Source organism: Malania oleifera, chromosome 9, assembly GCF_029873635.1.
Source record: "Malania oleifera isolate guangnan ecotype guangnan chromosome 9, ASM2987363v1, whole genome shotgun sequence".
Classification (NCBI taxonomy): domain Eukaryota; kingdom Viridiplantae; phylum Streptophyta; class Magnoliopsida; order Santalales; family Ximeniaceae; genus Malania; species Malania oleifera.
The window spans coordinates 92,715,433-92,787,032 of NC_080425.1; the positions used below are offsets into that span (position 1 = coordinate 92,715,433).

The window sequence follows — 71,600 nt, forward strand, 5'->3', positions numbered from 1 at the left end:
ACATTCGAAATGAGTAGTGAAGCCTATCATGGCAAGTCTATATGAACATCTCTTGTAAATAATTAAGACAAATACTTTATAGAGAGGTATAAAGAACAATTTTTGATTTTTTTGTTTTTGAGATTATAGTATTTACTAATGCAAACTAGTTAGATTCGTGGGTAATAGTAGAAATCAAAGCAATTTAAAGGGTCCAAAATGAATTAGGCATAAGATTTATGGCGATAATTAAAATTATTTTAAGGCAATGCTAGAGGACATATTTTTATTTGCAATTAAGATATGGTGATAGGTATGGAGTATTTTATTATTATTATAATTATTGGGTGCCCCATTTAAGGGCCTTTCCCCTTTTAAAAATATTTTTTACAAGGGACCATTTATTTTTAAAATATTTTGTTGTAGGGTCTAATTGTAATCTAGAAGATAATTTATACATTTTGAAGGGTATTAAGACTAAGTTTAATGTTTTTTTAGTGCAGTATAAAGTTTTCGGTCGTGAAAGCAAACTCTCGATTGAAATGATTTTGTGGCAATGCCACTTAATGCAAGTTATTAATTTAGCCTATTATCAATGGAAAAATTTAAGATTATGTTTAGTTTACAGGATTTGCATTGCTAAGAATAAAATAAAATAAATTCAGAATGAAATAGAAATTATATGCAATAATTTATGTGCAAAATTTGGTATTATTTTATTCAATATGAAATAAAACAAAATTAAATATTTTCATATTTAAATTAAAAAATAGTATTATTCGTTGTTTATCGACTCTATTCTATTCAGTAGATTAACTAAAAAATGATGAAAAAACTTTTTTTGATTGCTCTTATAAAAGAGCATGAGACACAAACGTTCGTTAAAAATAATTTTTTAATAATCCCACTAACACTACAATAATTTATTTTATATTATATAATTATATTTATAATTTAGTATATGACTTCCCAATAATATAAAGGGATAGGAATGGAGCATTAAACTATTATTAAGAATTATTGGGGTGCCCCAATCAAGGGTCCCTTTCTTTTTAATAATTTTACAAAGGACCCCTTTCCTTTTAAAAGAATTTCTTCTATGCCCTTGCATTTTTACTTTTTTAATTAATGGCATCATACGGTTTCATTAGGAGGAGGAGCGTGCGAGGAGCCACTTTGGAATTTGCTCTATGAAAATCCGGTTCGGAGTGGGTCCCATAGCGGGCCCTTTTGGACCGACCAGTGGCTGGCTTTGTGCGAAGTTCGACCGACCACTTCCCTTGGTCGGTTCCCGGTCAACACAAACACCCCAATACACAAAGTACATATACCTACATACCATCATGGTTTGGTGAAATTACCCTGGTGCCCTTTAAAAAGTCTTGTGTTCCCATTATTACGAATCAACAAATTTATTGTATTTCAACTTTTAACCTTGCAAGTGAGCTCAAATTTAGTGTTTAGACTGTTTAATGATGTCATATTTCATAGGAAGGGATTAGACAGTCGAATTAGTTAAAAATCAAATGAAAACACGTAACTTGATAAATTCGGTATCATTCCATTTTTACCTATAAAATATATAAAAATTCTTGATACATTTCAAGAATGATTAAACTTGTATACATCAATTTAATCTAATTTACTAAAGTATATAACAAGCTTGGACTCACCAATAAGCTAATTTGACAAATAATTTTACGTCCACAAGTAAAATCTGGCTCTTTATATTATTTTGCAACAAATTTACAAAGAATACAAAATTATAGCATTTAAATATTAAATGGTCAAACACACTTAAAGACAAATGTTATACAAGGTAGTATATATGTAAAATGTAAATTTCTAGATAAATCAAGGAGGATATTTTGGTCATTATACCAAAAGGGCATGGGCAAGGATATCCAATCACAATTGCTTAACAAATAAGCAATAAAAAAAAATGGCATGCCTAGAGTTCCCATGTAAGAGATAACAACAATACAATCGTTTTCAGAATTCAGCCAAAAACAAAGGGCCCCAAACCCCCCCATATATGAGTGCTGGTCAGCATCAGCCTGCTTCCTTCTCAGCCTTATTTCAAATTTGTTTGAAGCGGAGGCCACCCACTGAACCCAAAATAATGCCAAGCAAAGAAGAATCAATGGTTGTTGGGGAATGAAGAATTCCTTTTCTCTGTAGTTGGGATTGTTTTTCCATCCCCCCAAACAAACCTCAAGGGAAGCTGGTAAATTACTTTCCTTCCCAGAGTTAGAAATTGAGTTCCCTGTCTTGAAAGGAAGAGAACCCACTTCAATCCTCATCTCCTACTGTTCCTGCCTCTGGTTTTCCTTTGAAGATGGTTCAGAGAACGGTATCCAGCAAGCATGGAATCCAAGCAGATGGTGTTAAACCCGAGAAGCGGTCAGCGAGCCTGAAACCATCTTTGCAGAACCAGGATGGCAAGAACAAAGGAAGCAATGAGTTGAAGAAGAAAATGAAGAAATCAAGATCAATGAAGCTTTCAGATTTTGAGAGCTTAAAAGCATCACCTTTGAGAAGGGAAGTGCCACAGCTTGGAGAGCCGCCGCCGCCGCCACCGCCGCCGCCACGGGGTGTTCCAACCGCTGCAGCAATCCAACAGAAACAACATGGGAACACCAGTGCAGCTGCAACCCCACAGAAGCAATCTCTGATCAGAAATTCAGATGGGTCACCCAATTATATGAAGTCCACAAGCAGTTCTGATGCAAGGAAGGAGCGCTCACCGGTGAGTAACCGAAATACACCAACTAGCTCAGATAAGAAGTATTGGAGTCGAAGGTATTCAAATTGTTCAACACCTGGCTCTGGGTTGGGTGACAAACCAGTAAGAACATTAACAAAGACATCTAGCTTGGAACGGGTCAGGACCTTAACAAAAACTCCCAGCTTTAAGCCGGCGAGAACCTTTGCAAAGAAATGCTCCAAAGTAGCTCTTCGTGCAGATATAAAACATGCACAGAAGGCAACTTGCTCTTCAACCCAGAAGGATTTAAAGTTTCCGGCTTATCTCATGCTTAATCCTGGGGGAACAGAGTCCGTAGGAACTTCAGCTATGAAGGTTTGCCCTTATACCTACTGTTCTCTTAACGGTCACCATCATACTCCTTTGCCTCCATTAAAGTGCTTCATGTCGGCAAGGAGACGGCAGTTGAAAACCCAGAAGGGTATGAAACTGGGAGCTCTATCCCCACGTAGAGGAAAGCCAATGAGTGACACAACAGAAGAAGACACCATTGAGCAGATGATCTTTGATGATAAACCGGCTGTTGGAGAAGGGGATTTGGGTAACTCTGCAGTCCCTCCTATAATACAAGAAGTAGGCATGGATTTCTTTATTGAAATTTATGCCAAGAAGACAGAAGACAATGCTGGAAATATTGGAGAAGGCACACAGGAAGGAGATGAGGAAATCATTGATTTTTCTGGAGAGCTTGAAGATCTCAATGACACGATGTCTTCAGATGAGTCATCACATTATGAAATTGATTGTGATGACACTCTAGACCAAAGCAGAGGTATCTCCTTCATAGACATGGGCAATGCAGTCTTTGCTAAAGAAGATTGTAAGTTCGAGGCGGCAGTTGAAGACTTTCCATCTTTCCTGCCTCAAGATGAAAGAGCTCCAGAATGCATTGTTGATGGATGTGAATCTGTGTCTGAAACTGCAGATATGGATTGGGAGAGCAGACAACTTTCCGTGTGTCTCAATAATAAAGATGATGATTCAATGCAGTGTGATGATGAAACAGATTTGAAAAGTGGGTATCTTTTAGAAACTGAGAATTCTAATTTGAATGATAAGCCCGTCTTCAAACCAGATGATGCTGCCAGGAAGTTTTTTGAGGACATTCCAACTGAAATACAGGAAGAGCTTGTGGAGGAAGAAAGTGCAAGCTTTGATGAGGTTGATGACTATGATTCTGTATCCAGTAGCATCCACCAGAATTTGGGGATTAAGGTGTCCAGCCAAGTCTCCAGCAGTGGAGAACAAGACCGGCATTTCTCAGATGAAAATGCATTTGAAGAATTAAATAATGAGATCCCCCAAACAGAGTCTCCATTCAATTATGATGCAATTATTTGCACCGACTTACCAGAGGAAGCTTTGATGGATCCACAGGAGAAGCAATTACTTCAAGATGATGATGGAACTGCATTGCTTTGGAATCAACTCTCTTGCAGTCAGGATGAAACAAATGAGGGTAAGAATGAAAGCAATGTCATTGTTGGAGCTTTTGAGTCTGATGCCATTACTGAGGGAACTAGGATAAATGAAGAGGTTCTGGATGGAAGCCTACTTCCTGTGACTGAGGATACAGAAACTGATAAGTCAATGGCTGTAAGCAGTCTTGGCTGGGAGCAGGAACACCCCAATGCTGAACAGGTGAAGGAAAATAAAGAGCAAGATGACGACACCAAATCACAAGATGGAAGACAAATCCACCAACAAATCGAAGTTAACCAGCATGATGCGATCATCAAAGAAAGTCTGTCAAGTGAAAATTCTGCTCACAACAGGCTTCCTGCTGAAACCCAAGATGACTTTTCTGAGGAGCAATTAAAAGGCAGTACATTTGTTGAAGACTTAAATGCTTCAGACAAAGATCGAAATGAAGTGGAGAAGTTCAAAATCTCAAGTACCATGGAATCTGACGAGCACAGTATTTCAGGGATGAACCAATCCAGTTCCACTGGATGCACCACTGGAGATTTTGACAGCATGGAAGAGCAAGATACCCAGTTGGATGCTACAAATGCATTCCTCGAAGCAGGCATGAAAAGATCATTCTTCCACACAGGAAGCAATTCCAACCAAGAACTGCCCAGCACTCGCAAGAATTTAAATATAAGAAAAAAATGCAAGAGATCGATCAAGGAAGAGGAGGAATTAAGAAAATTCAATCCAAGAGAACCAAATTATCTGCCTTTGGAGCCTGGCCCAGAAGCAGAGAAGGTTGATCTCAAGCATCAAGAGATGGATGATAGGAAAAATGCAGAGGAATGGATGCTTGATTATGCACTCCAGAAAACTGTCACCAAACTCGCTCCAGCTCGGAAGAGGAGAGTGGCATTGCTTGTTGAAGCTTATGAGATGGTCATGCCAACATCCAAAATTGAAACTCGTCTGAGGCAATCATCAGAAGCTTTTGCTCATGGACGACCCATTCAAGCTTGTAGCTAATGCTGGTTACCAACGTAAATTCAATAACTCTATTTTGCAAAGTTCCTGTTCCCTTTATTTCTTCTTCATTTCCCTTTTCCTTGTAACTGCTTGATCTCTATCAGAAGCTTAAACATTAAAAACTGAAACTAATTGATATCTTACAAATCAGATCATTCTTTTTCATATTGTTGTGCAGATCATGATCAGTAGTGTGCAGCTTAGGCATGATATAACCCTATATGCTGTTGAACTAGAAGCAATTCATATAGTTAAGGTGAGGCTAATTTCATGAAGTAAACTACAGGTTCAGCAGAACAACTGACCTGTTTTCCACCTCTCATTCAGGACTAGAGGAGACAACGCATCTGGGTGATGGTTTCATGGAGATTGAACTGTAAATACAGCGTTTCAGATTGTCCTAAGCTATGTGGGTCAAGAGCAGCATAAGAGGTGTTCACATCTTTATGTTCTATCAATAAAATTGTGTTGTAAAAGTTCGTTTTCTTCAATGTGTGTCTATGTAGTACATTCATTAAGGATATTTCTGCCAGAGTACTTATATTTTGTTGCAGTTAATGTTTAATTGATATTGTTTTCAACTTTTTTCTAGTAAGGATTAATTCCAGTTCCATTCGCATTGTTGGAATCCCTAGATTCATTTCTATAATCACATGTCCAATCATCAATGAAGTTACACGTTTTGTAATGCAAAACAAAATGCAAGAGAAAAAAATAGATGTGCTCCCTGCAACAGAATGAAAATTCTTTTACGATGTTATGATAGGAAATGCTATTCCAAATTATCAGGAAGCCTAACATATAGAAACATTAATTATGTCTCTTGCAGATCCAATAATGAGAAAGGGTATACCATGGGAGATAAAAATCCATACATGAATATGAAAAGGAACAAATAACCTGATGTAGGACGACAACAGAAACTTAGAAATAGAGAGAGATGGAGAGAAATATGGGAGAGTATAAAGATGAAGAGGAAGAGAATAAGTGAGAGAGAGAGAGAGAGAGGAAACTGTCTGCAATCTGATTTCAAATGATAACTGTCCCATACGTTACAGAGTACTCATATTTACAATTATAAGAAATATCGGCAAAGAACCCCAACTACAACAAGAAATTATACAATAACCCTAAAGTACTTCAAATACACAAAACATACTAATACAATAAAAATATCGGAAGTTCCTCATTGGTGATTCTCCATCATAACCATGGTTAGATCATGTTTTACCAAAAAAATTAAGCTGTTACACTCTGCCACATGCAGCTCCGCGCAGGCAGGCAATAAATCACACCAATTACAGGGAATAAGATATATATATATATATATATATATATATAGAGAGAGAGAGAGAGAGAGAGAGAGAGAGAGAGAGAGAGAGAGAGAGAGGGAGAGAGAAGAAGAAGAAGAAGATATTTCATTAAAAAGAAAAAATGTACAAAAAAGAATAAGAAATCCTTCTGACAAGAAAAGAGCACAAAATTTATTTATTTATTTATTGATTTAGATTTAAAAAAAAAAACACTATATGCAAAATAACACAGCTTGCTAATCTTGTTGTATGTCCAAGAAGCACACCTCTTTAAAACAGAACCCAGTACCCCTGGTGACCATAGCTTGTTAGATCACCACTGTTTTCAGGTAGTAGGCCAGCAATGCACATCAACCCTTGACCATTGTACCTCATGCTAACTAAATGACTCAGACTTTAAACCCAAGGAATGCAGGAGCAATCCAGCCTTATCGCAGTCCATATCCTTCATATCATAACACGGTTCCTTACCCCCCAGGGTACAAAACAATAAACATTCATTAAGCCTCCCTGTTCAATGACCAATTCTCAAATTTTTTTTTTTATACTCTCTTTCCTGTTAATTTGATTTTCTCAAAATCTAATCCACAAATTTGCAAGTCATTTTCTGGTTTCTGCATCTACTTTCAAAATTGTAAAAGTGTCTCATAAACAGATAATAGCATCTCAAAACATTTTTAGCAAATGAAGGTTGTCTCATCAGTCATCAGTTTCATCCTAAAAATTCTCGTTTATTTATTTCAAAAGAGAGAGAGAGTACAGAAAGATTGTCTATTAAGATACATAGAGTATACTATAAAATCAATTACAATGAGAATTTCAAGCCTGCTTTTTCCCAAAATGATATTTAAAAAAGACACCAACATTTATCATGAATAATAAATTATATTTCTCTTCAATAGAATTGAATCCTATAAAAGTTAGCATCACATTTAGAATAGGTCTTCTTTTTGTAAATTATAAACAGAAGCTATGACACCATCTATTGGTCTCTCAATAAATGCACTCCCACTGCAGGAGACTCACGAAGAAGTGTTTGAAGCTCTCCAAAGTAATTTCCCAGAAGCCCACTGTCTGAACTTTGATCTTTCAAACCTACCATATGGGAGTCACCTTCAGAACTCTCTCTCTTTTCCACCAATTTCTTTAAAACAATATCATCATGAAACAACTTTAAAGCATCAGTTGTTGAAAGAGCATGCACAGACTCATACAAGCGATTAAACTTTTCACGCTTTCCATGTGTTTCCACCAACTTGTCTTTCAATTCATCCGGAAGGCAAGCCAGTGCACTTAGGGAGAGGTTGCAGACACATGAAATAAAAGAGCCATTAGAATCAAAAGAACAAACTAAGCTGTAGCAATGTCAAAGAAGGAGAAGAAGAATAAAATATTTTTGGGCAGCTGAATGGAACTAAAGTTTAATTTTACCTACTAACACCTCTAACAAGACCCCAGTCATACCCAACAAGCATTGATTGCTTAAAGCCAACATTAAACCCTTCTTGCGCAGAAGCTTCTTTCCCTGCTATAACACCATCTCGATATCCAATCTGAAATTCATAGAAGATACATTAATGTACAAGAACATGTAATATGACAACTGGAATAAATTATGAAAATGAATAGACATTAGATTACCGTGTGGAATTGGTTGCGCCGCCTTTGCCACTCCCTGTCCAAATCAGATGCTCTATTCATCTCTTCATCAGAATCATCCCAGAAAGAGCCATCCTCATGCAGTAAGTCATGCTCATTACAATCTGAAAGTAAACATAGAAATATAATGTCTGGGATTAAACTTTAAAGTATCAAAAGATCAGGTGCTAAGAAGTAACTACAGCGCCACTACAGTACACCATTCAACTCAAATGCCTTGGATTTAATTTGTGAAGTACAAAAAATGGTACTATGAATGAACTACAATGCTATTACACTTGGAACTATGATTTGTTACAAGGAACAATTTCAGAATGCAACCTTGAATAGGATCTTAAGAATTCCCATTTGGAGTTGCTAACTACCACCGAAAACGTCCATTGTTAGGAATCAGGTTTGTGTACAAGTACAACAGAAACCAACTGAAAATGAATGTAAGGTAATACCCACGGATTTTCTGAAATCAGAAGAACAAGTCTGTTTGCATCAGCAGAAATATTCGTGACAGGCGCACAATGAGGAGAGCTTCCTTGAAAAAGTAGTAGTTGCTCAATTACAAATTAAAAATCTCAGAAAGTTACCATGAAAAAAGACATCTGATAATTATTATTATTATTTTTTTGACAAAATAAGAAAATATGCCAGAGAGAAGACAAAGAAAACAAAAAAGAACGACAAAGTATAACCAAAAAAAGGTAAAAAATAAAAGAAAATAAAAAAGAAAGACTAAGAAGACCATTCAAAATAACAGCACCTTGTAATGACACTGGAATGTCAGATTGTGACAAGAATGCTTCCAGCCACTCACTAGACACATGATACTGACAAGCTTAATAGTCGATAACAAGAAAAGCCCCACAACTTTAAAAACAAAACAAGCATCAAAACTGATACAATCAAAAGGGTGCGTACGCGTGCACTAATTAAATAATGTGCTAGAGTCATGAACTACAGAAGTTATATGCCTATTAAGATGACTAATCGAAAAGTTTATGGAAAAGAAGAGGGACTTGCTAATAGTTCTTATTGACCCAGAGAAGCCCATTATAGGGTATCTAAAGAATTTCTATGTAGGTTCTAAAAGAAATCGTCTTTATAGTATCTAAATAGATGTCATTATAGAGTAATGACTAGTGTTATTGACTATTGATGGAGAATCTAAAGAATTTTCAATCACAATAGGTGAATATTGAGGGGCTGTTGACTCTGCTTTAAGTTCCATGGAGTATATTGTTTTGTAGAATCCAGAAATTTTATGATAAAGGAGAAATAAGGCAGAATATGTGAGGTAATTTCAGTCATTTTAGAAAATGTTTGAGAAAATATTAAACTTGATGGTTCAAGAAATTATTAGCACTAGTAGATTTCAATACCTTGGATCTATTATGCAGGGTGAAGCAGAAATTGAAGAAGATGCAAGTTTGGTTAAATGGAGCAGTGCTTCAAGATTGTAGAATACCCCTAAAAATTTAGAAAGAAATGAGAGCTACAAGATCAACTATGCTAAATGGATCAGAATGTTAGGTAATTAAGAAATAACAAATCCAAAATTTAGTAGTTGCTGAAATGAGAAGCTAAGGTGAATGAGCTTTATAACTCTAAAAGGAAAATTATGAAATGAAAACATTCACGATAAGTTATGCATAGCACTTGTTGAAGATTAGAAAAGGGAAAGCACTTAAGATGGCTCGGTCACTTGTTACATAGGCAAAATAACACCCACCAATGAGGAGGAGTGGGCTAGTTAGCAACAATGGGGAGGGGAGGGTAGACCTAGATAACTCAGAATCTTTGACTGAGATAGTGCATAAGGATTTGATGCTATATACCTCCATTGAAGTCTCCCTCAGAACATGAAAATCATTATCATCACCTAACAGCATTACTAATTCTTCTCCTATAAAAACCACCTGGATGCCTACCTATGTTCATTTTTTATTACTTATCTTTAACTTTAGCTTGTAACCAGGAAAGGAGTGGGGCGCTACAGGGGAAAAAAAGGCTTAATTGTAACTCTTAAAATTCAACCATATAAACATCTGCACAGAGGTTTCTAAACAAACTAGTAACTTGTTGCAGATAGAGCAAGCTTATAGTCTGAATTTATACCACTCATATCGCCTTGCTTAGCAATGACAGTTGATGTGGGATCCAATTCTACATTTGATAGTCGCAAAGTATCTGAGTATAGCTCGTCAGCAATTCTGCCCTCCATCAATGTGACCTACAAGTAGGTTAAAAATATGATGATAACTTCAAAGTGAAACAATGGATAACAGAAATTTGGACAACAAACAATATATGCACATATTGGAAAGCAATGTAAAGCATAGACATTTCTGTGAGTGTGAATAGATTATGCTCATGTGCCATCACTCCTTGGACACACCTTGAACATTTTCCTAACACTGTAAATGGGTCTGTATTTAAATTATATTTTTAATTACACACACTTCTTGGACACTCCATTAACATTCTGATGCCTCTTTGATAGTCTTTAAACACAACAATGGCATGCCATAATAAGACTTTGCTTTATGCTATTCATAAAAGGAGCCATAATCAGGGTTACTTGAAAAGATGAATGGATATGTTCTATAAATCTCAAACCTAACATACACACACAAAAACAAACATACAGGTGTATGCATTTAAAATGCCTGCGTTATGTTGCACTTGTATTTTTATGTCCATAACATGTCCATAATTAAATGATAGGGTGTATATACAACATTTTCAATATGAGAAAATAATACGGGTGGACCCAAGTTTAGGGAAGTGGGCTAAGTGCCCGTTATGAGATTTTGAAAGAATAGATCCAAAAGAGTTGCCCTTAAAAGAGCCCTTGCTGAGGTCATCGCAGGATGAAATATCTAGGAGGCAAAAATCCAGGGCCCTTTGGTTAAAGGCTGGGGACAGGAACACTGGGTTTTTCCACTGAGTTGCAAATGTGCATCAGTGATAAAACTTCATGACAAAAATTGAAGCAGAGGGTGAACTCCTGGTGGAGGAGGGGCCCATTAAAAGGGTTGCTTGCAATTTTTATAGAGATTTGTGCAGTGAACAAGAACATTGGAGGCTAACCGTAAATGGTATTTTTTTCAAAAATATGAGCTTCTCCACAGCTTAGTGGCTCGAGAAACCCTTTTGAGGAAGAGGAAATCATTTCAGCTCTCAAGAGCTGCAATGGGGACAAAGCCCGAGGCCCTGATGGTTTCAACATGGCTTTGTTTCAAAGGAATTGGGACAAGTTCAAGCAGGATATCATTGGATTCTTCAATGATTTCCACAGCTCAGGCAGATTTGTGGCTAGCATCAACTCAACCTTTGTATCTTTGATCCCAAAAAGAATGGGGGCCTTAAACATGAAAGATTTTCGTCCCACTAGCCTTGTTGGTAGCTTGCATAAACTCCTTTCTAAAGTTCTTGCAGTTGGGCCCAAATCAATAATTTCATAAGTTGTTGGAAAACACCAGCATGCCTTTGTTGCAAGCAGACAAATCACAGATGCAGCCCTTTTACAAATGAGGTTGTTGACACCTATTTGAAGAGAGGAAATAGCAGCACACTCTGCAAACTGGATATGGAAAAGGCTTTTGATCATGTGAAGGAATTGTCTAATTAATTCTCTCAGAAGGATGGGTTTTGGGGAAATTTGGTGCAGTAGGATAAATCAGTGCATCTTCACACCCTCTTTTCAGTGCTCATTAATGGCAGCCCCAGGGAGTCGTACGAATATTTGCACAGTTCGCATCAAGGGGACCCCCTCTCTCCCCTCTTGTTTGTCTTGGCTATGGAAGTTTTGAGCCATATATTAGTCAAAGCCAATGAGGATGGCCTTCTTAAAGGGCTTAGCATTGAAAGGAACAATGAGATCTTAATGATCTCCCAACTTCTTTTTGCAGATGATATCATTACTTTTTGTGATGATGATCCTGCTCAAAGCCTTAACCTCAGATGCTTCTCCTTGGTTTTGAGGCAGTAAAAGTGAATATGGGTAAGAGTGAAATCATCCTATGAGGCCTATCCATAATGTACCATTTCTTGCAGGCATCTTAGGTTGTAACTTGTAAGACCTTTCCCATTTCCTACTTGAGCCTCCCCATGGGTGCCAAGTTCAAAGACAAAGTGTTTGGATCCCATTATTGGCAGATTTGAAAGGAAATTGGCTGGATAGAAAAGGATTTACCTCTCGAAAGGTGGCAGGCTCACACTCAGTCACTCATCAAAAGCACCTTAGCCAATCTCCTAGTCTACTGTATGTCTTTGTTCCCATCCCTAGTGTTGTTTCCAAAAGACTAGAGGGAGGGCTTGACCTTAGATCTCCCCTCCCCTTCAACAAGGCTCTATTAAGAAAATGGCTGTGGAGAATCAAGTCTGAGTAATTATTTCTGGAGGGATGTTATTGCAATTAAATATGGCCTTCATCATGACAGCTGAATTTCCAAAGAGGTTACTAAAGGCTATTGCACAGGTGTTTGGAAATTCATCCGAAGAATGGGAGAATTTCTTCTCTCACATCCACTTCAGTGTGGAAAATGGGAGGAATGGAGGATATATTTTTTTTGGCATGACATTTGGTGTGGCGGTTCTCAGCTCAGCTCGTTTCCCTTCATTTACAGCTTTGCCTGCAATAAAAATGCCCTCATTTGTCAACATCGGGGATGCTAATAATGGGACCTTCAGGAACATACCCCTGATCAAGAATGTTTATGACTTGGAGATCAACACTCTTATTAATTTCTACAGCAGTGAAGTTGGCTGACTGGGCAGACCAAAGTGATAGATTAAATAACTCACCATCCTCTTTCCCTTGGAAAAAGTTGAGGAGTCTCAAGATTCATGAAAGACAAAAAATAATGCTTAGGAGAGTGGTGACAAATGCTATCCCAAAAAGAAGAATGCTTGGCAGTAGAAAAGAACTGCAGGATTTAACTTGTCCCTTGTGTGGCTCAATAACTGAAAACTCTATACACCTCTTCTTCAAGCGTCTTCTATTTCTGGGGTCTAAGAATGGATGAAATGGAAATCACATCCCCAAGCAATTGACTATAATAGATAATCACTCAAGATCCTGGCACCAGCCTTAACCATCCAGAGGACCCCCACCTTCCTCTGTTTACAGCCATCCTATTTGAAAAAAGTTGGTACATACCAGGAACCAGGTTGTTTTTCAAGGGGAAGCTTGACCATCTCAAACTAAAGGATGACATATCCTTCTCTGTTTCTGAGTTTAACAGCTATCTACCTCAGCACCACCACTTTGACAGCATTGCTCAAAAAAGCAAGCTGTTAATTGGACTCCACCTCTGAGTTTTCACACCAAGATAAACTGTGATAAGGAAACAATCCTCCATGGCCTTCCTGGCATGTGTGGCTAGGAATGACATAGGCCGGATTCTTAAGGCATGGACATCCTCATGCTCTGCAACTGATACTCTGATAGGAGGGCCCAAAGCATGTCTCCTTGCTGTGAATTGTGCCATTGCAGAGAACTTCTCAAACCTGATTGTTGATGAGGATGCAAAGGTAGTGATTGATGAAATTCACAGGAAGGAAGGCCAGATATACTGGAGAATCCATTGCTTCGTTGATGACATTAAAGATTTTATTGATCTCAGTTCTGTGGATTGCCACTTCGCCCCAAGGGAAGCTAAACAAACTGCCGACAAGTTAGCAGCGTGGGCGACAAGAGGAGGGTTAAGGAAGACAAAGTCTTTGACTCACACAATCTCCCTCTCCCTCATGCGGTGATCCCCACACACTCAGTTTCATCTGGTGGTTAGGCTGCTTTTTCTTTTGATTTTTTTGTTGCCAATTTCTTTATTTTTCTGTTCTTTTCCGCTGTTTTGGTTTTCCCTAGTTCTTGGCTCAGGAAAAAAAAAAATTTTAAATCTACAGCATCATTTATCATGTTCAGAGCCCTGCCTCTTCCAATGAGCCTGTTTGGACCCTGAGCAAAGAGGGTATTTTCATGGTCAAGTCATACTACAAACAACTTTGCAGGCAGATGCAGTGTGTAACCAGTTTTCCTTGAAGCTTGTTTGGAAACAGCGGCCCTTTTGAAAGTTCCTTTTTTTACATGGCGGGCAGCTTTGTTGAAGATCATCACCTTAAACAATCCCCAAAAGACAGGTTTGACTACTGTGAATAGGAGTTATCTGTGCCTTGAAGAAGTGGAATTGGTGAACCACATCCTTCTCCATTGCTCTTTGACTAGGGATCTTTAGAACCTAACCATTTCCAAGTCAAGCAGAAATGGGTCACGGCAGCTTCAGTTGAAGATGAGATTTTTGGGCTTGGAAAGGGATCCACTCCAAAAAGTCCAAAAGGAAGGCCTTTTCCCTTATCCCCCTTGCTATTTTTGGGCTGTTTGAAAAGAAAGGAATAGAAGGGCTTTCGAGGGGAAGATTTCATCTATGCAGACCGTCTTGGATGGTTAGATGTTTATGAGCTATAGTTGGCATGGTGCATTGCCTAGGAGAGACTCATCTGTAATTCTAAATTTCCTTGATGTACTCCCTTGATTGGGGTCTTTTCTTCTGTTCTTTTGCTGTTCTCTCTGAACTGTTTGGCATTCCCTTGATACCTTATTTTCTCTAATGAATTTCCTATTCTTTGCTGATAATAATAATAATAAAGTAAAAGGGCAGCCCGATGCACAAAGCTCCTGCACATGCAGGGTCCAGGAAAGGGGCGGACCACAATGGATCTATAGTACGCAGCCTTACCTTGCACTTTTGCAAGAGGCTGTTTCCACGACTTGAACCCGTGACCGGAGGTTACATTGCGACAACCTTACCATTGTGCCTAAGCTCCCCTTCAATAATAATAATAAAATATATACTAAAATATAAAAATGCCCAAGTTAACAATAAGAATATACATTTATACCCCCAATGAAATCATAGAATAAAAATGATATAGCAATATTGATCCAAAGTAAAGATTATTTGTTAAGTTTACCCCAACAGTTTGACATATATATCACTTTTTGGGGTCTTAAGTTCAAATTTTGGGAAAATTAAACTTGAAAAATTATGTTTTCATATTTTTATAAATTTTCCTTCCTGTTTGCACAAGTACATACATGTTCCCCCCCCCCCCCCCCCCCCCCCAACTGAAGAAATTTTCTAGGTTTGCCACTGCTTTGAACATGGAGTGCAAGATAATGTATAGAATAAAAATGATAATAGCAGTACTGATCCAAAGTAAAGATTATTTGTTATATCGACACCATCAGTTTGATACATATGGCACTTTTTGGGGCCTCAAGTTCAAACTGTAGGAAAATTAATCTTGCAAAATTATGTTTTTTTTTTTCATAATTTTTATCTATATATTTTCCTTCCCATTTGCACAAGTATATATATGCTGCCCCCACAGAATAAATTTTTTAAGTCCCATTGCTTCAGTGACATGGTGACAGTGCACAAGATCATGTGAAATGGTGTGGTAAGTTATAAGTTAATCCTAGTGAAGGAGTTTAGAAAGAGCAAATTAGTGAAGTTATAAAATTGCAGTTCTTACAAACATATTTAGAAAAACTGCAGAACTACATATCATTTAAACTGATTCAATAACAGCAAAAACAATAAGAATGTAGTAGTTGAAATGCAACAAATTCATATTCATAAATTTAACAATATAAAATTATTCAAAAAAACAAATATCTATGAGCACTCAAATATATAGCATATAAAAACTTAATCTTAAAAACATATTTTTTCTTCCCTTTGCTGAATGCAAACAAACATGCAAAATTAACTAGTTCTCTCTTTTTTTTTTCCTCTCCTTCACTCCTTCAATCCTTCCAAATGAAATTCAAGTAAACAATAGTCTTCATGGTTGTCTGCAATATTGTCTAAATCATTTATGAGATAACAAGTGAATAGATACTGCCTGAATCAAAAATTCACAGAAAAATAAAATTATTCAGAAATATAAACAGAAAATAAAGAGGAATCCTGGGAAGAGAGAGCAGAATGCATTACCTGCACCCACGGATTTTCACCACACAATCGCAAGGGTCAGGAGTTTAAGAAAAGACAGACTCAGCTTCACAGCAATTTTTTATTTATTTTTTATCAATTCCGGGTTCACAGAAAAATAGGAGCAAATAAACCTAAGGCAAAACATTCCCATTGAGAGAGAGAGAGAGAACTTAGCAGAGCTGATACCAGTAGTCACTCTTTTTAGTTGCAGGAAAGAAGGTAGAAGCTTGACATATATGTTGTTTTTTGTCCCACATTAGTAGAATAGTTCCACAATAGTATAAAAGGTTGTTTTGAATTTTTTATATTATTTGTCCCACATTGGAGAGAAGTGTTTTTTAGACTTGAGGTTGAAGCTATATAAAGAGCTCAACTCTTCATTTGTAAAACACACCTCAAAAGTTGTACTTTGTCAAGAGGTAGTAGATTGATCATCGGCGCCCGAGGACGTAGGTAATTCTATACCGAACCTCGTAAATTTCTTGTCTGGTTCTTTTTACTGTTTTATTATTAGTTTCTGCACTACTTTAATTTCTTATATATTCAATAGCAAAAATTGTAGTATTAATGTTTGGCACAAGTGGGGTGCCCGACACAACAATTGGTATCAGAGCTAGGTTGAATAGTGTTGATACAGAGGTGTTCCTCTATTAGGATCCATGATTCCACGTTTGATACCTAAGAAAGACATTGTCTAAGCAAGTGCTCAGAGACCATTGCGGCTCAGTCACTCCCTAAAGGTCGGTCTGATCAAAGTGGAATTTCATAAAATAAAACAGAGTAGACACAGTTGGTACGTACTATTCATCCTAGGCCTTTTACTTTGTCGGTTGCTATTGAATATATAGAAGATGGCAGAAACTAGTGCAGCAGTAGAAGAAACTTTGTCCACACGAACTCCAACCCCTTCGACTTCAACATCATCATCGAAGACGATAGCTAATGCTTGATTTGAGGTAGAGAAATTTGATGGTACCAATAATTTTGGTATGTGGCAATGTGAGGTGATGGACATCTTGTATCGACAAGAATTAGATATTGCTTTAGATGATAAACCAGTAGATATGGATGACAGAGATTGGGAAAAGATCAATCGTCGGGCATGTGATACGATTCGTCCGTGTTTCGCCAAAAATCAGAAATATTGTGTTATGAGGGAGACATCTGCAAAGATATTGTGGAAAACATTGGAAGATACATTTATTACCAAGAGTCTGGAAAATCGGCTCTATTTGAAAAGGAAATTGTTTTGCTTCCAGTATCAACCGGGTATTTCGATTAATGACCACACAAATGCTTTCAATAAAATTTTGGCCAATTTGTTAAATTTGGATGAAAAGGTGAAAGATGAGGATAAAGCCATATTGTTACTGAATTCTCTCCCTAATAAGTATGAACATTTGACCACCACTTTATTGTATAGGAAAGATAAAGTTACTTATGATGTTGTTTGTACTGCATTGATTAATACTGAATGCAGAAAGAAGGATCAGAGGGTCCATAAGGAAACAACAGAAGCACTAACAATAAGGGGCCGTTCTTAGAATCGTATGCCTGGAAGGAAGAGTAAATCTCATGGGAGGAGTAAATCTCGTGGGAGACCTGCTAAGGATGAATGCGCCTTTTGTCGTGAGAGAGGGCATTGGAAGAAAGATTGTCCTAAATTACAACAGAATAAGGGCAAAACACATTCTAATGCCAATATAGCCAATGATGATGAAAGTGAGTCAGATTTTTCTCTTGTTGGAACATCTTCATCACATTATTTTGGTGAGTGGATTTTGGATTTTGGTTGTTTCTATCACATGTGTCCCAATGGGGAATGGTTTTCTAATTTTGAAGAATTAGATGGTGGGGTTGTTCTTATAGGAAATGATAATACTTGTAAAACAACTGGAATAGGATCAATAGAGTTGAAATGTCAAGATGGAACTATTAAGACCTTGGCTGATGTTAGGTATGTTCCAAGTCTAAAGAAGAATCTGATTTCATTCGGTGCCTTAGAATCTAAAGGGTTCACTATCACTTTGAAAGATGGAACCTTACAGATTAAATCAGGTGCGCTGATAGTGATGAAAGGAATAAATAAAAATAACTTATATTATTTACAAGGTAGTACAGTTATTGACTCAGCAGCTATTGTTTCTGAGAAAGATGCAGGTTTAGATACAACCAGGTTATGGCATATGCAATTAGCACATGCAGGAGAAAAATCATTGCAACAATTAGCTAAGCGAGGTTTGTTAAAGGGTGCAAAGGTATGCAAACTTGAATTTTGTGAGCATTCCATTCTGGGAAAACAAATTAAAGTGAAATTTGGCACAACAATCAATCAGACTGAAGGTATTTTAGACTACATTCATACAGATGTATGGGGGCCCACAAAAACGGCTTCGTTGGGTGGTATGCATTATTTTGTCACTTTTGTTGATGATTTTTCCAGAAGAGTTTGGGTGTATTCTATGAAGCATAAAAATGAAGTGTGTAATATTTTCCTTAAGTGGAAAAAATTAGTTAAACTCAAACTGACAAAAAGATTAAACGGCTCAGATCAGATAATGGTGGTGAATACACGAGTGACCTGTTTATGAAGGTATGTCAGGATGAAGGTATTGTTTGACACTTCACAGTTCGAAATACACCACAGCAGAATGAGGTGGCAGAGCGCATGAATCGGACTTTACTGGAGAATGTTCGATGTATGTTATCTAATGTTGGGTTAGACAAAAGGTTTTGGGCTGAAGCTGTTAGATATGCATGTCATCTCATCAATCGTCTACCATCATCTGCAATAGGGGGAAAAAGACCCTATGAGGTATGGTTTGGAAAGCCTGCTAGTGATTATGATTCTTTGCATGTATTTGGTACTATGGCTTATTATCATGTTAAAGAATTTAAGTTGGATCCAAGAGCCAAGAAAGCAATATTCTTGGGAATAAGGGAAGGAGTCAAAGGATATCGTCTTTGGTATCTAGAGACGAAAAAAATGATTTTAAGCAGGGATGTGACTTTTGATGAACTTGCGATGATGAAGAAAATAATACGCAAGAAGTCATAAGTTGAAGAGAAGACCAGTGGTACTCAACAACAGGTGGAGGTTGAGACAATTTTGGGAAACCTGGTGAGAAATGAGACACAACAAGGTAACTCTCCAGTTACAGTGGGGAATAGTGTACAAAAAGCGGAGATTTCAATTCGAGAATCTTCACAGCAACAAGGATCAATTGTTTCTCAAAGGCCAAGACAAGAAATTCAAAAACCTGCTCGGTATACTGATATGGTGGTCTATGCACTTCCAGTTGTGGATGATAATGTTCCTTTTACTTTCAAAGAAGCAATGAGGAACTCTGAATCAGACAAGTGGAAAAGAGCAATGGATGAAGAAATGCAGTCTCTTCATCAGAATCAAACTTGAGAGCTAGCCCAGCTACCCAATGGTAAGAAAGCAATTGGTTGCAAATGAGTTTATGTAAAGAAAGAAGGATTTCTAGATGCAAATAATGTTCGCTTCAAAGCTAGATTGGTAGCTAAGAGTTACGCACAGAAGGAAGACATTGATTATAATGAGGTATTTTCTCCGGTTATTAAACATTCTTCCATTTGAATTTTGTTGGCTTTGGTAGCACAATTTGATCTTGAATTAGTTCAGCTCGATGTAAAAACTGCATTTTTACATGGTGATTTTGAAGAGAAAATCTATATGACTCAGTCAGATGAATTTTAGGTTGCTGGAAAAGAAAATTGGGTATGTAAACTGGGTAAATCATTGTATGGTTTAGAATAGTCTCCAAAACAGTGGTACAAACGATTTCATCAGTTTATGATGGGTCAAAAGTACATCAGAAATAAACATGATCATTATGTTTATTTTCGGATATTACAAAATGGATGTTTTATATATTTACTCTTGTATGTTGATGATATGCTAATAGCTTCAAAGAATAGGGAAGAAATCAACAAGTTAAAAAGTTAGTTAAATCAAGAGTTTGAGATGAAAGATCTTGGTGAAGTAAAGAAGATACTTGGCATGAAAATTCGCAGAGACAGAATAAGAGGAAAAGTTAGTTTGTCTGAGTAACAGTATTTGAAGAAGGTAGTACAGAGTTTTGGCATGTCTGAGTAGTCAAAACCAATAAGCACTACTCTTGCTCCTCATTTCAAACTTAGTGCGGCTTTATCTCCTAAATCAGATGAGGAACGTAAGTATATGTCATAGGTTCCTTATGCAAGTGTTTTTGGTAGTCTGATGTATGCAATGGTTTGTACTAGACTTGATATTTCACAAGCTGTTAGTATGGTGAGCAGGTATATGCATGATCCGGGTAAAGGACACTGGTAAGCTGTGAAATGGATTTTGAGATATATTATGAATATGATTGATATTGGTATAGTATTTGAGAAAAATAATACTATTGATCAACGTGTTGTTGGATATGTGGATTTGGATTTTGCAGGTGATTTGGATAAACGTCGATCAACTACTGGATATACTTTTACATTTGCTAATGGTCCAGTAAGTTGGAGGTCTACCTTACAGTCTACCATTGCCTTGTCTACAACAGAAGCAGAGTACATGGCAGCTTTAGAAGCTGTTAAGGAAGCTATTTGGTTGCAGGGTTTACTTGAAAACTTGGGAGTTGTTCAGAAGCACATTGTTGTATTTTGTGATAGCCAGAGTGTTATTCATTTGGCAAAGAACCAAGTCTACCGTGCACGAACGAAACACATCGACGTTCGGTTTCATTTTATGTGGGATATTATTGATGAAGGCAAGATACTTCTTCAAAAGATTGCTACAACTGAAAATCTTACAGAAATGTTGACCAAGATTGTGACAACAATCAAGTTCAAACATTGTTTGGACTTGATCAATATCCTGCAAGTCTGAATATTTTTGGAAGGCGCCGATGATGTGGAACTCCAGAAAATGTTGGTGACTGAAAAATTTGTTAAATTTATCGTCAGTGGAGATTTGTTGTTTTTTGTCCCACATTGGTAGAATAGTTCCACAATAGTATAAAAGGTTGTTTTAAATTTTTTATATTATTTGTCCCACATTGGAGAGAAGTGTTTTTTAGACTTGAGATTGAAACTATATAAAGAGCTCAACTCTTCATTTATAAAACACACCTTAAAAATTGTGCTTTGTCAAGAAGTAGTGGATTGATCATCGGCGCCCAAGGACGTAGGTAATTCTATATCGAACCTCGTAAATTTCTTGTCTTGTTCTTTTTACTATTTTATTATTAGTTTCTGCATTACTTTAATTTCTTATATATTCACTAGCAATAATTGTAGTATTGGTGTTTGACACAAGTGGGGTGCCCGGCACAACAATATAAATATCAATTTGGGGATTTGCCCCAAAGCTCTCACTTTTCAATATTTTGTTATTCTTCTTTTTTTTTTTTTTTTTTTATTTGTTGTTTTTTAAAGTAGAATTACATCCATATTTTAATACAAACTCCTTGTTTGCTATCCAGAATGGAATGGAATCAATTTTTATGATTTTACATATTCTTCGTACAATTTTCATTCCATTTTACTCCCATTCTATCTTTATTTCAATGTACCAACCATTGGGCATAGTACTATATGTCTTTCTTTTAAATATTTTTCTCATTTAAAAAATTATTATTCAAAAATAAAAATGACATATCTATAAACGATAGTAGTAGATAAAAATGGAAAATTTGAGAGCTTCCTCCTATTGTCCTTGTGGCAAAGTTAAATCATGAAAATTCTGGGTGTTCACAAGGTGGGTTTTTTTTTTTTCCTTATAATCATTGAGTGGTGTGGTTGTTCATTTTTATTGCCTCCTTTTTATATTCATGGTGCTTTCTCTTTCCATGCTTTCCAGTTTCCATCTGCATTATCCTTAATTTGTCTGGCATATCACCAGTAGAAACAAGATTAGGGAAGGGAAGCTGAAATGGTTTGGGCACCTGCAATGTAGGCCAAATAGTGCAATAATGAAGAGTGAGCTAGCTACTATTAGAGGCAATAGAAGGGTAGGAGTATACTTGAAATAAATAAGAATGAGGTAGTAAGGATATAATAACCCTCAATTGTCAGAGGAAATTGCCTAAGATAGTGTAAATTAGAGGAAAACGATTTTCATGCAACCAGCCCCATCCAGTGAGACTTAAGGCTTGGCGATGTAGGCCAAGAAGTAAGACCTTGGGAAGATCCTTGTTGGAAAATAACTAAAAAGAGTTGGGTTAAGGAATTGTGGGATTAAGTTAGTAATTTATTATGTGTGGTTAGTAGTTTATTATTGGTGTTCAGTATTAATTAGTATAGGATTATGTGTATTAGGGGGTCGTTTGTAATATTTGTGTAAAGTATTTGTAAAATGTTGTTTTAAGGCCATTAGGGGTTTTAGCGTAATTTCATGTAAAGAGGCTTTCTTATAAATTAAGTTAGTAGTTTATTATGTGCGGTTAGTAGTTTATTATTTGTGTTCGGTATTAATTAGTAAAGGATTATGTGTATTTGGGGGTCATTTGTAATATTTGTGTAAAGTATTTGTAATGTAATGTTGTTTTAGGGCCATTAGGGGTTTAAGTGTTATTTCATGTAAAGCGGGTTTCTTATAAATAGTGTACGAAAGCCATGTTTAGGCAGTTATTGATGAATGTGAATTGCAGTGAACGCGAATTCCCCCCTGGTATCTCCTCTCCTCCCTTTCCTTTCCTCCTTCTCTTCTAATTTCTCCATGGCTGCAGAACCTTGATGCAGCCCCTGCATCACTTGGTTTGTTGTTGTTGTTTTTATTGTTGTTGATCTTTATAGTTTCCCAAGTCTCAACTAATCTCAAAATTCAGTTTTTGAAAACATTTCATGAAAATCATCATATTCCCCCCCCCCCCCTCCCCAACATTTCCAGGTTCTCTTAAAAAATATTTCTCCTTGCACCATTAACTGTCCATGTTTTTTCAAAAAATAAATCTGAACATTTTTCCAAATTACAACTCTCCCTTTTAGAAGCATTTTTTTAAGAATCATCTCTCCATTGTCCCATTAGTTAAATGCTCATGCATTTATTCCATAATTTTGTACACTCTTCATTACCAAGCCCATTGAGCTTTTTTCTATTTAAATTTTTTTTAAAAAAGTACAAATTTTTAAGCAATTTGAAGATGGGTTTGATGTGCAAATCTTCTAATCCTCTTTGATCAGTTGTGAAAGTTGACGTCCTCTTCATTCTTGAAAGGTTCATTATTTAAGTGACATTCCATGATCATTTATCTCTTCATCTTTCTACATGTAAAGTATACCTATCATACTCCACATACAATTCATTAATCAAAGATAAAATCCCAAAACTACCTCTTCTCTGTCTCTCTATTCCTCACTTTTTTCTTAATTACTAGATATTTGTTCTTTGTTTTTTGATGATTGGGAATCTGAAGTGGCTAGGGGCCTTTTGTTTGTTCATTTATAAGATGTTTGTATGAATGTGCACTGCATATGACAAAGCAAATATATACTCCATTTTTAATCTCTTACATCTTATTTTGATTTTTTATAATCATGGAGACTCTACTCTACACATTGGATTCTTAAAATTTCAATCCAATTAAATTACATGAAAATTTTTCATATGTGAGCTTATCTTATTCATTTGTTCTTTACTTTTTGATAATTGGGAATCTAGGGTGGCTGGAGCCTTTTGTTTTATTCATTTATAAGACATCTGTATGAACACACACTGCATGGATCCAAAAAAACATATGCTCCATTTTTAGTCTCTATCTTACACTGATTTTGATTTTTTATAGTTGAGTCTCTACTTAAATGTAGTAATATACATTAGATTTATGAATATTTGAATGTAAACATCTTGTATAACTTTGTTTGCATGAATTTCAACAAGGCAAAATTTAACAAAAGAGCTCATTAGATTTAGATAAATATTACTAAATTTTTTATAGAGATCCAATAAATAAATACATATCCATGTTTTATGTCTAAAAAAATAGAGACTAACCCAGGCAATGCGTGGCCTTGTATGTTATTTTCAGCACAAAAATCTAACAACGGTATAACTCATAATGAATACATAGTAAATGCAATAAAAAAAAAATGAATACATATTTTTTGCCACACGATGTGCAGCACTGTATATTAGTTACCATTACACAAATATATGTAGTAATGTTAACTAAGTAATCACAAAAGCACTTAGGGCTCTTACGGCTCTTTTGGTTCGGTGGATTAGTTATTCATTGGAATAAGATGAAATATAGTTTAAAACTTAGGAATGAAGTGAATAGTTATTCCTTATATATTCCTATTTCCTAATTATTTCACTCAACATGTAATGAGAAAGAAATAAATATACCCATGATGAAATTTGGGAATAGTTATTCCTTATCTATTCCTTACTATAGACTCATAAAATGTTTCACATTGTTATTTTACTTTATAGTAACAACATAATTTCTTATATAACTAATTGTAACTAACCTACTAAAACTAATTATTCTTAGGAATAGGCATTCCACAAACCAAACATAACCTTAATCAATGCACTTCCCTGATTAGGGTAAACATGGATAAACTTAATAACTTTTTCCAACCTATTTCAAGCTAATGCGATGGGCACCCATTTAGGCATTTTGACAAATATATTTTGGACAGACAAAACAAGCACAACCTCAACAACATCACAACCCTATAATTACTATCACAATATCATGAGCCCCAATAAGCAATCGATCTCCAACAAAGCATTCTACCTAATGCAATAGGTGCCCACTTAGGTATTTTCACAAACACATCACATGCACACACAACCCATCCACATTCCACAAACACATCATACACGTTTGCAAATTGAAATTATAGGATGTCTTGGTTTAGGGGTTTCTTAAAACACAATTTAATTCTTAACATGTTGAAGGGCAACAACAATGGCCAAGGTGTCATTGACCGAATATTTCACACCTTTGTGAGTGGATCATGCGGCTCAAGCTAAAGCCCTCTTGTTTAACTAGTCAGTCTAGTGTTTACCACAATTCACCAATAGAACGCTTTCATTGTCATTCAAACAAATAAAAGCGGAAGCAAAAAGCAACTTATGAAAGCAATGACACTTAAGCAGTAAACATTGAAGCAACGCAATTCATTATTAACACCTCCATTAACAATGTGTGTCTAGCGGGGGAGGCAAGTAGGTTAAACATGATAACAATAATTAGTGAGTTTTACAAGTTGATTAATACTCACCCTCCCCTAAAGAGCTTTTATGTTATTCTCACTCTACACTAGGAAACATAGTATGACCGAGGAGTCATACTCCCCTTTTTAACTTAGGTAAAAACTATCTCTTAAAAATAACCCTACACTAGTATTTATATGATGGAAACTCATTCCAAACGCACGAGACAAAAGGTCACACGCAAGTATAATGCCCTGAACAAACTCAGCTCATGATGGGAACATGAATAACAGCCTAGCAATTTCTAGAGACATCAATTTAAACTGCAGAATTAATGAAAAGGTCTTTCAAATAAGCTCTCGGTTGCTATTGCTCAAATCAAATAGTACCGAGCAACCTAGCAAAAAATAAAATTAAAAAAACAAAAAAAACAAAATAGTGCTTGAACAACTCAGCACCCTCATCTTTATGGATTTTCCTCCAACAAATATACACTTTGACAATTCTAAAACTTGTTAAGTGAATAAGGAAGAAGCATAATGGGAGGAAGATACTGACTCTGTGAAGCTACTAAATGTCTTCTGTAGTCTGTACTTAATAATAATATCTGTAAATTTATTTACACCCAAAGAAAACAAACGACATATGCTTCACGCAATTAATAATAACAATAATAATAATAATAATAATAATTTTGTTTAGTGATAGCTAAAGAATTCCATCAAGCAGCTGGCAGACAATATTTTTTAAAATCAGTTGAAACGTTGGGAAGTATAAAATTGCAAAAACAAACATTCTATGAACGAAGAATTAAAAGCATACTCAAAATTCAGAAAATTACAGGATTGTGAAGGAGATCCGGTGCTTGTGGCGGCAGATGGTGGTATTTCTGGTGGAGCTCGGCTTCTGCGCAGTCGAGGCGCGCTCCTCTTGGGCAGACTCGCGGTGAATCTTCGGAGAGAGAGAGAGAGAAGAAAACTGGGAAGAGGCCAGACCACACAAAAAGTGATTTTTGTATTTTGTCATATTATATTATGTCTGGTTCAAAAAATGAAATACAGCAAAAACTAAATTTTCATATTAAAATGTTATTCTATTTCTATCTAATATAAAACTAGATATTTAATAATAAGATTTAAAAATAATTATTTTTGTAAAATTTTAAGCAATCATCTGTCTTAAAATAATATAATTTTTTATTTTATTTTATTTTTATTTTTTTGAATAATATAGGAACTCCAACTATCAACAAACCACAAAAGTTATTATATTTATCCGTAACTTTATTTTGTTTCTGCCATATTTTATTTCTAACCCTAAAAATGCTAAGGTGTGAATGAGAAAAATTTAAAAAATCAAAAAGTTGAAGTAAATTGTAAAGTCGAGAATAATCGATTAATTTTTTTTTAATTTACTTTTAATTTAAATTTTTAATTTTTTTAATTACCGATTCTATTTTAGCTTGGCTGATTTTATAACCACAATTAATCGAATCTAATTAACATATTATAATTACATATATAACTGCATATTATATATAATATTATATAATATTTTAATAATTTAAATTTAAACAGTTGATTGCACTAAAATGGAAGCTTAAATATTAATGATGAATATTTTTAATTTATAATGAAAGAAAAAAAAACACTATTTATAGTGACTTAAAATTTAGGAATCTTAATTAATGGTATGAGGTGACATTTGTCCGTAACCATGTTATATCTCAGGCCTTGCTGAAAAAGTAATTCGTCGGGTCATATCTTGTGTAATTTTATGCTTTAGTCAAAAATTATTTTATTAAAGTTGTCAGTTTTTTATTTTGTATTGAAAGGTGAGTCAACAAATTATGTGTTGTCCCTTCCTTTATTTAAAGTAACTTTTACTTTATGTCAACATTACCTTGGCGTCTATTTTTGAGGAAGCAGGTTATGTTTATCCATTAGTAGTTGATGGCCTCTGTTAATTATTAGATATTAGCCAAAAAAAATAATTAATCTAGTTTCAATTAACTTTTTAAATAGTTTGGTAACCTAACTGTACTCATCATCATAAAGTTAGGAGTTGCTAGTATTATAAATGACTTTTTTACACCCTGAAAAAATAACAAGCAAAAATCAAAACTAATGGTCCCAACTAGGGGTGAGCAAACGGTCGGTTTGGTTAAATTCGGGTAATTAACCGAATTAACCGAAAAATTCGGTTAATATAAACCATTAACCGAACCGACCGAATTGACGAAATACACCGAACCGACCCGACCGAATTGCCCATTCGGGTAATTCGGTTAACCGATTTTAACCGAAATTATTTAAAATTAATTGTTAGAAATATAATACAATTATAAATTTTTTTTAAAACCAAATCCAACTTAATTAAATACCTTATTTATTAATTTTATTAATGAAAATAATATTTTACCATAGAACAAAGAATCCAAATAGGTTAATTAAACTCCTTAATGAACTTACATAAGCAAAATTTATATTCATAAATTATATTTAAAATCTAATTAATTAGTAATTCGGTTAATTCGGTTAACCGAAATTTTTTTTACCCTTAATCGAACCGAAACCGATTAACCGAAATTTTGTAGAATTATAACCGAACCGACCGAACCGGGCTTTTTACCCGAACCGAACCGACCAATTTCGGCCGGTTAATTCGGTTTTCACCGAATTTTGCTCACCCATAGTCCCAACTGGTTGGGCCAAGGCATGAGATGAGCCTGTGGACTCTCACGGCCCATGGGCCCAAAGAATGTCATTGGGCTAATAACAACATCTTGAGTAATATTCGACAGTACAATGGGATGGTATTGGCAACATTGCTTGCGCACGCTTGCGCACATGGCATCATGTGTGATAAAATCAGTAGTAGAATAAGGCCCATTGGGCCCTGGGCAGATTGGTCACATGAGGCCCACTCCAACTGCAAAACTCTTCTCTAGAAAAAAAACAAATTTTTCCTCTAAAAACAAATTTTTTCTTATTTAATATTACTAAAAACATTAATGGTATGTTGAATTAAAATTCTAATCAATAAATTTTATATTTTATTTTTTCTCATTTTTTTCCTCTAATTATCATACGTGAAAAAGTGTTTTCTAATTTTTTTTTTTTTTCAAATAGGATGTAATGGACAATATTATATAGAAAATTATTAGTTGTTTCATTACTTTTTCTTTTTTGGTATAAGGGAAATGAAAGAACAAGGCAATCTAATTAATAAAAATAACTCCAATATGATTTGTCAAGAGCAAAGAGTAGAAGAAAATCAGATTTGTTAACATGTACAATATGCATAAAGATGAGTCATCAGTCCGATTCGGATAAAGATGAGTCATCAGTCCAATTCGGATAAAGATGACTCATCAATCTGATTCTAATATAAGTTGAGTATCTTTAATAAGATCCCAAATTAAATAAAATTGGGATGAATAGTTATCGATAAGATGTAGAGCTCGTAGAAAATTAGATACATACCCATATCTTATGTCATTGATTTTATCATCTCATAAGTGGCACATCTATCATGTGTGCACAATAATTAGTACACAAAAATGGATTGAATGATTAAATTAATATAATATAAAACATATTTTAGTACTCCAAAAACCTTTAAGTTGTTCAAGAATAACTTATATCTTCGTGTAACTATAAATTTCAATAAAAAAATGTATTACTATTTTATCACAATATACTTCACAAATTACAGCCGTTCATAGTAGATAGAGACTAATATTAGAGTCATATAGTAAAACTAATTAAATTATTACGAAAAATGAAGAAAACAAAAAAGAAAAGACTTTTGTTTTATTCATATTGCCAAGTGACGCAAATTCGTACACTGAGACACATGAAAGTAAGTGCCTGAGTGAGTTAAGTCTACTTTGTGAGCTGTCCAGACTCTACTCATCTCAATTTTATTTGAGTTCGAGCCGAGCTTTAGTTACTCAACTAACTTAATGACAAGTTGAGTTGGAGTGTTATAATTCTACTTGCAAACCCAATTGGGCTTTGCAATTTTATTATTTTTATATTAAATAAGTCATATAATAAAACTACACATATATTTAATTAGTATTATATATACACTATATTGTTATGATACATTTTATTATTTTATGTATACACTATAATTATAGTTATATTGTTTCTAGATTATTTAATTACTAAACTAATCTCAAATGAACCAAATTTGATTTTAAGAATTTTCAGCCAAATCAAATTCTAATTTAATAATTCTATACTCGATTGACTTAGAGCTAATTTCGAGTTCAAAATTTTCAGTTGAGTTGATTTCAATTATCCCATTGTGCGTACTCGACTAACTCGAACACAATCATAAATAGAAAAACTATTAGAGAATAAAATGTATTTTGAGTCCTCAATTTTGGACTAACACATAATTAGTCTAATTAAGATTTTAACCACTTCCTCCATTATATTATCAACTACATCATAATAATTCTGACTAAAGAAATTTGAGGTAATTTTTATTTTCAATTCTCATTTTTTTTTCCCTATAAATGCTCTATTTTTACAAGTTTTAAGATTAAAGTAAAACTATAAATTAATAATTAAATTAGTAAATTGATATTCTTAAACAACAATAATTTAATAACTATTATTATCATTATTATTATTATTATTTCATACAATTAATGCATTATCGTAATTAATTTTCAAAGTGCATGTGGACTCATGTGAAAATTTATGATGAGATGCACATGATATGTATGCAAAGTCACGAGCATTCAATTTTTTCAAGGAATTTTTAAATCCTTTCGGTGAAAACTGTAATGTGTAAATTAAAGTCTGTGATAGATATTTATTTATATACATGTACAATAATATAATAATTTATTAATTTAATTAGTGATTTAGTTCAAATATATATTTTTATAAATATTTTGAGAAAATTTGAGTTAGATTTTTTTTTATTTTGGTTTATTTAATAATTTTATTTGATCGATGATATACATCAAAAGCATATCATCTCTTAAGTCAAGAGGAGACTAAGACTCGACATTGATGAGGGTAGTTACTACCCAAATCAATCGCCTCGCTGGAGCAATTGACCCACCTTATAATGACTAGAGTCATCCACGCCAATAAGATAATAACCGGAGCGATTCACGCCAGCACCATAATTCGCCAATAAATGACATAATATTATCAGGTCAAACTCTTTCACTATAAATAGGGATCAGAAAAGAGGTTCAGGTATCTCATTCAAAGCCATACTTTATTGTTGCTTCATACCTCTCAAAGTCAATCCCTAACTTAGGCATCAGAAAGATCCCCCGAAGTACACCCCAGGTCCTTCAAGTCAATCTTCTCTTCATCATTTTCACGTGATCAAGATCGGAAAGTTCGTCGAAAGTCATCGACATTTTTTTTTAGCAACAATCGATATTAAGAATTCTTAAAATATGAACAATTTATTTTGATATACATTTTTTATAATTTGGATTTTTATAAAAATAATATTTTTTTCTCAAATGTCAAAATTTAAAACACGCAATTAGTTGAAAAGCCTTTTATTTAATTTTCTCACATAACAATTGTAAGAACCCGACCCGAGATATGTAGATTGAATAAATAACAAAATGGTAAAAGGTAAATTTTGTTGGCTTCGTCGACGAAGCCATTATTCTCGTCGACGAAGGCCCTTATACTCTTCGTCTCCGAAATTTAGAGTTTTGTCGACGAAAAGATACCGAACGTATTGTAAAATATCGGAATAGGGTTCGTCGCCGAAGGAGCCGATTCGTCGACGAAACGTGTGGATGATTCGTTGACGAAGGTGTCGTTTCATCGATGAGGTTGGTTGGGTCGAAGGGGCTATAAATATCCTCCTTCATTGCTTAGTTGCTAAGAAAGTTAGAACTCTCCATCTCTTTCTCTAGAACCAGTAGAATCTCTCATTCTCTCTTCGATTCTTTGCTGTTCACTGCTTGATTCAACGATCCGACGTTACTGCGTGAATCAGGGGAGAAATCTCTACATTTTTAGCGGATCGAAAAATCGTTTTGACGATTTTCGGGTTTTGACCCAAAACTAAGATAAGGGTCCGATTTCAATTTCATTTTGGAATATATGTAGTGGTAAGAATTGTAGTGAATTATAGTTTTTGGATGTTTAGGTTTTGGGAGCTCGATTCGTAGTTTTGGAGTCGTAGAGTTCATATTTTGGTATTCAGAAAAAGGTAAGAGAATTATGTTTATATCAGTTATTTTTTAAATTGGGATCGGTAAGCCTATAGTTTACGATCGTATGTATGTTTTGATTACTTATTTGGGAAAATTTATCAGGTGAAAATGCAAGATTTTCAGATTACAATTTTTAGAAAAATTGGGGGTTTCGGGTATCTTTATTTCTGTTGGAAAATCGTATGTTATATAAAACTGTAATATTGAGATGATCGTACCTGTATTTGTATTAAACTGTATTTCTCGAATTGAAAACGATATGATTGTTGTATACTCAAATAAGTGTGGAATGAAATGTTATATGTAAAATGTTCCGGGGTTTTGTAAAACAATTAGGGGTGGTTAATTACCGCACGCTGATGAGTATAGGAACATGAGTTCCAAAATTGTTTTAGGTTTTGTAAATCAGTCAGGGGCGGCTCATTACCGTACGCTGACACCATGTCTCGGCTAATTACCGTGGGCGAGAGTGTCCGTCTCTTTATCTGAGGGTGTGAAATATCACTTGTTTGTTCCGGTTGGTCACCGATGGGTGTGAGTGGACATCGTATTAGCATGATATCGTTATGAGACTTCGGTTATTGTAGGGTATTGATTGCTTGAGTGTGACGACACTAACCATATGTCTGGTATCGTATGTATTGGAACTAAATTGTGAAAATATTATAATTGTATTGTGTTATGTTTTATGTCGAAATAACATTTGCATGTCACATACTGATATAACATATTTTTTTCCTTATTGAGAGGTGTCTCACCCCGAATATACAAATATTTTTCAGGTATTTGGGATAGCCGAAACTAGCACCCTAACGTTCGGGAGCGTGGGTGTCAGTTAGCTACTTAGAGTACTTATGTAAGTATAAATTTTGCAACCGAATTGTCATTTTTGGGTTTTATAGACACCCAGGGTATGTATGATATTTTGGAATATAGATTCTAGTTATGTATAGACTCTGGTATGCTATGTTGGATGGTGCGTTGTATGTATTAGAAAGAACATGTTCACTGCATATTTGATGTGTATGTGATTGTGTATAGGGTTTACGTGTACCCCACGGGATCGTACTCTCATTCAGTGTAGTATCATGTATGTTTTAAATAATACAGAGACATGTTAGGTTACTAAATTCATACCTGAGACCCATTTTGTAGGTTCGGGGTGTGACAACAATAACCCCATAATTCACTGAACACTGATATCCGATTTTGGAACTGGGGAAATATTAGAGAAAGGAAAGGAAATTTTGAAAGAATCTAGTTTTTATGTTTGGTTATTAAGAAGAGTAAAAGAGAAAAATAAAAAATAAACTAAATCAATGAACAAAATTTTGATTTCACATATTATTAGCATTTGATTTTTTTTTAGTTTTTAATAATAGTGGAATAAATTTTTACGTTTAATAGTATTTGATATAGAGAGAGAAAAAACCGTTAAATAAAATTATGTATAAATAATTTTTAACAAAGGGAAAGTCGACCTTACTGTACAAATCAAATGAGATTTTAATGGTAGCTTATTAGTCAATTGTAATAGTAATTGTTATTATTATGATTTAATTTTTTAAAATTATGATTTTAAGAAATGTTAACAATTTGACACTTTCATATTAGAGGTCTTGAGTTCAAACATTAGAAGGAATAAGAAAGAATATAAAATAGCAGGTGTGTTTTTAAAAAAAATTATAAATAAAATGATTAGCATTTTGAAACACCCATATAAATTTGTATTTACTTTTTTTGTATTTGTTAGTAATAATAAAATTATATTTTTTGTGGCCAGCAATAATAATTAAATTGATAATTTTTGTAAGTACTAGTAACTATTAAAATTAATAATTTCTATAGCCTCTAATAATATGATGATTCATATTTTGAAATGTTCTCATCAAGTTATAATTTAGTTTTTTGTAACTAATATTAATAATTTTATTATAACTTTTGATAATATATGAATAATCATTTTTTTTTGTAACTGATAAAAATAATTAAATTAATTTATGAAATAATAAGCACATTGTTAACATTTTGAAAATGCCCCATAATTAAAATGATTGAAAGATTTCAAAATTCTGTATATTTTGGACAAAAGACACTTGCATTGATATTTGAAAAAAAAAAATGTGAACTTTGTTTTAGGTTTAAAAAATCTCCCAACTTCCCTTGAAGTAAAAATAAATAAATAAATAAATAAAAATATGGGTCTCTCCTAATATTACAAAATTTCATAGACTTCTCTTAACATTCGATTTATGAGACAGTTAAATCTTCTTCTTGAACTTATATTTTGTCAATATCAAAATATTATATATTCTTAAACATCATGAGAGATTAATTATGAGTTTTTGAAATTTCAAAGAGCATCCATATTAAATTGTCAAACAAAGGAGGAAGTTTATGCGATTGTTGAAATTTCATAAGAGTTTTTGTGTCTTATTATCAAATCTCAAAGAAGATCGGTATTTTTTATTTTTATTTTTTTAGTGAAACCCTAATTTTATTAATAGTCATCACTTGTGGCATAGGAATTCCGTGGTTACAAGTAGGATACATGAGATTTACAAATAAACTAAAAAAATCATCTCATGCATCAAAACTAATAATAAAAAAAACTAGTACCATAATCCAACTAAACCAAACAAAACATGCCAATAAGGAATCAAAACAAAACAAATATAAACAAAATACCTATAAAATGATGTCAATTATCTACAAACATAAACTAGAGGAAAACTAAAGGAGAACCATATGATGTCAATTACAGATGAAAGTTTAGAATACGCAACTTATTGATACGAATGAGAACTCTTATTTTACTCAATATCACATCACCTGCAAAATATCTCTTCACGTTGTATCCTCGCCTTGACGAGTTAAGAAAACCGCCATCTGATTATCTTCTATAAATTGATGCTTTAATTTTTAAAAATTTGTGCATAACATAATTTTTTGAATCTCCACTATAATGTGTATATATAAGAAAGTAGATTTTTGCACAAAATATGATATAAATTTACTCTAATTAAATTTGAAAAAATTTTGAAGTTAAATCTCAAATTCTATGCTTTCAAATATAAAGTAACAATATTCATTAAGGTTAATATGTGATAATTTTCATTTAAAATATTGTTAAGTTAGCATGTGATAATTTTCATTGCAAAAAATAATTGATTTTTCCATTATAAAAAATAAGTTTCCTCTAGCCTAGGTTTAATAGGGCCAAGTGGAATGTTGAGAAGCATTCTAATATTTAATGCATGGATTTGCACATGAATGTTATATGTATTATTTTTAATATTATAAATAAATAAATAATTAAAGATATTATGTGTCTATATATTTTTTTAATATTATAAATAAATAAATAATTAAAGATATCATGTGTCGAATGAATATATATGTATATATATATATATATATATATATATATATATATATATATATTTGATGCATTGAGAATTGTCACATTCATGTGCAAATTCATGCATTAAATATTAGAATGCTTAAAAATAATATATATATATATATATATATATATATTTTTTTTTTGATATCATAAGAGCTCCTACCACCAATGAGCTCTTTGGACCCTCTGGTGCGGCATCAAATCCGCAAAAGAGCGTCCTCCTCCCTCAGGTCTCGCTTGTTTAGGTAAATGCCGGATGTGGTCACAGTATTTATTTCAATCGGTTGGACTTTCAACCAACTCACTTCTCAGGACATATCACGAACACGTACCCTAAGATGCAATCGTATAAGTTACGTGCATCAACTAAGAATTGAACCCCCAATGCTCTTACTTGATTATCAACATCTTTTCCACCGTGACATGTCCTTGGGATTAAAAATGATAATATGTCAACAAGACAAGTGTTAAAGAATTTTAATAAAAATATTAAATATATGAATTGAGAAATTAATGTCTTAAAACAAAACCTTTTTCATCCCTAAAATTCATACAAGAAATCTATAAAATAATAAAAAATTATTTGAAAACTTTTCCTTTGTAAATATAAAAAAATTAGAAAAAATTACAAAAAAATATTTTTGTAAAGTTTAAAATTTTAAAACATAAAATAAAACAATTTTCAACTTTACAGCCATGAACGATAAATTCCCCAATCGCCCAACAAGCGTATCGAAGATTGGCAGTGACAGTGCTTCTCCACAATCCTCTGCTTCCTAATTTCCATATCAGCCCCTCCGTCGTCTCTGCCTCCTCTGCTTATTTAAAGTTCAAATCTCATCGCATCGCCGCCTCTGCCTCTCCCTGCCGGAGCAAGAAATCGATTATGATGGGAGGACTTTCGGGAGCAATAATTCAAAATAGCAGGTTTATTGTCTGTTTCATTTCATTGATCGTTTGGGGTCTGTGCACGACGGCGAGCTCTGCAAAATTTTCAAACGGCAATAATGGGAGATGGAGAACAGAGAAAGGAGGAAATGGGTGCAATGTGTACGAAGGGACCTGGGTGCCGGACGCGTCCTACCCTCTCTACAACTCGTCGGCGTGTCCATACATTCGAATGGAGTTCAATTGCCAGAAGTACGGCCGCCCCGACCACGACTACCTCCATTACCGGTGGCAGCCCCTCCGCTGTGACTTGCCCAGGTACTCTCTTCTCCTCTCTCTGTTCTTCCTCTCTGTTTCTCTCCGGAAAACTCTCTGTTTCTCTCCGGAAAATAATTTTGTTTGTTTAGGTTTGAATTATTAACTATTTTGAAATAATATTTGTAATTTTAGTCTTGCAGAACGTGGGTAGTTTTCTTTTGGGGGGGGGGGGGGGGGGGGGCGCGGTGTTGGGGGAATGTAAGAGAAATGCTTTGTAATTTTGTTTTATTTTATTTTTAATTCGGTATCTTGGGAAAATACATAGCAGGTGGTGTTCGGATTAAATTTAGGAACGAGTCTAACATGTTCATGCACTTAAGAGTATCTCCTGAAATCTTAACAATATTCCATATTTAATATCTCAAAACTTTATGCAGCATAATTTTTTTGATCGAAATGTAGGAACCATTGGTAATAATATTGTCAAATTCATGCTTGATTGGATCCTCTAAAAATGTTAGTATTGTGCTTTTGCTTACTTCTAAAAAACAAGAGCATTTTATTTATTTATTTTAGAATTTTCCCACTTAGGAATCTTCCTTTTCTTTATTTTATTGTTGAGTTCGTGTTTTATATTAATTTAGAAAAAAAAAATGAAACATAAAGTAGCAATTTTCTAATTATTTAAAAAAATAAAAATAAAAAATTAAATTAAATTTTACACAATTTTCAATTCTAATATCCTTTAAGCTCGTGATCCGAACATGTTTGGAATATGAAACATAGGCATTATATTTACTTTTGCTTTCAAAAAATAATTGTTTGGGGCAACGTACTTTAATTTTACCTTTTAAAAGTTGAACACAATAAACCCACATATAATTAATTATTTTAAAAAATAAAAAACACTTATGCTAAAAACATGGGATTTTATTGAAAAAGAAAGAAGAAAGAAAAGCTCACATGCACATATGACATATTCTCAAATGTAACATTATTAGGGTTTTGTTTTCTTTGCACTTGATGATTGGTGCATAAATGCAGATTTGATGGGATAGAATTCTTGGAGAGGAACAGGGGGAAGCAGTTAATGTTTGTGGGTGACTCAGTGAGTATGAACCAGTGGCAATCACTGTTGTGCATGCTTCATGCGGCCGTCCCCCCCAACTCCAATGTCACCCTCCACACCAATGGCTCTATTTCCACTGCCACCTTCCAGGTACACTCCACCATCTCCCCCATACTATACCATACTATATACTATATATATTTGTATGTATGTATAATTCGAATATGTTAAAAGGATGCGGCATGTGACATTCCAAATCCATGTGTAAGGAGTTTGTACCATTTAACTTTATTTATATACATATGATCTTTGTAATGCGAGAAAACTAACATGCCTAACAACAATAGAGGAGCCATCTACGATTTATATTACACTATTTAGGGCTTCGATTTTTTTAGTGATTTAGTCAAATATCTTAAGGGTCTTGAATACTATTAGTTTGAAAAGAAAAAAAAAAAAAGAAAAAAAAGACACCTCTTTGCTTATCACATCACAAAATTTTAATTTACAAAATATTGATACTATGCACTAATGTACAACAGAAGAGTTAAAGCCGTCACACATGAAGCTTGACCACTTGTAAGATATTAACATATTAGATTTATTAAGATATTTTTATTATGTGATAAATATTTAGCAATATGGATAAGGAAGAAATTGAAGCTGTCATTGAGACCCATTTATTAAAAAAATATATATATGAAATGCAAATACAATTAAGTCTTACTTAGTAGACTAACTTATAGGGGGTCGATTTTTGACAATGAATGAAAGCTTGTTGTGTGGTAGCACGATGCATGTCAAGTCATATAATTATGAAAATTAAGTTAAAGCACATGTGGATGGACATATGTTGTTCGGAATTAATTAATTAATTAATCCCAAGTTGAGCCCCCAATATTTATGCCTAATATTTGGTAATAAAAACTTAGAAGGTTTGGGGCCATATATGACAATTAAGCATATAAGCATTTTCATTGCTTGTAATTTCAACGATTACAAATATTTATTTATTGTTACACATGTGGGCATACACATGGTCACCTAAATTTGTACTTGATTTTATTGAAGTAGACTCTTATTTATAAATTTTAAATTTGTGCAATGATGTTCTCTATGATTTCTATTAATTTTTTGTATGTAATTGAATTAAGGACGAAGATTGTTAATTCTTATTTATTTGTTAATAAAGAGATTTACTCATGCCATCACCCAAAAGAAAAAAAAAAGCATTATATCAAATTGTTTAACAATATAAAATATCATATGGCAGGTCGACTTCTCGAAAACCATCTGTAATTTCAAGAATTTGAATTAATTTAGAAAAATTAAATGTGATTAGATAGTTTAATTATGTCAGCCGTCAATTTATTTGTATTAAAATTTTATTGAGGGTAAGTTTGGTCAACTTTTTAAATGATTTTTTAAAACAAAATAAAATTTACGTTCAATACCTTCGTAAATTGACATTAAATTTTTTTAATAGTTTTAATCACATATTTTTAAAAAAATTATTTTTTAAGATGTAGCATTTGAGATTGGAAAAAATATCTAATAAAAAATAAATTTTAATCTTCTTTTACTTTTTCCTTTATTTAAAAAACCCAATCTCTTTCCACAAGATAAATATTATGTAAAAATAATTTGGAGAGATGAATGACCAAATTGTCCTGCGTTTAACTAGAAGAATGATAGGTGAGATAGGGTATAATTGTCTTTGAATTATTATTATTATTTTATAAAAAGAGAGACGTGGACTGCATCTACATGTGTTTCTTTAGGAAAGTTTTAGTATAGAAAAAGGTAGAATATTCACGGGAGGAAGACAAAGATCACAATTGAATTGATGTGTGTAGAAAATACGAGTCATTGATTATGAATTAACATCCGTGATGGAACAGTACCTCTTTCCCAAACAGGGCCTAACGCCCTAAGCCATTTGTGTAGGTCATAGACTCACAGGTCACAAGCATTTTTACTTTTTCTCTTTTTCTACTCTTAGTGAGTCCTTTTCAAAAATTGACTACTACATAATGAGTCTTTTTAAATAAAGGATTTATAAAAGCTAGAGATTTTTCTTTTGAAAATATAAAAGCAAGTACATTACAGAGAATGAAGTATATATTATGTACAGATGCACAGGATGAGTGTAATAAGAGCAATGGTAAATAATACGGTCGTGACTATCACATACTCACGTGTCGGGAGATCATTGATTAAAGCAAGTGGAGTCCATGCTGTTACTACTGTTCATCTCTTGGCTTGTCTTTCAATACATATATATATATATATATATATATATAAAATTAAATATGTATATATTGAAACGATGGTGCTTGAAAATCTTTACACACTCAATTAGATGACCCTCGAAACTTAAATCCTGATATTTAATTAGAAAAATCATGAGTTTACTACCGGAGTCTCTCTTAATTGGTTGTCTTATTTTATAATATTTAAAAAGGAAAGAAGGAATAAGAGAATTAATTTGAAGAGATGGGGGGATGGGTGCAGGAGTATGGAGTGAAGGTGATGGTGTTTCACTCATTGTACCTGGTTGACATTGACGTTGAACAAATTGGAAGGGTTCTAAAGCTTGAGTCCCTCAGCAATGGCAAGATTTGGGAAGACGTAGACGTTTTGATCTTCAATACTTGGCTCTGGTGGTATCGCCGGGGCCCCAAGCAACCGTAAGCTTTTAAAGTTTTTATTTAGTTTTTACCTTTTAATTATTTAAGAGGACCATTATATAAATACTTTTCCAAAAAAAAAAATATATATATATATATATATATTTCCATGATTTTCATGTTCAAAAATTAAGATATATATAGCTTTGGTTGCAGGTGGGATTATGTGGAGAGCAATGGGAAGAGAGTGAAGGACATGGATCGCATGGAAGCATTTAGGGAAGGCTTGACAACTTGGGCCAAGTGGGTTGACTCAGATGTCAATCCCCAGAAGTCTAAGGTCTTCTTCCAAGGTGTCTCCCCTTTCCATTACAAGTAAGCCCCTCCCTCCCTATCTATAATTTTAGCTTCTTGCTTTAATTTTCTATCAAATTCGTTTGGATTAAAAATTTTGTTTTTCAAAAACTCGGTCATCCCACATTCGGGTCAAGTTCTAAATCCCCCCTAAAGAAATGGCATCCCACACATGGGTCGAGCCAAGGGCATCCAATGTTCGGGTCAAGCGAAAGCTTCCCATCTTTGAAATACTTCAAAGCGGGCAAGGGTTTGGTTCATTTCTATGTAGGATCTGTAAACAAAATGTCTATTGTTGACTTAGGATATACATCTCCAGTATCTAATGTTAATTAGAACTGAACTCTTGTTGCATCAAATAATGACTTTTGGGATTTTTATGCATGTTGTTCATCAGTGGGACGCAGTGGGGGGAGCCAGGAGTGACCAACTGCTCAGCAGAGACAGAACCCCTCAGTGGATCAATCTACCCAGCAGGCTTACCAAGCGCACAAAATGTGATCAAAGATGTTCTGAGCACTATCAAGAAACCAGTCTCTCTGTTGGACATCACAACCCTTTCCCAGCTAAGAAAAGATGGACACCCTAGCAAGTACAATGGCTTCCATGGCATGGACTGCACCCATTGGTGTCTTGCCGGTGTCACTGACACTTGGAACCTGCTACTCTACACTGCCCTAATTTTTTGACCATTGCTTGCTCCATACAGGAATTGATATGCAAATATTCAGCAAAATGGGAATAAATATGCCATTTAATTTGAAACCCAAAAGGGGAGTTTATTTGATTTGAAAGGCATAATAAAATGTCTATAGCATTCATACCTATTCATTTCATTTTTCATTTGTGAAATGTGATGATTTAGGGTCAACTCAACCAAAGGGCAAGTGCCCATTTCAATTCAAGGACATTACTTCATTACATGTTTGATTTGGTTGTACCTATGTCAATCTCTGATTCCTCATTCTAGTTGACTGTTCGTAAAGGGTTTTCTGAATTCGGAACATCAGATATCCACTTAGGAAAGCCGCCTATTTTTTCATAGAAGTGACATTTTCAATGATAAAATTTCTCAACCCATGATCTCCTAAAAAAAAAAAAAAAACGGAACTAATTTCAAGATTTCTCAATTCTTATTGCAGGGGAGTAGCACCTCAGCAGTGGGGGGGGGCAATCATATCTTCCTGCCTTCAAGGGAATGGAACCTCCCCACATGATCACGCAATGCACAGGAAAACTTTAGCCCAAAGCAATGGTTTCTTCACAACTAAAGCATCAGCCACAAAATCCCAATCCCTCACAAACAGAAACAGCAACAGAACCTAAAACTTCCTCTTCCTCTGATCTTTCTGTGTTTATATAATAACCACACACACTAGCTAACCAACTGCTAGTAAGGCTCAAACAATGCCTCGTTATACTAGTACTCTCTTCACCATCTCCTTCCTTCTACTCCTCTCTTCCTCCTTCATCTCAACCAAAGGGTCTTTCGAAGAAGAAGTCCCCGAAACCATACACACGTCTTCAAAGTGCTTGGAGCAGTCCACCCGCCTTCACTTCTACTTACATGACATCATAAGTGGTAAAAACCCAACGGCCGTAAGAATTGCCGGACCCCCAAACAGTACCTTCATCAACTTTGGGAACACCATGATGATTGATGATCCATTAACAGAAGGCCCCGAGACCACGTCAAAGCTGGTAGGAAAGGCTCAGGGACTCTATGCACTGGCTGCACGGGATGACTTTTCGCTGCTAGTGGTCATGAACTTTGCTTTCTTGGAAGGGAAGTACAATGGGAGCACCATCAGCATTCTGGGGAGGAATCCCATTGCTCATACTGTGAGGGAAATGCCGATCGTCGGCGGCAGTGGGGTTTTCCGGCTTGCCAGGGGCTCTGCTTTGGCTCACCCAGTCTGGGTTAGTGGTGGAGATGCCACTGTTGAGTACAATGTTTCTGTGCTGCACCCTGCAGAAACTTGTGACTTGAACCAAATATGACATCTTTCTTTTGCAGGACGACTGGAGTAAGCAGATTGGATGGATTGGTGTTAGGGTGATCTTAACATTATCATAGTTTGATATATGTATTTGTTTTTTCTGCTTGATTGCTGTATTTGAGACCTTCATATGAAGGAGGAAGAGTCTAGGATGAAGTGCAATAAAAGAAATGATTTATAAGTCATAACCTGCAGGATCTTTCTTTTTCGAAAGCCTTCTGTGACAAAGAATAGGAGTCTGACCAGTGAATGAATTGAAGTGCAAGAACAACGACAACCCAGATCTCCAAATCAAGATGAATCTGTATGGTTATAATGCCTAGTTTAAAACTGCAGAGAAACGTAAGCTGCAAACCGAGCAAGCGTGCCCTGAGAGACTTCAGCAGTTCAGCTATACCATAATAGCTTCATTTTTAATCATTCCATTCTCTGCCAAAAGATAAAGAAAATACAACAACAAAACCCTCCTTTTTATGGGCCACAGAACTACACGACCAACACAACTTTATAGTCTCTTTATTAGATCTTGTTCAAGTGTATACTAATGTAAATTTATAGACTCCAAATTCATGTTCCCATCCATAAATAAGCATGCTACAATCTTGAATTAATGAGACAAACATGAGTGTAAAACAGGTTTTAGTGACTAACCAAGGTACCCTTAGGAAATATTACTGCATTAGTCCATATAGTTACTCCAAATAAAAAATCTCTGTGCTTGGAAACTTGAAATTCAAGTCTTAAATTTAAATTTATGAGAAGACAGATAAAAATCTAATACAAAATTGTATGAACTTTGCCTAAACCTACAGAAATTCAAATCCCATGTCTGAAATTTATAATCCTAAACTAGCGTGTGTATTTTTCTTGGGTCAAATCAAACTGACAAGATCTTAGGCATCTTCATGTCTATTCTGGTCATGAGGATAATTAGCAACAGGGTTATCAGAGTCCTATTACAGCAATAAGGGTATGTGAAAGCCCCATCGAATCCATGCTGTCACCGAGCTCTTATCTTGGTTGTTCCTGCTCCCTAGCTAGCCCCTTTCTTCCTCATATCCCCCCTATTCACCTTTCCATTAGAAATTCAAGTGCATACTGAGTATATGTACACCAAACACGTCACTATCATTCATTTGGGAATTCATGTCACTATCATTCTTTTGAGAATTCATGTAGCCGATCAAATGCTTGAGATTGAAAAACCAAATGGATACCCAATATATGTACAAAGAATTTCTTTCTTCCCAGCTCCCAAGTGAACGAGACTCATTCCAATCTGTTGGGGAACAACAAAGTACAGGCAGTGATTACATCCTCCCGCCTTACCAACTCCCTAGTAATCAATGAGACTCGTTCCAATCTGTCCCTGCACAAGTACAAGCAATTATTTTCTTCAAAACAAGCATGGGGGGCGTGGGAGCTCTCGTTTCCCACAGCATCAGAGTGTTCCTCCTTTCACCATCCTATAAATAATCCTCACTTTCATCAATTACACCAGCACAAGCTGATCAAAACCATTCCCAAAATGGCCATTTACCTCACCTTCTCCCTCTTCTCCTTCTACCTCCTCTCGAACTTCCTCACCATAGCCACCAACTGGATTTTCTCAGAGCAAATCGCCAACGCAAAGGTCACAAATCGCATGGAAAAAATGACTCACCTCCATTTTTACTTCCATGACAGTATCAATGGGGAAAATGCAACCTCCGCAATAATTGCTGCACCAACAGACAAGAGGTTTGCTGGTGGTTTTGGAACAACCATGATCATGGATGATCCCTTGACAGAAGGTGCAGATCTCAGTTCGAGGCTCGTGGGAAGGTCTCAAGGAATGTATGCTCTGGCTTCCCAGCACGAGGTAGGGCTGCTCATGGTCACAAATTTTGCTTTCTTGGAGGGTAAGTACAATGGGAGTACTTTGAGCATTCTTGGACGGAATCTAGTCTCTGATACGGTGAGGGAAATGCCAATTGTGGGAGGCAGCGGGCTGTTCAGGTTTGCTCGTGGATATGTGTTGGCAAAGACATTCTCATTTTCTCAGAAGGCTGGTGTTGCTGTTGTTGAATACAATGTCTATGTAGTGCACTACTGAAAGTTTCTAGTACCTTGCATGGTTTGGTTTGTCTTTGTTTTCCTTTATGGTGATGGTCACCTATCTTTAGCTTTTCTTCTAGTCATGGCCATTGTTTGTTAGCTTCCCTTGGTGTTTCCTCTGGTCTGTGAAAGGAAGTATTGTGGAATGAAGAAGCTCTTTCTAACCAAAAGGAAATGGGAAAGCAGGAACATTTCATGCAGAGAAAAGATATTATTTCATTAGATTTTAATCATATTGAAGCCCTCACCCTAGTTGCGGAAATGGTGTAAAATTCGATTAGAAGAGAAGAAAACTGCAAATCAAAGTAAAGTAATTCATCGCATACCCAACTAAATCGAAACACAATACTACCAAGGCTCATATTGCTCCTATCTGAAAGGTTATAGTACCAAGTCACATCAGTGCTCCTTGATCTCCCATCAGACAATACAGTAAAACTTTTCAAGCCTTCTTAAGGTTGAATGAAAGGTTATACTTATTTTATGTGATAAATTCATGTAGAATTACTTTGAAACAATGTTTTAAAACGTGAAGGAGCTGAGGCATATAATCCTCAAGAATTGAGGTGGAAACCTTAAGACATATAAGCCCTTTGAGAATTTTATTTTTAGATAAAAATATGTAAATAAATAATATATATTTTAAGCATAACAAAAAATTAAGAAAATCATGAATATAATGTAAAAACAATTAAGTATACTTTGCAAATTACTTCTTGGCCATTCAAAATTGCAAACTTAAATTTATGATGTAAACCATGACAAGAGCTAGCTAAGCTATTACAAAGTCTAAATCATTTTCATGATCTAAGTTACAACTCTTAGTTATTTTGGAAAAGTAAAGGTTCAAGAGTTTTAGAAATCAACTCATATCATGACATTCCTTTTGATTTAACATATGGTTAAAATTTTCTAACAAAATCTAACTTGAGAATCACACACTCAAATCTTAATTAAAAAGACACAAAAGGTTACCTTTTATACAAATGCATAAGCCCCAGCAGGTAGTGTGTTAGACTTTTGGAAATTTGGTATTTTAGATTGAGTCTCAAGGTATTTAGGCATGCCTAGCCTTGAGGTGAGTCCCAATTGAGCCTTCACATTGCTATGAACTGACCATAAAATTAAAAGTGAGTGAATTTATGCAATAATCTCTCCAAAAGAACCACAAATTCTTCTTCAAAGAAGTGGGGATAGTTTGGGGAGTGAGCAATGTGCAAATGTCCCAACAGGGTGAAGGGAAGATGCAATTGAATTCAAGAGAAAAGATGAAACATCAGATTGGAAAATGAAATCTCAACTGGCAATTGCACCATCCCTGAAAGCAGCTTCTTAATACCCAATTCTTTAACAGTTTGTGAGTCTACTCATAGCATGGTGCACTATGAGCTTCAGAGAGAGAGAGAGAGAGAGAGAGAGAATTTAGGCATCGGGAGAAGGGGAGAAGGGGAGAGGGACTGTGATGGGCCATACATGCTTCCATATACACAAAGTAAACGGAACAGCAAATAAACAAAGGAAAATAATATGGAACAGAAATTGTTAAAAGATCTTCAAACCCTTGCGCAAAACAATCTACATTGCAGAGGGAAGAAAAACCAAAATCCTTTATAAAGGCTATAGAGAATAAAAAAGAAAAAAACTCAATCCTCTATGCTAACAATCTCATTCATACCGTCTAAACCTCCAGGCTGAAACTGAATAAAGGGGTCTGTCTTGCCAGCAAATAATCAGGCCGCCATTCTCTTCCTTGATCCTATAATTATCATAACGATAGCTTTGCAATAACCTCCTAGCCTGCAACATAACTTGGTAGCTGAAAGGCACCCTCCCAAATCCAGCCATTTCAAGCCTTGGAATCCATTTTTCAAGCTTCTCATGCCTCTCCTTTCTTTCAGATCCCTCACAGGCTATGATATTCTTAATTTCCTCCCCAAAAAGCATCTTCTCAACCTTTTGCCGCTCTATTGATGCCCTAGTTACAGTAGATTCTAAGCAATCAAAAAGTGCAGCATAAAAGTACAATGCCTCTGTGACCCTTTCCATAAGAGTAGGCCCATTATTGTTCGATTCTTGTTCAGTTACTACCATCAGCTTTGGTGAAAGGCCCCAAAGAGACGTCAAGAAGCTACCCATCTTTGGCGAAATGGTCAAAGGTAAGGGGGACGGCGGTGAGACTGAACCAGAACTAGGACCATAAACACTAAGTAAATCTGCCTCAAGAAAATCCCCTAAAGCACGTGGGTTCATCTGCAAGACTCTTTGCAAGTGAACAGCATTTGGAATCTTGGATGCCAAATTCCTTCTCAGAATCTCATTGTTGGATGCCAGCAGACAATGTAGTTGAAGCACAGAGCTGATTGCAAGAGCTTCACCTGTCTTGACACGCAAACTTTCTACATCAAGATTCTCTATTTTGCTAACTATAGGATTGAATTGAAATGGGACGTCTAGTTTTTCAGCTTCCTCAGTTAATCGAAGTGCCATTTGATCCAGTACCTCTTTCTGGTCATGAATACCTGTAATTCTCAAATGAGGTGGACCTTCAGGCCGAGCACTTAATGCCTGAAGAAGGTTGATCCACTGGGCTGGCTCGAAGGAATTGAGATCAATAATATGAACCATCTTCTCCCCTTCCATAGCTTCTATAATGGCCTGGTTTGTGATTACATATGCAAGCTTTAAGAAGGGGCAGAGCTCAAAGAACAATCTCTGAACAAGTATCTCTTCGGAGATGGAGGATATTTTGGTGGAATTAAGGGCCTTATGCAGACCAGGCCAACCTTTAAGCATACGGTCTGCAAGTGCCTCGGTGAAGTATGCAGCAATTCGCTGCATTGTGTCGCCATCAGGAGAGGCAAGGTGTGAAATATGCTCAAGGCCTACATTTGCATTCTCAATGTTACCAGCAGCAACATGTCCAGCACAGTTGAGCAGAAGCTGGATCAAGCACAAACCCCTCTCTTCAGATTTCAGCTCCCTGAGCCAAGGGTATGGTGATCCTAAACCAGGAGAAAGTGACATCAGGGAGAAATACTGAAGCGGCGATGATGTTACAGATGATGATTCCCCCTCTTGGACCATTCCGGCCATTAACAGTAAGGTCAAACTTTGGGCACCAAAGATAAGAATCTGTTTAAACGTAGCAAGAATCAGACAAATCTGCAGCATAATCAATCTTAAGGCCACAATGCTCAAACAAAATCAACTGCAGATCACGGAGAAAACAGAGCAGAAAAAAAAAAAAAATATATATATATATATATATATATATATATACCATGTTTGGAAGCTTGGAAACTTGGAATTGGGACCTTCAACTTGGATTTTTCTAGATTTGAAAAAAAATGCAATACAAAACTATCTTGAGTTTCCGGATCTATACAAATCCAAATTTAAGGTTTGAAATCCATGCTCCCAAAACATCCATAGCAAATTCTAAATCATAAATGTTGTGTTGCATGGGTCTCAAAATTTGGTGGAAAAAAAATCCAACATATTTTGTTATATGAAGAGTGGTTGAGCATTTTCTCGGCAACTAATCGACAGTAGTTAAAATCAAACACCAAATACATCAGAAATTGAGGTTCAAAACCCAGCAAGTCTCACCCTACTCTTTCTACAGGATCAGGCGAATAACAGTCAGAAAAGGAACAGTTGATTCTCAAGCAATCTAGAAAAAATTAGCGGAGAAAGCAGAGCAAACACAAATAAAGCATTCCCTTTCCAAGTGTTTCTGTTCTCGTTTCCCAAAAACAAAAATTAAAAGCTAAACTCATCTAAGCCGAACAGTTGTGTCCGCCGCTTCGTAAATTTTGATATCTAATATTCGCAAATATTTTCTCAGCAATCAAAGGGCTGAAGGAAAAAAGTCCCACGCGCCCAAAAAATTTCAACACAGATGTTTATCAGAAAACACGCTTAATTGGGTATAAACCATCATCTAGCATAATTAAATTTGGAGGGAAAAATACTATCAGACGCAGAGAGAAGAAGAAAATTACCAGAGACGGAGTTCAGCGATTCCTCCTTTAATAATCGATAACACAACACAAACTTGAAATCCCCAACTGGGTTCTGTAAATGATCAAAAACCCAAGTAAAACCCCATGCAAGGCCCCCGGACCGTTTCCCCAAACTCCTCCTCCTTATCCATTGAAGCGGTTTCACAGCCTTCAAGGGTTTTGTTGCAGAGTGGGTCAAGTGGAATTAAAGCTCTCGTCTTTAAGGACTTTTCCATGGCTGCGTTGGCAACAATGCAAGGGGTTCCTTTTGTCTTCATTGATTTCTTTGGCCCTTGGGGGATTCAGAGAATATGGAATTTGTAAAAATACACCCCTCTCTCTTTCTCTCTCCTCTCTGTTTTTTCTCTCTATTTCTGCCCCGTTTTTATTTCTTTGTCAAGATCCAGAATGGATGGGAATATGATGCTGGCGGAAATTGTCATTATTCCAATCACCGATCAAATCCAAACATGCCCTAACAGAACCAAACACAGCCATGTTTGTTGGCATGTATGGGGGATAGCGAGGAAAGTCCTCCAAGTGTGTCCAAAAGCTCTGCCCCTCCTCTTTTCAAAAGGCATAGACCATCTACTTGGTGCCATCTCCTTGTATTGGGAGAAAAAAGAAATGGACAAAAGGGAAATTGTGAGAATAAGCCAAATCTAGATTAGGTCATTTTCACTTTAGGGGTGTGAGTTGTGTGGGACTGGGAGTGCTTGGATTATCCTAAACCATTCCTTTACAATATTACTTTTAATGTAATAATAATGATTATAATCATTACTATTTTATTTATTTATTTATATAATAATATAAATAGTTCTTTTTTTTTTTTTATTGATTTCAAATTAATATTTAATAATAGTCTAGCGTGGAAACCCTTAAAATATCTTAACCAATTTTTTAAAATAATATTTTCTCTCCAAAATGAACTGTTCATTTTCTTTATTGATTCCAAATTAGGCTCTATTTATTCTATTTCAAAATTATTTTTTTTTTTTTAAAAAAAAAAGCAAAGACACCTTTTTATTTTTTTTATTTCTTAAAAGTTCGAGTAGATTTAAGTAGAAAGTGAAGTCCAAACATAAAATGTATAGAAAAGGTTTATTTAACTTACCATTAGGTTATATCCTCGATCACACTTCATAACCTGAATCTATATGATTCGTTGGAGCTTTAAAAAATTATTTCTTTAATTTCTACTTATCATTATTTAACAATTTTATTTAATTTTTGAAATTATTTTTTTAATAATAATTTTAGAGAAGATGGTGTAATTGTCATGAAATTTTCTTGAAAAAATAATATAGATAAACATTGCAACATCTAGTGTCATGCTTGGAGAAATATTTTTGGCAAATATTACACCATTTAACAAAGATACTATAACGGTTGCACCATTTAATAATAATACTATTACAGCTTGGACTAGTTCACAAATTCAAAATCTTTTAATCTTATCTATTTATTTCAAAATGTTTAAGTAAAGTTGTTTGGTAGTAAGTATTTCTAATTAAAACTTAGACCCCACTTTCCGCGTATTTTAAAAAGAACTTTTAAAAAAGAGTTTATTGAATTTGTTATATAATTGTTTGGTCCTTAATGAAAAAAGAGACATTTAGAAGGAGAATTATTTCTAATTGTTGATAAAAAATCATAACATTGTTGAAAATATTTAAAATAATTAAAGTGTGTTTAAATATCAAATATATTTAGAAAATATATTTAATCGGTATATTTCGAAAAAACCAAGACAACAATGAAATAGTATAATTTATTAGAAATATATATATATTTTAACTTTAAAAAATTTTAAAATCTTAATTTTTAAAGTTCCCAAAAAAGCTAAAATTAACAATTTTAATTTTTGATTTTTAAATTTATCAGACATGTTAATCCAACCTTATTTTTAAAAATGAGAAGGAAATGAAAGAAAGAAAGAAGCCCCCACGACATGGCGCGGTGGAAAGACATCAGCAAGTAAGGAGCATCGGGGGTTCAATTCCAGGTAGATACACTCACGGAGCCAACAGTACCTGTGGATGACGAGAGTTTACTTTGTAAGTCAGCGGATACCGTGGATGGTAAGAGTTCACTCTGTGAGCCAACAGGGACTGTAGATGGTGAAAGTTCTCTATGAGCCAGTGGCGACCATGGATGGTAATGGAGATGTGTCCCGAGGGTCGGGTTGGCCGAACGTCCAACTTGTAATGTAGTGACCCGAAGAATAATAGAATTTTAATAATAAGAGGGAGAGAAAATAGATACAGAAACAGAAAGAGGCCGTAGACTTCGTCGACAAACATAGGGTCTCGTCGACGAAGGTCTTCAGAATTTCATCGACGAACACAGGGCTTCGTCAACGAGAAAGTACCGAGAGATGGTTCGAGCTGCTTTGAATTTCGTGGACGAACACTAGGTCTCGTCGACGAATTTTGTGAAGGACTCATCGACGAGGTGACGTGTCTCATCGATGAACCTGACCCTATAAATAGTGGAAACCCGAGATGTTTTACCATTTTTCACCGAGCTCTCTCTCTCTCTCTCTCTCTCTCTCTCTCTCTCTCTCTCTCTACGTCTCCCTCTGCCTTCTCTCTTCGATTCCTGCCTCACCAGTCGCCAGATCGACGATTCGAAGCTACCACGACACTCTTGGCGGAGTTCTCCGCGAATCTACCGGAGCGGATCGTCAGGAAAGCAAAGTTAGATTTCATCCCAAATTCAGGGTAAGAACTTTTATCCAGTTTTTGACTTCCTGGTAGTTATAGGAAATGATGTAGGCGGAAAAATACTGATGTTTAGTTCTGGAAAATATTATTTTCAGGGTGTTGTAAAGGAGGCCCTACGGGTATCGGGCTAGAGTACAGTAGGGGCTTTTCAAAGTTAAGGTAAGAGAAATATGCTATGTTAGGAAAATTCTAAATATTATACAGTGTATTTATTTACGAAAATTATGTGTTAAAGTATGGTGTGACTTATGAATATGTATGTAGTACGGGAATATGTTTTACGAATTGTAGTTTCATGATTTTTATGAATTTCAGTACCATGATTTTACAGACTTAAGTACTATGATTATGTAAACTTCAGTACCATGATTTTATGGATTTTAGTACCATGATTATACGAATCTCAGTACCATGATTATACGAATTCCAGTATTACGAATATGCAGTTCCATGTTATGATTATTCAGATTTCAGTACGTTTTGCAGTATCATGGTTATTATGATTACTTTAGAATTATGGTAAATCAGATAAATATGTATAGAAAAATATTATATGATATCAGACCGTGTTGGACTTGCAGCTACAGAGCACGGTACCGTTGCTACAGATACTATGTTACTTTATGAGTGCAACCACCTATTCAGATAATACGTGGTACGGTCGACCACCTAGGCCCTGGAAGAGGTTAGGCTCCCCATCCAGATATGGGTTGAGGTGGGTAGGTCGACTGACGGAGTTCAGTGATTTATTCATGGTTGGCCAGTCAGGGTAAATCTAGCCTACGGGCCGCACAACCTCGTCATGAGGCATGTCATGACACAGATAGCCACAGGGAACAATTTTAGTTACTATTACTTACGTATTGATTTACAGAAACGGGGATCCTACTTATATACATTAGAAGTATTTTGAATTATAACCATAATACTGATATGTTAAGCAATAGGGAAAAGGGGTGATGTACTTTATTATTTGTGCTGTACTGTTGTACTCAATTATTCATGTTTATATAAATAGATTTCATGATATATATATATAGTAGCTCATTTGCCACACACTAGTAATAGCATATTTTTTCTTACTAAGCGTTGGCTCATCCCAGTGTTGAAATATTTTTCAGGTGATCCAGGTAGGCGAACAGACTAGACTCGCAAATAGAGGGGTGTCTGTAGTGCCCTGTTAGAGAGTGAGTATCATTTTGGGAATGTTTTTGTAAACCCTAACTAGCTGAGGGTATTTTTGGGAAACAAATACATGTACATATTTTGGAAACATGTAGTACTCTAGTATTATGTGGTATTGTATATAATGGTTTATGGTTGTGTTTGTATGATTTCTACTTCCTGCTGATTAGGTTAATACTATGGTATCAGAGTATGTTATTTGCTATTATGAAAAAAAAAATCAATTTAATAAGCAGGTCGTTACATGTAACGACCCGAAAAAATTTTAAACTATTTGAATAATAAGGAAGATAGAAAGGACGGAGGAATAAGTTGAAAAAAGGAGGGCAGCAAGCATTCGTCAACGAACAAACTGGTCTCGTTGACGAGTGTTCTGTCTTGGCTCGTCGATGAGGGTACGTGTTTCATCAACGAGGAATTACCAAGAGGGGGGTTTTCACGACTGAAATTTGTCGACGGAGTTTACTGTTTCGTCACCGAACTGTGTACTAAGACTCGTTGACGAGACACAGTTTATTGTTTCGTCACCGAACTATGTACTAAGACTCGTCGACGAGTCTATGTGTCTCGTCGACGAATCCCTGTGCATAAATAACAAGTTCTTTCATTTCAAGCGCGAATTTTCTGTATGTTCTCTCTCTCTCACTAGAAATTCAGTCCTACTACCTTCTCTCTTCAATTCCAGGCCAGATTTAACTCAATTCGATGATCGGAAGCTACCACGAGACTCCTGGGAAGATTCTCTGCAATATAGATAGAGTGGATCTTTGATTTGAGAAGTTTGGGAAATATCCCAAAACCAGGGTAAGTAAAATAATTTAAGGTATTAACATTATTTTGAGATATTTGGAGCTTAGGAAGTATTATAAGGGTGTTTTTATTAAGATTTGTGAAATTTGAAATTTTTGGATTACAGGGTCTCGTTTTAGTTGATTTTGGGTTGAATTTCGAGGAGCAGGTAAGGGGAAATATTTTATAATAGCTTTTTAATAATTTTAAACGACTAGTTTCAAGTATGAATTTCTTTATATATACAGGTATAATTTTCTAAACCTTACTGGTATTGAAAATGTTGCTTTTAGATAAATAAATTATATTGGGAAAAATTGTGTGGTTGAAACCATTTTTGATAATTAAATGATTGTGAATATATTGGCTGATTGAAAATACTGGTGTTGTGTATATTGTGGTAGAATTATGGATATGTTGAATGATTGGTTGCTGTTGATTTGCGTTGTGATTCATGTAAAATACGATATAGCATTGGCAGTGGTATGAGGAGGTCGTTATATCGTACCTGGTATAACCGTCATATAACGTTGGTAGTGGTATAAGGAGGTCGTTATATGGACGTTTATATTGTGAGGTAAACATTGACAGTGGTATGAGGAGGTTGTTTACCTATTTACCATGAACGAAGTGTTGTTTGTATTTTGTGTGGTTTGATTAGTCCTGTGTGGACATTTTTGCTGTGATTTGATTAGTCATGTGTGGACCAATCCTATGTGGTTATATATGATGTGTGTGATAGGGTCTTGTGTGGACGAATATATGACATGTGGATATAGACCCTGTGTGGGTAAAATTGAAAACTATATGAATATCCTGTATGGATTGATTGTGATATGGGTGTATGTGTGAAAATCTGTGAAGCAATTGTGATTGATCGTGTGTAACTTTAATTAATTAAGTATTTATGGTAAAGTAGATTACTCCACCCGAGGGCTTGCTGAGAAAGGCGAGTACTCTAGTAATTACGTGTGGATACCAAAGTAGAAGGAAGCCACTTGTGTGAGCAGGTGATCTTTCCTATTCTCGGTGACTTTACCTGGATGCATAACTCGAGGGCTTACTGAGAAAGGTGAGTGCCCTAGCGTTAGCACTTAAGCAAAGATAAACTATTTGTATGGGCGGATAGATTTCTCTATTCTTGGGAATTACCAATAAAATTGTGACGCCCCGATTTTTGTACAATTTTTTTTAATAAATAAATAATCACGTTATAAATCCACAACATCCACAAATCGGCCACGTCAACAATCCTAGTACCATTCATACAACCCGACCCGCATTGGGTACCGGGTAAAAAGTATTTTATTATATTCAATCTAACAGCGGAAGACAATATACACATATCAGTCAGAATACAATACCCAGAGTATCAACATACATACAAATATTCACACTACCTTCCCATACTAAAAATTAATATTCAACTCTAGGGGAATTACATCTCCCATAGTCCAAAAACTCACCCTGTGTATCAAGGTCTCAGCTCCCTACTATCACGGAGCTTTATCACCTGGCCGGTCTCTGTTCCCTGAAAAATTTAGATAAATTGGGTGAGACACATCTCAGTAAGAAGGAATAAATTATTTACAGTGTGTGGCCAAATGAGTACAATTATAATACACTTTACTTTTCAAATCACCATTTCATTTGAGAAAATACACTGATATTCACATACACATAATCATATAGATATACAACACAAGCTTTTATAAGCTTAAAAATCATTTATCAAATTCAATGATTTCCAACACATATTTACACGCGAAGTTCCTGAGAATAGGGAAGATTACCCGCCCATACAGGTAGCTTCCCTCTGCCCTAACACGTTATGCAGCAGGGTATAGCCACATCGGATACCCATCAGGGCACTCACCTTACTCAGTAAGCCCTCAGGCGGAGAGTTTCACTTTGCCTTAATTATTTATATTATTAACTCACACTGTTCAATTTCTCAATTTTATCATTCTTTATTTTTCAATTTCCATTCTTTCTTTCATTTCTCATTTTAGCCAATTTTATCATTCTTTCACTTTTCATTTCCACTTTACTTTCCTGCTCATGAGTATCCTTGATATCAAATACCAACATCGCGTCTGTAACTTATGGCCATCCTGAGGATCTTTCTATACACGCCATGCTTCCCCTCATGGTCAAGGTTGTGCGGCTCGAAGGCTGGATCTAACCGCGATTGGCAGACCCGGTTAGATCAAATATCATATCACATATCGCGTCTGTAGTACGACTGGCCGACCTAATATCCTGATCCTGACTCAGAGGGCCCAACAACCTTACACAATGGCACAGTCGACTGTCACGCCACACGCTCCAATAGCCCGTGTGGTTGCACAAACACCACTCGCAACGGTACCGTGCTAAATATCATAACCATCCAACAGGGTTTACCACCACATACCCGCAATCATTATGTGGTATTGACATTTCATCAATTATATTCCAGTATATCACAATTCAGTTCAATATAAATATTCTCATCATTTTCTGTACACATTTCATCATCTCGTAATATCATATATCACATTTCATATATTTTTCACATTTTCCCAAAATACTCATTTTTCATGCAAATAATTTACACTCACAAATAAATATTATATTTCATTATTTTCCAATATCAATAATTCACAAAATCCCATTTTCCAAACAAAACATTTATACTCATATAATAATACCATATTACATTATTTTTCACTAATCAGATCAGTAATTCTCATTTCAATATTTTCTCAGAATTTACACATTATTATAATTTACACTCCAAAATATCACAATTTACAATTACTCAAATGCCACACAATTTATCTGATATTTATATCATAATAATTTTCAGACAAAATATCATATGCTCAATTTCACATATTCATTCAAATAATAATTTTAAAAATACTGTTATAATTTATTTCCCTTACCTGACTTACTGAGAGTCTTCCTAAAATCCCAAATTCTACGCCCTTGGCGCCCGAAATTCAACTCCTGCAATTTGCATTTTCTCCCAAATTAATTAATCTATTTCTCTAAAATAATACCCATCTAGCCTTCCCTATACTCCATAGATCTCAAATTAATATTTAAACTATTATTTAACACCCCCACTTAATTTTTCTAAATTTTACCTGCGGGTCCCAAAATTACACTCGCAGCGCTCACCCGGGCCATAAATTCTAGAAATCTTACTTCAGTTCCAAATGCTTAATATTTTAGCATTTCTAAATTAATGCTAACTAATTAAAAATAAGCCCCTTAATAATCGCCACACCCCAAATTTGGTGTTTTGACCCGACACCCCCACGAGAATTCCATCCCACTAGACTTGTAGAGAATCATCCCTAAATTCTCGTGGTGGTGTCCATTCGTTAATTGGGCTTATATTTTGTGAGAAATTAAAGAAAAAGGGGAAAATGGCTTACCCCAGGGAATACGCTTACGCTGCTCCTACCACTGATCCGCTTCGGTAGAAATGACGGCAGCGGCGAATGGAGTCCAGTGGTATCTTCGGATTTTCGATCGGGCGAAAATATGTCACAAAATCGAGGAGAGAGGGAGAGAGAACGTGAGGAGAGAGAAGGAGCTTGCACGCACAGGAAAAGGAAAATAAAGGAAGAAGAAAAGAAAGAAGAAGAAGAAGAAGAAGAAGAAGAAGAAGAAGAAAAATCCTGAAGAAGCCTGAAGCTTCCAAGCTTCAGGAAATAATAATAATAATAATAATATATTTAATTAATATTAATAATATATTTTATTAATAAAATAAAAATAAATTTTAATTAATTTTTTTTTCTTTTTCTTTTAAATCCGATTAATTAATTAATTAATAATAATAATAATAATAATAATAATATTTTTTTTTTTTTGGAAATCAATCCACTAATCTTTTATATCTCTTTTTGGGGTTTTTACAAAAATATTGATGATTGTGGGCATATGATTGGTTGGTAAAGATATTGACTTTGTGTGATTATGTGCACGATAGTTTGGGCTACTTATGGATTGTGAATGCATTTTGGATGAATATTTTATTTGTATATTAAACACTTCAGCCACACACTGTTATGAATTATTTCTTCCTTACTGAGTAGTGTCTCACCCCGTCGATGTTCTAAACTTTTCAGGTTATCTAGGTGATTGAGCTTAGATAGCTCCAGGGCGGGGTAGTTTTGTGAGTGGTACTAAACGGTTATGTATTAGTTTTTATGTGTCTTTATATTTCTTCCAGGTTTTGTAATATGGAGAACGTGACTGTATGATATGCATTTGTTGATGTACAAATGTAGAACTCTGGTATATTATGTTCGAGGTTACTTAATTATTTTCCGTTGCGTGAATGGTATCAAAGACACATGTCGGTCTCATAACACTTTGAGCCTCATGTGGCGAGTCCAAGACTTTACACAACTGATGCACAGAAGCCGTGTCTGCATCCGGACTTTACCCTAATCAGCGAGACCTGGGGGCGGAAGATGTTGATCCGTAAGTTTGGTGCCGCACCAGGAGGTCCGAAGGGCTTGTTGGTGGTTAGAGTTCCTATGTAATAAAAAGAAAGAAAGAAAGAAATGTAAAAAGGACAGCTTGGTGCACAAAATTCTCGCGTATGCAGGGTTTGGGAAGGGGCGGACCACAATGGGTCCAAAAAAAGAAAAAAATTAAAGGCTTTTAAGCTAAGCTTATAAACCACACCAAAATCTCTCACAATTTATGGGTATTGAAACTAAAATATTTCAAACGTTTGCAAGCTCTCTCATAAAGCATCATGGTCAAAGCGGCCCATAGATAACACCTCAAGAGTAACTCTCCTAGCAGACGCTCTCAGGACCACATCAAAGCAATGTCTCAAGAGTAACTCTTACCAAATATGTCAATCTTGGTCCAATTTCAATAAATATTATTCACTTTAATTCAAAACATCTCATGATTTCATCTTACAAAAGATATCTCAATTAATTAAAACGAAGCTGTCCATTTATGACCAAAATCTCCTTTGTACACATCTAATTTAGTATCATCACACAAGAAAAGAAATTAAATCCTTCAATAAAATCAACGAAGTCCTCCCATAAATCCTTTTCATCTAATAAAAACACTTCAAGTAGTGGATCCTATCAAATTATACGTGAACCCTACCATACAAGATTCTTCATTTGAAGCATTTTCATTATATTGTAAGACGTGCTAATCATCTAGAAGGACCTATTGTTTTTTCTTTTCCATCATGACACACCATGACATCAGTGTGGAAGAGTCATAGCCCAAAAATTGAATAGATCACCCGCATATGCACATGCAAGTGCCGCATTTGGAGGTGCAGGCAATGCAAATACAACTCTAATGTGAACAAATCCGGTCAGAATCAATCAAACAAAAGCATCCAAACAGGGTGCTAGCTTGAAAGGATGGCATACTTGTGGGGTTGGATGATTGAAAGGGGAAGCTCAATCAGAGGCATTTTGTGAACTGCAGTTTGGCATTACTTGTTGGGATTGTGACTTAAAATGGTGGGAAAGACAAACGTTTTGGCCCTGAAAGCTACCTTACAATTTGTCTAATTAACAGTTCTTGCCCAATTAATGGCACATTTTTGGGGGAGCTTTCAAAGAGACATCTTGGAGCTTTGTGGTGGGCTTTGCTGGTGTTCTCTCCTCCCTTTATTAGCCCGTGGGCTTAGATCCATACGAGTCGCTTCCCTACCTGCAAGTAAAGACATCCGTGATCTCTGTTGCTAGTCATATGTTTGAATTTCGTAGCTAGCTAGTTGACAATAGAAATTCAAGAAAGGGTTCTACATCTCGATCGTTAATTAGTCAAATCTCGAAAGAGATTTTTTACTTGTTCGATCAGAGGTCTGTACTTAGCCCGAGCTATGCAATGAGAAGTAATCCATCTCTCGTCCTACATTCCATATCACCGCTCACAGTATTTGAACTTCGGACCTCTAAAAATGAAAGTGTCAAACTTTACCTATTGAAATGCCTCCTAAAGCATCCAAAAGGGACTTGAATACCATTAGTCACGGTGCATTTGGATTAAGAACCTTGTTCATGGAAAAAAAAAATTAATAATAATACGGAAACTCATTTTCCATTATATTTTCTCTCTTATCAAATACGGTTTAAAATGAAAACTTGTTCTAATATGATTAAAAAATAACATTACCTTTGAAAGTATAGATTTCAAAACTTAATTTTGAATTTGGGCAGATTTGGATAAAAACTCTATCGAATTTATATTACATTTTATCCAAATCCACACAAATAAAACCCCAATTCAAGGAAAAAAATCAAACGTTAACGATCTGCAAGATTAAATTTTTATTCATTGATACATTTTTGTATTTTCTTTCTTGTTTTTCTCAATAATCAAATATAAAAAATATTTTTTTTGCGAACAATTTTTAAATTTTAAATGGGAAATAGTATTTAATGCAGTTCACATAATTTAGTTTAGGAGATGAACATTGAAAGGGCATGGGGGAGTGGGTGAAAATCAAAGGAGAAGGACCCACTCCTACCCTAACTTGGGCAAGAAGCTGATGAAGATTCATGAACGGGACAAAGGGGACTGTTGAACTTCAATTTCCATGTGCCGGTTTGTTGTTATTGTCAAGACAAACAATCCCACTCACTCTTCAAAACTTGTTTGGTTTTTAGCACACTTCGGTTTGGATTTATCCTTAAAAAATCAATGATAATGATAATAATAAAACAAAAATAAAAGAAAAAATACGAGACTATTGCCGTCGATTTTTGACCGACATGCCGAGAGATAGGCCCCGAAAAATAGAAGAATATCTTGGTAGGCCGAGAGTTGCATCTACGAGATTTTTCCGATGCTTAAATTAACAAGTTCATAAAATGCAGGCATTAACTAGAATAATTAGTATAGGTGAATATTTTCTCGGGACTCTCTGAGATTATTTTTATTACGTAAAAATAAGACTAAAGTTTGAGATTGCGTTTATAAATAATTTGGAGCCCTCGAGACAATTATCTTTGTTTGATTTAGGATTAGATGGGTCACGTTGGAGTTCGGTGGAGGAGGTGCTTTCGGGCCTTTGATGTAGTATGGTGGTGAGATGGGCCTACGCTTTTGGACATGGTATGCGTGAAATGTTGAGGCCCATTAGACTTGGTTTTCTTTATATATTTCTGGATTATCGTGCTGTGATTGGGCTTGGATTTGTATAATGGGCCCCATTTAGTATAAAGAGAACACTTAAAAGTTAATGGATTGAAAGTACTCAAGTTAAGCGCGCATGAAATTTACAATCTTCATGGCTCTTGATTAAGGTTCTAAGATTGCTAGCAGTGCATGTATACTTCGTGGGCCTGCATCTATAGTGTGGGCCTAGTAAGGTTAGGCCCACTTAAGATTGAAGGATGAAGCCCAGTCTAGCTAGGTCCATCTCATCACCCACGCACACCCCTCCCCGAACCCAAAAAAAAAAAAAAACACGTGCAACGAGAGAGAGGGCCGGCTCTTCCTTTAGGCAGCTGAGGTGGTCGCCTTTGGGGCCCCCCAATTTTTTTTAATATAATAATATATTTTTAAGGTTTCAATTTTTTCAATTAAATAATGTTAACATTATTTTTTATGCCCTCTTCTCATACATTGACTTCCCAACTAATAAATAAATAAATTATATTTTAAAATGTAAAATAAATGTAAGTTAATTTTTTTTTTCAAGTCTCATTGACTTCCTAAATAACAACTTTATTATATTTCTAACTATCTATTACTCTCATCTCTCTCTTAGCTTCTCTAAAAAAATCTTTCAATCTCTCACTCTCATCTCTCGATCTCTTTATGATTTTTGTTTCGGTTCTTGTGTTCATCGTCTGTAGGCCTTTGATTCTCTGTAATTTTCATCAACCCTAATTTTGATTTCAATGTTTGTGTATTATTTTTCTATTATTTTTACTCTGATTTTTTTTTTCTATTTTTTCTTATATTTTGGAAGTTTTGAGGTTAGAACTTTGTATCCGACAAGAATCCAATATCTCTAAAACCTCGCTTGCTGGTAGATTTATAATAATAATAATAATCAGGTTATATTATTTCAATTTATTATTTCTATAGATTTATTAAATTTATTTTTATTTATTTACATAATTTGTCAATTTATATTTAGTGTTAATTTTAAAAATTAATTATGTCAACGAGAAAATATGAATTCAGATATGAAAAATAAAGAAAGGAAAAAAAAATATTAAACAAAATATTAAAGGTTCCGATTAATCTTGCCTAGGGCTCCATATTGTGAAGAATCGGCCCTTAGAGAGATTGAATGCATGCATGATTGGAGCTCTTCTATGCCTTCACGCCTCAGCCAACTTTGGCGTACGGTGCAACCCCCCCCCCCACCTTCTCTCTCTCTCTCTCTCTCTCTCTCTCTCTCTCTCTCAATAGATTAATTTAACAACTAAATATGACACCCAAAAAATCCTTGATATTTAAATTTATTTACAAAATAAACCTTGCGCTAGTGGGTCATTAGTCAATCGTTTGGTATGAGAAAAAAAAAATATTACCCTTAATAAAATAATATTTTAAAATGACATTAATTTAAGTGAATTAAATTTTTTTAAAAATGGTTAGTATAATGTCTTGAAAAACTCAATAAGTGAATCAAACACCTATTTGATTCTCAAGTTGAATAGTCTAGTCAGAACAATATTTTTGGATCAATGAGTTTGCATTAGTATAGAAAAATAATTCTATTATTATTATTTTAAAATTTTTAAAAATATTTATAAATAATAAAAATCACTAATAAATAATAAAAACCCTTAATGATTATAGCACCGTGAAATGTTTGTTAAATGTAGTTTTCATGAAAATTTAATAACTAAATACATTATAAAACAAATAAAACATAGTTTAGTACTTTTAAATTCAAGCAACTTATCATGTACAAAAAAACATGAACTAAACTTTCAAAATTCAAATTTCACAAATTAAAATTATAAAGTTAAATGTGAGTTTCTTCTCCATGTAAAATCATGAATGTTAAATGGATAAAGAAAAAATTAAATTTATATCAAGTCAATTCACTTTTTTTTTTTTTTTTGGGTTTTTTTGATTTTGTTCAAGTTGGATCAATTGGTTTGTGATGACCTAAAAATATATATACAATTAAAGTATAATAATAATAAAATAATAAAAATAGTCATTAAGTTAATATCAATACAGAAGTGTTTTTTTCTGTAGGATCCTTGATTCCATGTTTGATGTCTAAGAAAGACCTTGTCTAAGCGAGTGCTCAGAGATCATTGCGGTTCAGTCGCTCCCTGAAAGTCGGCCTGGTCAAAATGGAATTTCATAGGATAAACAGGATAAACACTGTTTGTACATGTAAATAAGTATATATACATAAAATAGTGTTTTGACAAACATAATTTGTAAAAATATATAATAAGATGATAATAATATAGGTATCATATGTGGGGCCTACAAGACTATGTGGGGTCCACATGAGTTCCGGAACCACAAGACACTGTTTATATATATTAAATAAGTACATAAAATAATGTTTTGACTGATATAATTTATAGAAATATATGATAAAATAATAATAATATAGGTATCCTATGCGGGGCCCACAAGACTGTGTGAGGCCCACATGAGTCCCAAAATCGTATGGAGGTTTACACGAGTCTCAAAGTTATGTAGGATGCATAAAATCATATGAGAGTTATTCGAATTACGTAAGATCCATTTGGGTCTCGAAGTTGTGTGGGGCCCACAAGACCATGTGGGGCCCACATGAGTTTTCAAAATTCAAATTTAATTCTTATTCAAAAAATAAAATAAAGAAATACTAAAAATAGTTTAAAAGTAATAACAATGATAATAATAATGACAATAATGATTAAGAAAAATAATGAAATAATAAAATAATTAATTAACTAATTGATTAATTAGGTAAGTAATTAATTAAAAATTTATTTAATGGGAATGGTGGCAAGCACTCCCACATGACCTCCATCCCCATCCCATACTTAACTCATATCTTGCCCATTCTTTAATTTTAAAAAAATTATAATTTCACCAATCTCCCCACACTTTTATAAATTTTATTTCTTTCCCAAAATTTTCCTATAAATAGGAAACTCTCAACCTTCATTTTTTACAACAATTTTTCCAAGGAAGAGAAGAATTAGTGAGTGAAAGAATTTGTGGTGGAGAGAGAATTTTGAGTAAGTTCTTACTCACCCACTCTTTCCGATCTCATTTCTTAAAGATAGTTATTGTGTTCGTAGCACGCGGTAAAAGAAGAAGGTAAGTAAATTTTGATTATGTTAGTTTTTTTTTATTTAAAATTCATACTCGAGTTTATTTTATAAGTAAATATCAATTATGTTAATTAGTTCCACAAAATTTTTATGAGTTTATTTTTACGCGTATTTAATTATACCAGTTCTATCTTTAATATACTTGCATCTATTTTTGGGTTAAAAAATGTTCTAATCTCCTTGGGTAAATTTTCAGTATTTATTTCTATTCAAAAATAAAATTATATATATTTTTAACACAAAAATTGTGTGGCATGAGTTTATTTTTACGTTACATTTTTTATGAAAATATGAGTAAAGATGAGATTTTCACGATATTATTTTAAATTGCATTAATTATAATAAGATGATTTTAAAACCCCTTATGGCAACGAAAATTCAAAGTTACAAATGTTCGGTACCACAACTTAAAGTTTATACGGATCAGAGTGCACCCACACTATTTACAGAGTGGTTATTTATGTTAGTGGATTTCTCCTAAGTGCACACCTGATTCCGGATTAGGACTTAATAAGGAAAATCTCACTTGAAGTTTACGTACGTTGATTTAGTTTGATTGACCAGTCAGTTAAGTCTAGTCTTTGGACCGCACAACCCAGTCATAGGGATAAACATGACTTACGGCAAACAGGCTTAAGGGTGGTTTTTACAATATATGTTTATACATATTTAATTACGTGTACAAAGTTACTGATGATTTGAAGGAAAAGTATAAGTTTACATGAAAATGATCATTTTTGTGCTTAAATGATAATCTAAAGAAAACGTATAAGGAAAAGTATATATATATTTATCATTAAATATTTATACAGTTTTAAAGTTAAAAGTTTAATTTAACAGTTATAATATATAATTATAAAATTTTACTGTTATAGTTGATGGTAAAAGTTTTATGTATAAATTTTTAAATTTATATTTATTCTAGAGACAATTTTGAAGTTATAATGTTAAATATTGTTTTACGAAATTTTTAAAAAGTTTATTTTTGTCACACACTAATAATAATCTTATTTACTTACTGAGGGTCGTCTCACTCCAATCATATTTTTATTTCAGATGACTCTGAAGAGCATGTTGGAAATCAGGCTTAGCAAGCATGTGAGTGGGGATAGAAAAATAAAGATTATTTAGAAATATTACTATGATGCCAGATATTTATGCTTATGTAATTTTTCTTCTTTTGAAATAAATGATTGTAATATGAATAATTAGTGTTCTGGTTTAATAATAATTGAGTTTATTTGCTTCCGCTGTAAATTAATGGTAAAAAGTTAATATCTCAGGCCCCTCGGGGTTGGGGTGTTACATGGTTGATTCAAGTTGACTTTTAAACTACACATATTTTATTTTTTTTAAAGATGTATGAGGTAATTTAATTTTTCTAAAAATTGTATTTAACAAATATTTTATAACAATATAATTATCTGAGCTATTAGTATTATTTATTTATTTATATATATTTTAAATTTTATTGAAATGATAGTTTAATTATGCTATCATGTTTATGTTAATTGGTTGACTCGAATCAGTCGGGCTAGTTAAACTAGTCCACTTTTGCAACCTTTAAGATAAAGGATTTGGAGAGACTTCTTTTATATATGCCTAGTATTGTGATCCATAGAGATAGATCTTATACATAAAGTGAATTTCATTGAAAACATATATTGATCATGTGGTTAATATTTTTAGTAGTGACAGCAATTAATAAGGTTGCAAAGAAACCAAGCCGCTTGGAGCTTGACTTGTTTAAAGCTTGTTTGGGCGTGTTTATTACTCAAATAAGTGATTTCCAAGCTCAATTTTTCAGCTCGTTTAGCCTAAACGCATGTAAGTTCGGTCCGTTTCAGTTTGTAAGCAACGCGATTAGAGGCTCAGTAACAAGCTCGATTTCAAATTTAATACTTAGATATTTTATTAAATTATTTAGTTTTTAAATTAACTAGTGCTTCACACACTAATCATATCAGTCAAATAATTAACTTGACGTAATTATTAGCTTTATTGAAAAACACAAATAACACAAATGGGAAAGAGGACTTACATAGAAGAGGGGAGACTCTGGGAACTCATCTTCCGACATAAGTAGAGAGTTGAAGTGAGGAAAAAAGGAAGGGAAATGGGTGTTAGTGGGGCGGTGGAGGTGGGATCAGATGTGACCAAGTATAGAGCAGGAGACACCGTCGGAGTTGGAGTCGTCGTCGGATGGTGTAGAAATTGGCGGCCCTGCAAATCCGACGACGATCAGTACTGCAGCAAGGAGTTCTGGTACTGCAACTCAAGGTGGCTTTGCTGGCGCCATGGTCGTCCCAACCCTTGGCAATCTTGCAGCTTCTTTTCAATCGTTTCTCTATTCTTCATGTTAGGCTTACCTTCCACAAGTACCATCCTCATGCCTTACTTTCTTTGTGAGTTTGCAAAAATTCTGTCCTCCCTTTTTTCTCTTTGATGCTTTTGTTAACTAGATCGCTTTTTGTTTGTTGGGTACTTTGATTAACCCAATCTTTTCTTGATATGAACCCAAACAATTATTTGGGAGTCAGGAATAGAGTATAGTAGATTTTGATTTATATAGAAGATTTCTTGTGAGAGGAGGAGTTACAAGCACTTTACTTCTCTATAGAGCACCAATGTAGATAAGGTAATCAGGTGGCGGATTATTTGGCTCGTCAAGGGAGGCTACATAGAGATATCTTGTAGGTGATATATTATATAGAGATATTTTGTAGGTGATGTATTGTTGAGTAAAATAAGAGGTCTAATTCATATGAGTAAGATGAGTATTCCAAGTCTTCGTCTTTAAATGTCATCATTTGGTTCTCCTATGTTTTTCTCGTATTTTTATTTTGTAGTAATTGACATCAGTTTGCAGGTAATTTATTTTTATTTGTGTTTGTTTTGATTACATATGAGCTTGTTTAGTTTGTTTTAGTTGAATAATGGTATGAGTTTTGATAGACTTGTATATTGATGTCTGAGTTGATTTTGATAGTTTATTTGTAAATTTCTTGTGGCATGTTTGTAACTATGATTTTCTTCTATCATAAGTGAGGGCTATCAATAAATTTAGGATTTTTGTAAAGAAGAAGAAGAAGAAGAAGAAGAAGAAGATGTTGTGAAGCCTTTTTGGAAATATGTTTTCACATTTAACAATCAAAACTCATATTTTAAAACAAATTTCATGTAGTCAACATTTTAAAAAGGTAAAAATCGCTAAGATACTGTCAAAATAGACAATTTTTCAAATAAATATTCTCTAATAGTCCAAATTTCTAAATATTGGATTAGGATGAGAAAAGTTATGACTTGACATATACTATTTTAGTTTAAATTATAAAAATTACATCAAAATACATTAATTGTCATTAGTGTGAAAATTAGTTTTTATTTTTTAGTTTTATTTTTTAAAAATTAAATTGCAAACTGATTTTTTAATTTTTAAATTTGTATTAAAAAGGTAGAAAATAAAAGGTCTATTTAGTTGCAGAAAATAGTTTTTTTTATTTTTCTTTCTAAATTTTCAAATAATTACAAAATCACAACAATTGTTTTCCAATTTTCTAAAACTTATATAAGAAATTAAAATACTAGAAATTAAATAAAAAGATGTTTTCCAACTTTCTTATACAAATTTTAAAAATAAAAAACTAGATGCTATTTGTAACAATTTGAAAAACTGGAAATGGAAAATAAAACTACAACTCATAAATTAATAGATTCAAAACTGTTTATTATTTTCCAATGTTTTTTATAAGAACATCTCAAAATTAAAATCTATCTAAATTTTTTGACACTCTTTTGACAACTAAAAATAAAAAATAAAATTATTTTCTACAACTAAATAGACCTTAATTTTTCCTGAGGTTTAATAAAAAGACACAAACTTTAAACTATGATTTTATAAATTTTATTAATCTCTTTTGAGTTTTGGTGAAAATATGTGAACTTACATGATGGTTTTGAAAATCTCATGGACCTCTCTTGACATTTGGGGGGAAAAAGTGAACTTTTATGATATTTGACAAAAAATAAGTTAGGATAAATTATAAGTATTATAGAAATCAAGAATTTAGGCATGTGCATGCATGTCACGTGTGTATGCCACATTCTAATGAGAATGTGATCACATGATTTCCTACCCCAAACGTGGTCTTAATAATTAAAAAAAATTTTTTGATAAAAAATTATTTCAATATAAAGGATTTTGTAATTTAATACTCACTGAAGCTACATGGTTGTTACTTATTAAACCCAATTTGCCATTAATTACTCAAATCCCTAATGCGTACTCCACCGCCTCCCCACTAATGAAAAGTAATTAAGGAAACATGGGGCCTAGTACAAATAAGTCAAAAGGCAAGGGCATCAAAGAGAAATATGGCCCAAAAGCTGGAAAAAATGCAAAACAACGGTTAGTTCTAGTTGTCTCTAAATACATGACGTCATAACCAACGAAATCATCATCAGCAACACAAAACCCCCACGCAATAAATGCATACACATCCCTCCCCATGTTCCCTCTCTGCCGGATCCAATCCAATTTTCTTGCTCTCCAAACAACTCTCTCTCTCTCTCTCTCTGCCACGCTCAAAATGTTTCAAAATGTCCAGTTAGAAGCAATGGTACGACTCTTGAGAATTCCATTAAGTTGGAAAAATTGAGTGGATGATTGGGTCTAAAATTAAATAGGGTATTTTGGATCAAGTGATGTTAAACTTTAATATGTACTCTCCGGTGCTATTGAGGATATACTTTATAAATGAGGAGAACCCAATTGAGAAAATGGCGTGCTTCTAAAGCAACCACAAATTTTCAGTCCTTCCAAACATGAATTTTCCCTCTTTCCTCTCGGAATGCTTCTCTGCTTCTTGGGCTTTTGGAATTTTAGTTCTCTGTTTTCTCAGTTTCTTCATGAGCTGTTCTTCCTTTTCTCTGTCTTCTCCTTCTTCTTATCCTCCTGTGGTCATGGACATCGCAGCTGAGTTTCATAATTACACTGCGATATCGGAGTTTCGGATGCTGAACAGAAGACACTTGATGCAGTGTCCGGATCCAAATGAGTTTATTCGAATCAATGTAAGCTCCAATTCTACCATTGGTGATGAAGAATTTATCACAGTTAATGTGAGCGGGATTTTAAAGCCTGCAGAGGGAGATTGGGTTGCTATGATCTCTCCTTCTAATTCCAGGTAAGAATCTAAAAGACCCACATGAAAATTTCAGTTCTTTAATAATTTTTTGGGCTGTCTTAAATGCTATTTTTTTTTTTTAATTCCCCTTCTCATTTTTTTTTTCCTGTGTAAAATAAATGTATGCAGGGTATCAGCTTGTCCTCTTGATCGTTTAATGTATGCGCAGACGGGTGATCTCAGTAAACTTCCTCTTCTCTGTCACTACCCTGTTAAGGTGAACACAAATGCATAAATTCTTCCATTTCCAATTTTCCCAACTCAGCATGGACAACAATTCACATTAATAGTTTGTCGGGTTCGAATTTTCTGAAACAGCGTCATCTGTCACGCTGTCACTAGGCCGGGAAGAAGCTTAGGAAGGGGCTTTGTAGTAATAACCCGAACAAAAAAAAAAAATAAAAAATCTAGGAGATATATTTAGATATTTATATATAAATATTTTGGAGGATTTTTAGATTACTTAAGAGTTAAGTTATGTTTATGATATAACTCTCTCTTTCTAAACCGTGAATTCTCTTTCTCTCTCTCTCTAAAAGCTCGGGCGGCTCGTTACCCGAATTAACAATCCAACGTTATTATGTGGATTAGCGGGTGAATCTTTACAAGTTCTACAGAGTAGAATCTTGATTTGAGGATTTTCGAGTTTTTATCCCGAAGTTGAGGCAAGGGTTGAAATGAGCCTAGTGACTTGTAGATCTGTACTAAATAGAGTGATATTGACGTATGGTCTTTCGGTTTTAGGATTTGGGAATCCGTGTGGCTGTTTCGAGCCGTTTGGAATCGTGTTTCAGTATTCGAGAACAGGTAAGGAGATTTGTTTATATAAGTTATTTTTAAAATTTGATCCGGTAGAACTGTAGGTTATGTTTATACGGATGTTTTGGTTACTTGTTTAGAAAATTTCATCGGGTGAGATTGCCAATTTTTTTTGGGTGTGCGGTTTTCAAGAAAATTAGGGTTTCAGGTATCCGCGAGCCCTATCGGGTTGGACCCTCATATTTATTGATATCATGGATGTTTGTATGATATAGATATAGGTTAGGTTCTCATATCACACCCTAGGGTCCACTTTCGGGATTCGGGGTGTGATAGGGCTTAATGGTCTAATGTCGGGAAACAACGGTCCTCGTCATTAGAGAAAGATTGAAAGTCATTTCTTGAATGAAATGGAAAAGTGAAAATTCGAACTAGAAGCATTGATTGATCGCTAGCATCACTCTTTTTCGGAGAAAAAGGGGGAAGCTTGAGCAATTCAGACCATACTTTTTTACGAAAATTGAGAAAGAGGAAATTTATGGAGGAAGAGAAGCTATGTGTATGGGAAATTTCACAGTTACTTGTTAGTGTAGTGAGGAGCACAATGGGAAATGTTTCATATGGAGAAATCACTCATTTTAAAATTCTAAATGAGTCATCGTTTTTGTCTCATTACTTAATCTCAAAAGCATCCTTACCTCCTCATCCCATTCCAAGTTTGTAAGAAAAGTATCATCTTCTTTTCTTCAATTAGTAGCACTTAATCAAAAAAACTTTCTTTTTTTGGCAGGCACAGTTTTTGTCTAATGATCCAGCCTATCTTGGCTGCAATAAGAAGGAATGTAAGAGTTACAATGCAGAAGGTCAATGTGAGATCTCGACCTGCAGCAGTTCCTTATCGTTCCATGTCATCAACATCAGAACCGACGTTCAATTTGTGCTTTTTGCTGGTGGGTTCAAGATTCCTTGCATTTTGAAAAGATCGAATTATCTGAGTTTCGCCAATCCGCATAAGCCATTGTACGGACACCTCTCAAGCATAGATTCGACTGGAACATCAGTAAGTAGCCATTATAATGCCAACTATTTGGTTCTAAGAAACCTTTAGTGTTTAGCAAAAACTAAAGAAAAACAAAAAGTTACTCCAAGGGGGCTGTGAGTTTCACACACTACCCGATATGATTCTTGATGGTTTACAGATGAGATTGACGTGGGTAAGTGGAGATCAAGCGCCTCAACAAGTTCAATATGGAGACTCCAAATCGCAAACATCACAAGTTTCTACATTCTCACAGCAGGATATGTGCAGTGAGTACCCACTCGCATATTTCATTCTTATGTTTTCCCTGCAATTAGTCCCAATCTCTAACAAGTGTTTGGTACATAAGAATTGAAGTGGTCACTTAATTTCTTCATAAGAATCGAAACATTTGTGCTCTTGTGATATGCAATTGCTTAGAATTTGTTTAACTGTTGGAAATTGAATAGCTTCTCCGATACCGAGTCCTGCCCAGGATTTTGGTTGGCATGACCCGGGATACATTCATTCAGCAGTAATGACAGGCCTTCGGCCTTCAAGCACCTTCTCCTACAGATATGGAAGGTAAAAAGCACTTCAATTTTTCTAACAACCCAAATTCTGAGAACCAACGCATGACCACCTTACCATGCAGTGATTCTGTTGGATGGAGTGATCAAATCCAATTCCAGACTCCACCTGCTGCAGGATCGGATAAACTTAAATTTCTTGCGTTTGGAGACATGGGAAAGGCTCCTCTTGATGCTTCTGTCGAGCACTACATTCAGGTAAGGCAAATTTACTGTAAGCTGCTATTGGAAGCTGCACTATTTACATATTTGGGCAACAAGAGTTTTCTTACCTTTTAAAACAAGTTTCTTTTTTGTCCCAAGATGATGGAAAATGTCACAAAATCTTTTGTAGGTAGTTTTTTCCCTTTTGGGTTATACTAGATGTGAATATATGAGTAATTTACAACTTTTTGAAACAATCAGCCAGGATCGATCACAGTGGCCAAAGCCATGGCTGATGAGGTTGCTTCTGGTAATATAGACTCCATCTTCCACATTGGAGACATAAGTTACGCCACCGGTTTTTTGGTAGAATGGGATTACTTCCTCCATCAGATCTTCCCTGTGGCTTCTCGAGTTTCTTACATGACAGCAATTGGAAACCACGAGAGGTAAAAACTAGCTCCTCATAACCTTAAAGGCTGAAGTACATGATGAGAATCAACCATGAATTAGCTTGCTTGTGTGCACAAAAACTTTCAGGGACTATGTATACTCAGGGTCGAAGTACATCACTCCTGACTCAGGTGGGGAATGTGGGGTGCCTTACGAAACTTATTTTCAGATGCCAACACCAGCCCAGGATAAGCCATGGTACT

At 34.6% G+C, this 71,600-nt stretch overlaps 7 protein-coding genes across 9 annotated transcripts in view; 5 read left to right on the top strand and 2 right to left on the bottom strand.

The window, feature by feature from the left end:
• The first annotated feature begins 1,770 nt into the window (after positions 1 to 1,770).
• LOC131164020 (calmodulin binding protein PICBP) lies at positions 1,771 to 5,780 on the top strand. Of its 2 annotated transcripts, XR_009139196.1 has the most exons (3): positions 1,771 to 5,199; positions 5,364 to 5,441; positions 5,513 to 5,780. XR_009139196.1 is itself a non-coding variant. In XM_058120919.1 (2 exons), exon 1 carries the CDS (start codon positions 2,318 to 2,320, stop codon positions 5,183 to 5,185), a length of 2,868 nt encoding a protein of 955 aa, XP_057976902.1. In that variant the 5' UTR covers positions 1,771 to 2,317; the 3' UTR covers positions 5,186 to 5,199; positions 5,364 to 5,780. The 2 variants fall into 2 exon arrangements, 1 of the variants encoding a protein (XP_057976902.1); XM_058120919.1 differs by having other exon boundaries at positions 5,364 to 5,780.
• A 1,583-nt stretch (positions 5,781 to 7,363) lies between these two features.
• On the bottom strand, positions 7,364 to 26,337 carry LOC131164228 (uncharacterized). Its single transcript, XM_058121258.1, has 5 exons — positions 26,159 to 26,337; positions 10,267 to 10,381; positions 8,140 to 8,261; positions 7,930 to 8,051; positions 7,364 to 7,790 (listed from the first exon to the last, which is right to left on the bottom strand). The coding sequence occupies exons 2-5, from the start codon at positions 10,370 to 10,372 to the stop codon at positions 7,481 to 7,483; spliced, it is 660 nt and encodes a 219-aa protein (XP_057977241.1). The 5' UTR covers positions 10,373 to 10,381; positions 26,159 to 26,337; the 3' UTR covers positions 7,364 to 7,480.
• LOC131163577 (protein trichome birefringence-like 41) lies at positions 13,513 to 42,327 on the top strand. Its single transcript, XM_058120169.1, has 6 exons — positions 13,513 to 13,829; positions 35,733 to 36,146; positions 37,131 to 37,305; positions 39,670 to 39,845; positions 40,002 to 40,160; positions 40,537 to 42,327. The coding sequence occupies exons 1-6, from the start codon at positions 13,513 to 13,515 to the stop codon at positions 40,826 to 40,828; spliced, it is 1,533 nt and encodes a 510-aa protein (XP_057976152.1). The 3' UTR covers positions 40,829 to 42,327.
• Positions 41,547 to 42,327, top strand: LOC131164701 (dirigent protein 22-like). Its single transcript, XM_058122109.1, has one exon. It carries the CDS (start codon positions 41,547 to 41,549, stop codon positions 42,138 to 42,140), a length of 594 nt encoding a protein of 197 aa, XP_057978092.1. The 3' UTR covers positions 42,141 to 42,327.
• A 548-nt stretch (positions 42,328 to 42,875) lies between these two features.
• Positions 42,876 to 44,406, top strand: LOC131164702 (dirigent protein 22-like). Its single transcript, XM_058122110.1, has one exon. It carries the CDS (start codon positions 43,668 to 43,670, stop codon positions 44,232 to 44,234), a length of 567 nt encoding a protein of 188 aa, XP_057978093.1. The 5' UTR covers positions 42,876 to 43,667; the 3' UTR covers positions 44,235 to 44,406.
• A 1,317-nt stretch (positions 44,407 to 45,723) lies between these two features.
• On the bottom strand, positions 45,724 to 48,814 carry LOC131164700 (scarecrow-like protein 3). Its single transcript, XM_058122107.1, has 2 exons — positions 48,241 to 48,814; positions 45,724 to 47,368 (listed from the first exon to the last, which is right to left on the bottom strand). The coding sequence occupies exon 2, from the start codon at positions 47,327 to 47,329 to the stop codon at positions 45,902 to 45,904; it is 1,428 nt and encodes a 475-aa protein (XP_057978090.1). The 5' UTR covers positions 47,330 to 47,368; positions 48,241 to 48,814; the 3' UTR covers positions 45,724 to 45,901.
• An 18,949-nt stretch (positions 48,815 to 67,763) lies between these two features.
• LOC131164186 (probable inactive purple acid phosphatase 27) overlaps positions 67,764 to 71,600 on the top strand; it is a 5,433-nt gene continuing 1,596 nt past the window's right edge. The window contains exons 1-9 of one of the 2 annotated variants that reach the window (XM_058121185.1): positions 68,029 to 68,433; positions 68,563 to 68,650; positions 69,178 to 69,240; positions 69,983 to 70,252; positions 70,392 to 70,500; positions 70,681 to 70,795; positions 70,866 to 70,998; positions 71,206 to 71,393; positions 71,485 to 71,600. The exon at positions 71,485 to 71,600 is cut by the window's right edge and continues 71 nt beyond it. In XM_058121185.1, the coding sequence (XP_057977168.1) occupies positions 68,072 to 68,433; positions 68,563 to 68,650; positions 69,178 to 69,240; positions 69,983 to 70,252; positions 70,392 to 70,500; positions 70,681 to 70,795; positions 70,866 to 70,998; positions 71,206 to 71,393; positions 71,485 to 71,600 (1,444 nt within the window). In that variant the 5' untranslated portion in view covers positions 68,029 to 68,071. Of the gene's footprint in view, positions 68,434 to 68,562; positions 68,651 to 69,177; positions 69,241 to 69,982; positions 70,253 to 70,391; positions 70,501 to 70,680; positions 70,796 to 70,865; positions 70,999 to 71,205; positions 71,394 to 71,484 lie in introns of both variants that reach the window. The other variant, XM_058121187.1, reaches the window with a different exon arrangement.

What these genes read in the sequence shown, in the direction of transcription:
- LOC131164701 (XM_058122109.1), top strand. Translation starts at nt 41,547, where the DNA reads ATGCCTCGTTATACTAGTACTCTCTTCACCATCTCCTTCCTTCTACTC.
- LOC131164228 (XM_058121258.1), bottom strand. Translation starts at nt 10,372, where the DNA reads ATGGAGGGCAGAATTGCTGACGAGCTATACTCAGATACTTTGCGACTA. An exon ending in TAAGCAAGGCGATATGAGTG is followed by an intron (nt 8,262 to 10,266) that starts GTATAAATTCAG and finishes GTTTACTTTCAG; the next exon opens with ATTGTAATGAGCATGACTTA. An exon ending in CTTGTTAGAGGTGTTAGTAG is followed by an intron (nt 7,791 to 7,929) that starts GTAAAATTAAAC and finishes CCTCTCCCTAAG; the next exon opens with TGCACTGGCTTGCCTTCCGG.
- LOC131164702 (XM_058122110.1), top strand. Translation starts at nt 43,668, where the DNA reads ATGGCCATTTACCTCACCTTCTCCCTCTTCTCCTTCTACCTCCTCTCG.
- LOC131164700 (XM_058122107.1), bottom strand. Translation starts at nt 47,329, where the DNA reads ATGGCCGGAATGGTCCAAGAGGGGGAATCATCATCTGTAACATCATCG.
- LOC131164020 (XM_058120919.1), top strand. Translation starts at nt 2,318, where the DNA reads ATGGTTCAGAGAACGGTATCCAGCAAGCATGGAATCCAAGCAGATGGT.
- LOC131163577 (XM_058120169.1), top strand. Translation starts at nt 13,513, where the DNA reads ATGGCCTTCCTGGCATGTGTGGCTAGGAATGACATAGGCCGGATTCTT. An exon ending in GCTAAACAAACTGCCGACAA is followed by an intron (nt 13,830 to 35,732) that starts GTTAGCAGCGTG and finishes TTTCCATATCAG; the next exon opens with CCCCTCCGTCGTCTCTGCCT. An exon ending in CTCCGCTGTGACTTGCCCAG is followed by an intron (nt 36,147 to 37,130) that starts GTACTCTCTTCT and finishes GCATAAATGCAG; the next exon opens with ATTTGATGGGATAGAATTCT.